General features: G+C 52.0%; 3 gene segments (V, D, J or C); all 3 read right to left on the bottom strand.

The window, feature by feature from the left end:
* Positions 1-16,048: 16,048 nt before the first annotated feature.
* On the bottom strand, positions 16,049-16,686 carry LOC127031730 (Ig heavy chain V region 3-like). The segment is given in 2 exon segments: positions 16,049-16,491; positions 16,585-16,686. Coding segments are annotated over 2 exon segments (489 nt in total).
* Positions 16,687-18,515: 1,829 nt separating this feature from the next.
* Positions 18,516-24,106, bottom strand: LOC127031729 (immunoglobulin heavy variable 3-74-like). The segment is given in 3 exon segments: positions 18,516-18,798; positions 23,904-24,004; positions 24,089-24,106. Coding segments are annotated over 3 exon segments (402 nt in total).
* Positions 24,107-35,233: 11,127 nt separating this feature from the next.
* LOC127031728 (Ig heavy chain V region 3-like) lies at positions 35,234-36,181 on the bottom strand. The segment is given in 3 exon segments: positions 35,234-35,383; positions 35,592-35,980; positions 36,071-36,181. Coding segments are annotated over 3 exon segments (585 nt in total).
* Between the last annotated feature and the right edge of the window lie 25,896 nt (positions 36,182-62,077).

Genomic DNA, 62,077 nt, shown 5'->3' with positions numbered 1-62,077 from the left:
TGGCCCGGGAAAGGGGCTGAGCAGAGAGGAGGGTCTGGAAGGGGTGGTTAGTCTGGAGCTGGCTGGGGTCAAGGGTGGAGGGCAGACCTGGGGGTCTGGCTCACTGCCCCCCAGAATGGACCCAGCCGAGGGGTCCGGTTCGCTGTATCTACAAGCTCTGTTTTAGACCCTGTTCCTGTCATCGAATAAACCTCTGTTTTACTGGCTGGCTGAGAGTCACGTCTGACTGCAAAGTGGGGGTGCAGGACCCTGTGGCTTCCCCAGGACCCCGCTGGGGTGGACTCGCTGTGGAAAGCGCACGGAGGGGCAGAGGATGCTGAATGCTCCAAGGAGAGACCCAGGAGGTGAAGCTGTGTGAGCTTCTTGCCCTGAACAAGTCTGCTCCAAGGGAGAGGAGGCTCCCCAAAGTCCTGACTTGCTTGGTGGGGAGCAGTTCCGGAGCATCGCCCGGTGACTCCGTGACAACTGGTGGCAGCGGTGGGATGTACTGCACCCCGTGAATGGCGCTGCTTGCAGTAGTGACTGGGGAGCAGTAAAACAAAGGAGGGATAATGAGGACCAGGTGTGCTGAAGGCTCAGAGAGGGATGGTTTCAGGGGGCAGTTAACCTCTGTGACTGTGTGACCAGCGAGAATGACTGTTGGAGTAACAGGGTCCCCCTGAGGACTGCAGCGAGCAGTCTCAGGGGCGGAGGAGCTTGCCGCTCGACCCTGGGAGAGAGAAGGATTTTGCAGTAGCAGGGTTCCCCTGGGGATTGCAGGAGCAGTCCCAAGGGTGGAGGAGTCTGCAGCTCGACCCTGGCAAAGAGGTGGTGATCACAAGAAGGGCTGGCACACCAGGGGTTCTTCCTGGAAACCATGGGGGAGCCAAGAGCACACAGGCCTGTGAGTCCAGAGCCACTTGGGAACGGTGAAGTGATGGCCTATCACCATCTCCTTGAGAAGGACATTGTGATCCTGTGCACAAAGAGAGGGTTACGCATGGGGACGTTCACCAAGGCACAGTTAATCGTGCAGTTGGAGGAGAAGGACTGCTCTGAGGAGCAGATTCCTGGCCCAGATGGGGCTACAAGAGGATCTGAGAGTAGCTGGAGCATCAGCCAGGCATCCCCGGGCGTCTGGTCCCCAATCAGACGAGGGTCTTCACGATTGGGTTCCCTATCAGGAGATTGGAGACGGATGGGATGGGAGCAGAGCCCGAGAGAGCAAGAGGACCGAGAGAGAAAGCAAGAGCCCGAGGAAAAGCTGCAGGAGAAGCAGCAGCAGCGTGGACTGGTGATGGTGGAGCAGAGAGACATAGGGGGCTGCCCAGGGGTCACTGGGGAAACACGCCTGCGGGGGCGAGACCCTGGGACAGGGAGAACTGTGGTGGTGCAGCCCCAGATACTGAGGGACTGTGGGACCTGGGTGAAGTTCCCTGGGGTGAAGCCCCTCGCCCTGCCTATGGCCCAGATCCCTGTGCAGACCCAGGAGGGGTCGGGCTGTCTGGTGGTTGGGGTTCTCCAGGATATCGGCTGGGAGGCCCTGTTGGGGGGTGACTGTCTCCCCATGGGACAGGATCCAGGCCCCGCTCCTGTAACGGCCGAGGGTTTGAATTCAAATCCAGGGAACCAATTGGCTAGGATGTAAATGGTCAGTGAAAATGCAAATAACCTGGCTGGCAGGGGGGAGGGGCTGCTGGGCTCAGGATACCTGCCTACCTATAACCAGCCCCCTGGGGCTGAGTGGGAGGGAGAGATGCTCCCTGTCCCCCTGCACACCGGAGACGGGGCTCACGCTGGCTCTGATGCTGTGACCAGAGCAGAGAGCTCGCTGCCTGCCCCCACTGGGACAGCAAGGGCAGCGCTGAGCACGGGGGGAGCTGAGACCCCAGCTGTTTGGGGGGACACCCGGGCAGAGCAGGGCAGGGCAGGGCAGCTGCCAAACAGGTTTGCCTGGTCCTGACGTGCTGCTGGGAAGTGATTACACAGTAGGGAGGGAGCTACCAGGGACAGGGCTCATGGGGGCTGTGACCCCAGGCCCAGCCAGCGAGAGGGAGCAGGTCCCACTCCCTGCCCCAGCTGCTGAATCCCAGACCGAGCTGCAGAGGGATCCCTCCTTGGAGAAGCTGAGGGAACTTGCTGGCCACAGTGCTGCAGACCCCCTTGGGGAAGGCTGCAGGGACAGAGTCCTGCAGGAGGAGGGATTCCTGTACCGGGAATGGGCTCCCCAAGGGGAAGTAGATCTGGGGGGAATCGGAAGGCAGCTGGTGGTGCCCCAGTAATCCACAGAGTTCTTCCCGTTCGAGCTGCTGGATGGGAGGAGAGTGAGGGAACCCCTGGACCCAGAAAGGAAGGATTGGGAGGAGAAGGGGGAAGACCTCCTGTGGGATCTCTTCCCTGAGGTGGAAGCCAATCTCCCCATCAGGTGTTCCCCATTCAGAGTCACTGGGAAATCAGCCCAGAACCTGGAGAGAGAGGTCAAGGACCTGCTGGCTTTAGATGGGATCCAGCCGTTTTACAGCCCATGGGCCTCACCCATGGGGCTGATCCCCAAGGGAGACAAGATTATCTGGTTTTATGGGGGCTATCAAAAGCTTAAAGCCATCACAGTGTCTGGTGCCGACCCCATGCCTAGGCCTGGGGAGATTCTAGACAAGCAGAGGGCGATGGAGAACTTGGCCCTGGCAGACACTGATAACATGTGCACCTTTAGCCATACCTGGGAGGAACAGGTGTCCCAGGTGAAGAGGGGGCTGGGCTTCCTCAAGGAGGTGGGACTGACGGTAAAAGCTGGAAAGTGCAAGGGGGGACGGCAGAGGTGTTGTGTCTGGGCCACAAAGTGAGAAGTGGCTGCCCAAGCCCAGAGCTGGCCAAGGCCAAGATGGGGGCTCTTAACCAAGAGAGCCCGAATCACAGACAGGAGAGCTGGGGAAAGACCCAATCCCAGCTTGAACCCCAGGGGTACTGGGGTGGCAAAGGGTGTGGGCTGCATAAACCTTCCCACCTGTGGCCTGCAAGTGCCATCAAGCACACCCGACCTAAGGGAGGGTGTGAGACTGGACTGTCCTGGTGTAACTCACACCAAGGAATGGGAGAGATGCTGGGGCATCCATTGGAAAGTTGGTGGGTTTGAACTTCCCCAGGTCACTGGCTGAAGTGACCTCGCTCAGTTCGGTCTCGAAGGGGGGAGAGATGTGACGAACTGGGAATGTTCTTAATGTTTTCTCTGAGTACTGTGTTGGTGCCTCAGTGTCCCCATGGCAGTTCTTAAGTATCTGGCAGAGCAAAGGGCCAGTGCACCTAAATGCCTGACACTCTGTCTCCTAGCAACTGGTGGCCTGGGCCCCTCCCCTTCAAAGGTGCCAGCTGAAGGTGTTGGAGACAAAGGGATCAGATGACCTCCTTGCCCACGAAAGGAGCTGAGCAGAGAGGAGGGGCTGGGAGGGGTTGTTAGTCTGGAGCTGGCTGGGGTCAAGAGTGGAGAGCAGACCTGGGGGTCTGGTTCACTGCCCCCCAGAATGGACCCAGCCGAGGGGTCCAGTTCGCTGTATCTACAAGCTCTGTTTTAGACCCTGTTCCTGTCATCGAATAAACCTCTATTTTACTGGCTGGCTGAGAGTCACGTCTGACTGCAAAGTGGGGGTGCAGAACCCGGTGGCTTCCCCAGGACCCCGCTGGGGTGGACTCGCTGTGGGAAGCGCACGGAGGGGCAGAGGATGCTAAATGCTCCAAGGAGAGACCCAGGAGGTGAAGCTGTGTGAGCTTCTTGCCCTGAACAAGTCTGCTCCAAGGGAGAGGAGGCTCCCCAAAGTCCTGACTGGCTTGGTAGGGAGCAGTTCCAGAGCATCGCCCGGTGACTCCGTGACAGGGTGTGAGCCCAATTCCCTGGTTATGAATTTAGGGCCTGATTGTCATCAACTTATAACAAGGAGTCCAGTGGAACTTAAAATCTAACAGATTTATTTGGGTAAAAGTTTTCATGGATAAAAAACCTTCTTCTTCCGATGCATGGAGTGAAAATTACAGATGCAGGCATTGTTATACTGACACAGGAAGAGAAGGGAGTTACCCCACAACTCTGGTTCTCCATTTGTAAGGTAACTCCCTTCTCTTCATGTGCCAGTATTTTTATGCCCGTATCTGTATTTTTCACTCCATGCATCTGAAGAAGTGTGTATGTGAGGGTTACTCACGAAAGTTTAGGCCCAAATAAATCTGTTAGTCTTTAAGATGCCACCGGATTCCTTGTTGTTTTTGTGGGTACAGACTAACACGGCGACCCCCCGATACATCAAATTATCCCGTCCTGGGGAAGGGGTCTCCAGAGTCCCTGTCCATGTAAACATTGGGTCAGTGACAGGCCGGATTAACCTTTTATGGGCCACACACTAAACATATGTGTGGGCCCCCATGGGGGCAAAGGAGCATGGCATGGAGAGGTGAGTCTGCAGAGCGAGGGGCCAGCCAGGGCCAATGGGGTATAGCATGGTGGGGCCAGCCCCGCTCCCTCCAGACCAGTGCGAGGGCACTGTACAGAAATTGGCAGTTGCCAGGCATACACTGGCCCACCCAGCCCTGTACTGCCAGCATGCCCCTTCCCCTGCTGGCCATGACACGTCACACAGCCCCCGACTCCCTATGCCCAGCATCCCCCAAACTGCTATGCCCCCACCACAGACCCTCCACCACAAATGCACAGTGGCGCGCACACCACCACCCGTGCCCAGCACCCCCCACACAACCACACCACTATTTCCCAATGCACTTCCCCACAGCCCCACCATCACAACTACACAGCACCCCACTCAGACCACCCAAGCTGGTGGGTAATATAGACGTACCCTTAGTCTCTTTGACTGTGTGAAGCCACTTTAGCGCAGCATGGTCAGTCTGCAGGCGGACTCTGTGGCTTCAAATGTATGGGCATAACTTCTCCAGAGCGTACACAATGGCATAACATTCCTGAGACGGACCAGTGGCTTTCCCTCTCAGGGCAGGTCTTCACTACCTGCTGGATTGCCAGGTAGGGATTGATCTAGCAGGGATTGATTTACTGCAGAAGTCCCCAACACGGTGCCCTCGTGCACCATGGTGCCCGCAGGGACATCTAAATGTACCTGCATCCTGGATGGTGGTCGAGTGCCCGCCGAAATGCTGCTGAAATTCTGTGGGATTTTGGTGGTGACACCTCTGGATGACACTGCTTGATTTAGACCAGTGGTCCCCAACCTTTTTGTCTGTCATGCGCTGGATGAAGGACCATGGCGGCAGTTGAGCATCCGCCAAAATGCTACCAAATTTCTGCAGCATTTCGGCAGTAAAGCCTCTTGATGATGTCGCTTATTGGCGGCAAGCAGCACCATCGAGAGACGTCGCCACCAAAATGCAGCAGAAATTCGGCAGCATTTAGTTGGATGCTCGACCGACGGCCAGGACTCGGGCGCATTTAGATGCCACTATGGGCACCATGGTGCCCATGGGCACTGCGTTGGGGACCCCTGGTTTAGATGGTGCTGGTTCTGCCATGAGTGCAGGGAACTGAACACAATTGCCTCTTGAGGTCCCTTCTGGTGCTTTGATTCTAAGTCTTCACGTACGTATTTAGATGGTCCTCTGTGTTTGTGAGTTTTTTGTTTGTTTGTGTGTTTGGAGTAGAAAAAGGGGTGAGAATAGCTCTTAGCATGGCAGTGCGTGAAGCGGAGCAATTACAGGTTGAATCATTATAGAATGAAAATGAAATGGAACCAAAATCTCAGTTTCCCTGCTGCTGGATGGGAAGTTTCTCAGGATGATTGGCCGGTCACTGCTCAGACCCAGGGGACTGCGGACAGTGTCTCCGGGTGCTGCCTGGGCAGACAGAGGGACAGATTTGAACAAGACACTTCTCAGTCTATTTGCATATTCCCTTCCTTATAAGACATAAGTTCCTGCCCTTTGCTTCACTCTCAGTCTTGAAGAAGAGAACTCAGAGGGCCCCTTAGTCTGTGTTGTGAAGCACCTGGACTGGGGGATCATGTCTGTGCTTTTACCTATGGGAGAAGTAAAATGATCTCAAATCCCAAGACATCCTTCCCTGGCCTGATAGAGAGTGTTCTGGGCTCAGGGAAAAGCTTCTCTCATTTCTCCCTTCCTTTGGGTTAGATTGTGGGAGACAGGAGTATTTGGCAGCAGGACCAGAATCTTAGAAACACTCTGAGTACAAGGGGAAGCAGGTTCAGCTTTTTGCGGCCTGGGAGACCTGACAGTGACACTTGGCTGGTAGCTGATGCAGGGCGGGAATGTCACACAAGCCTTTGGGGAGTCCTGGGCCAAATCTCACTCAGTGGGAGCTGCGTTCTGTGACCCTAGTGCCCCCCTGGCCCCCCACCAACGGGCCTCTGCTTCTCCCTCAGCAGCCGCCTCTCCCTGAGCTACCCCATTAAATCCAACCATGTTCCTGTCTACAACCCTTAGTCACGTGACTGTCCCCAATGCCCTCAGTGCCAGCGCTGCGCTGAGTGATGTCATCATGGTCCAAGGGGCGGGGTCTGTTATCTCCATGGTGACTCTGTGACATTGTGGAACTTTACTGTGGGTCAGGATGTCTCAGCTCCACCCCCTGACACCCGTGGAGAGTCCAGGCGGTGATTTCCACATGTCAGTGGGGTGAAAACAATCCACCAGCCGCTTGGGAAAGTCCCGGCGGTGCCACATCCCCAGACTCAGCATAGTGGGGTTTGTTCAGGCGCTGGGTGATCTCTGCCCACAGCCCCGTCCGGACTCTGAATGACTCATTTCCATCTCCAGCCTCCATCTCTCCGTGCCTCAGTCTCCCCTCTCTGAACCAGGGGCTGGGATAGTGCCCGGCCTCCCGGCGGTGCTGTGGGGAGAAAGGCGATAACCGCTTGTGAAGGGCCGAGATGCCCCGGTGAGGGGCCTCACACCGGTTATAATGAACTAATCACCTTCCGCTGCGTTAATCCGCTAAACATCCCAGTTTGCTGAAAGGGCCAGAGCCTCCCTGGTGTAAATCCGGAGTAACTCGAGTCTAGTGAAAGCAGCTGCAGTGACTTTACACTAGCGGAGGATTTGGCCCCAGGGGCAATTCGCTCCATCCGTTGGGTCTGATGCGAACCCCAGTGCGCTTGTCCCGTTTATACTGTCAGACGCTGTCCTGTGAGTCTGACACCGAGACGGGCCCGGGGGAGCCAATGCGCCAGGTCAGCGAGGGAAGAGTGACTCAGAACAGGACTCGCTCCGGATTGGGGTTCACAGGTGAAGCGAGGGGATCTCTGCACCCAGCGGGGCTCTGGGCAGGAAGGGGAGACACGTTGCCCGGGAACGGAAGGGTTAAAACTGCCGGGAGGTTTGTGTTACATTCACCCGGGTGCCGGGTCTCCTGTGTGAGCCCGGAGCGGTGTGTGTGTCACTGCTGCCCCCGCGCGGCTGCCGGGAGAAGGGCGGTTCCGCAGCCTGGGTTTTTGTAGGATCACAAACCGGTTTCGTGTCACTGTGTCTGTCGCACAGTAATAGCGGGCGGTGTCCTCGGGCTTCAGGCCGGTCATTTGCAGATACAGCTCACTCTTGGGATCATCCCTGGAGATGGTGAATCGGCCTTTCACTGACTCAGGGTATGTAGTACCCCCCACTGCTGCTTATATAAGCGACCCATTCTAGCCCCTTGCCAGGAGCCTGCCGGACCCAGCTCATGTAGGCGCTGCTGAAGGTGAAGCCGGAGGTTTGCAGGAGAGGCGGAGAGAGTCTCCGGGCTTTTTCACATCCCCTCCGGACTCCACCAGCTGCACCTGGGACCGGACACCTGGGAATAAAGACAGGCCATTAATATCGGTATAAAAACAGCGGTAACACAATATTCTTCTAACTCTGACAGTTATTCAGAGCAGGAAAATACCTTCCAAAGCGGCTACAACGAAAATCACAAGAAGCAAAAATCCCATTTTCCCTGTTGCTGGAGAGGAAAGTTCTCAGGGACTGGCTGGTAACTGCTCAGACCCAGGGGTGCGGATTGTGTCTCCGGGTGCAGCCTGGGCAGAGAGAGGCACAGATTTAAACAGGAAAGTGTCTCCCTCATTTGCATGTCTCCGCTTTATCAGAGACACACACTCCTGCTACCAGTGATCTGAGTGACTCACCCTAGGGCTCCGGGTGCAGGAGTCAGAGTGTCCCGTCCTGTGTGTCTGTGCAGCGCCAGGCACAGGGCGTTGGGATGCTCCTGACACTTTCAGACCCCTGGGAGCAGTGCCAGCTCTTGGTTTTTTGCTGCCCCAAGAAAAAAAAACAGCCACCCCCACCCAGCCCCTTGTGTGTGTGGCTTTTACACGTTTGCACTTTACAATGTTGTTGTTGTGTTTTGTTTGCCTGAGTGTGGTACTGATGCAGCATTGGGCAACGACTGTACCTGAATCTGCTCTAGCCGGGTGTATCTGCCTAAATTTCTTATTGAGACAGAGGAGCTGAAAAGCTCCGTGGGCCACCGAAGTGTCCGAGTAACTTGTGCCCTTGTAATACATGTGGGGGGGAAATACAGGCCAGAGAGGGGCATTTCGAGAGGCTTAAATCACTGTGTGCTTTGCTGCGCCATGTCACACCTGAGTCTCTTGAAAGGAGGCTCCGGGGTTGTGCAGCCGCGATCGGAGGCTGAGCGAGGGCCCTCCAAAGGGGACAGTTCTCTCCTGAGACAGCCCCTGGCTTTCCTGGGCATGCTCCGTATTTCAGTCTTACTAGGAGCTAGGCTGCTGCTTCTGAGCGTTCTGCTCTTTCGCTCATTTAAAATGAGCCCGACGTTCCCCGTATCATTAAATGACCTGGATAAGGAGCGCTGGAGAATTGCCTGCCATGTGACGGGTGCTAATTCCGACACTGACACTCAGGGCCAGCTCGGGGGAGGGGGTGCGGGCGGAAAGCTGCGATTGGCGCTTTGGCTGCAATTCTGCGGCAGGTCCTTCCCTCTGAGAGGAACCAATAGACCAGCCCCCAGAGAGCCCGATGTGCCGCCCCTTCCCCTTGGCCGCCCCAAGATCCTGCTTGAGGAGCTGGTGCCCAGAGTTGGTCCTGCTGACACTTGATCAAAGTGTGGGACCATTACCTTTAAAACGTTGTGCCTGAATGAAAGGATTTCTCCTGGCTCAGATTAATTTCCAAGGGGGCGGGAGTGTGAGAGAAGAAGGGGGAAAGCCAGGCGAACCCTTGGGGGGGGGGCTGTTATTTCATGGCACTCTGTCCCGGTGCATCTCCCTGAGCCCCATCGGCTGTTCTGCAGTGCAAGGTTACCTGGCTGGTGGCACTGACGGTGTTACTGGCCACTCTAGGCTTCCTTTCTGACCCTGATAAGTTCTCGGTGGCTTTCTCGCTGTTCCTCGGGGGACTTGGGCTGTAGGAACATGAAGTGGCTCTTGGCAGACTCTGGGGTCAGGCAGACTTTGTAGCTGTAGCCTGGAGGGTCGCTGCCCAACACATCCAGGCAGTTGGTGGCACTTTGTTGCCTGATGAGAGCTGGGGGTTGATGCTGGAATTTTTGAAGCTGTTGGCCGGAATGCCGCTCCTGGAAATGTGCCGTCCCAAGCACCTGCTTGTTTTTCTGGTGCCTAGAGCCGTTCCTGAGAAGTACTGTTTGACCTGCCCCTCTCCAGTGTTTAAAGACAGAGCTGATTAGGCTCCATAGACAGTCTTTTGTTCTGCTCTCTGTCTGTGTATATATATCTCCTCAATATATGTTCTATTCCATGCACCCGAAGAATTGGGCTGTAGCCCACGAAAGCTTATGCTCAAATAAATGTGATAGTCTCTAAGGTGCCACAAGTACTCCTGTTCTTTTTGTGGATACAGACTAAGGCTGCTACTCTGAAACTTATCTTTTGTTCTGTTAAGTGACCACTAGAGCTGGAATCACTCAGTGCTTTGGCAAGGCACCTTCTCAGATTCCTCAACTTCTGCTGCTTTTAGCCCTGGCGAGACAGGTTTCGGTAAAATAGTCCCTCTTGGTGGCACAGGGACAGTCCATTCCTTCTCTCCACTAGTCTTTTTAGCTTGTTTTTTTTCCCTTATGGGAGAGGATGCAGCCTCCCCACCTACTGAGGCTTGCTACCCTGCTGCTCCCAACCTACTGGCCACAAGACTCCTTCTCTCTCTCCCCCTCTTCTCCCAATAGGGGAGGGTTTAAAAAGGTCTCAGGCAGCCCTTAGTTGGAATCAGCTGATCCTATTTGACCTGAGGTAGCTCCCTCACAGCTGATTCTAATTCATACTCTGGTAACCCCTTCTCAGCTGAACCTGATCGATGGGTAGTTCCAACTCCTCAGTTGATAGGGAGGAGGGCCTTTTAACTCTCTGAGACTAATTTCTACCCCACCCTCCTTGCAGCTGTCTGTCCTGAGTTTACCACAGTGCTTAGACCTGTTGTGGGGCAGTGTGTCTGTGGAAGAGACGCCCAGTCTGCACTAGCAGCGAGGTTCCCCCACCGACAGCTCAGCTGAAATCACTGAGAGCTGGTGGAACCTCAAGAGACCAACTCACCAAGGTCACAGGGGCAGGCGGCAGCAGAAGGTGATGGTGCAGGGCCATTGGCAAGAGAGCAATGGACTGAACAGCGGCACAATGAAAAACAGTGGCCAGACCAAAGAGTGAGCAGCTGGAGGAACGAAGAAAGTGCTTTCTTGGCCCCCAGCTGGGAGGTGACCTCATGTGAAAGCACCTCTGAACTCTGAGTCTCCACTGACCAAGGACAACACCGGTGAGTGTTAATGAGGTTGTTAAGAATGCTGGAAATACAACGCAGTTCATGCGAACAAACACAACTGTGGCATCATACTTTCTATTTAAGCAAGACATACCACACACTACCAAACTGGAGGCCAGTGTTAAGGGCATTGTCACTTGTTCATCCTGAAGTTGAACACTGTTTCTGACTTTATCATTATCTTTCTGCAAGAATCTCAACTGACTGGCTAGAATGGAGGTGGGCAAACTACAGCCCACAAGGCCATCCTGCCTGGCTTCTGAACTCCCAACCGGGGAGACTAGCCCCCTGCTGTCTCTCCCCCCACCTCCAGCCTCAGCTCGCTGTGCTAGCAGTGTGGCTGTGCGGATGGCTCCAGTTGGGCGTCATGGCTCTGGACAGATTTGACAATGAATACAGAGTGCCCTGGCATGGGGCCCCCCCAACAACAGGGGACCCCAGAGCTGGGCTCCTGGGCAGCTCAGCACTGGTGCACCCCCCTGCAGGGTCAGGGGAGCAGGCATGCAGTGCGGGTGGTTGAAGCATAGGGAACGTGGGTGGAGGACTCCGTAGGAGCACCGGGCAGCCGCGCAGTCAATGGGAGAGAAGTGCTGCTTTGACAGGGAAACCATTGCCTCTCTCCTGCTGCGTGACTTCCCCTGTTCCTCCTGAGTCCTCCACCCATGTTCACAGGGCCACATTCGGAAAGGGGCTGGGGAATGGATGGGGAGGTTCCAGAGGAGTGGTTAGGAGCAGGGGGTCCAGGAGGGTAGTTAGAGACAGGGGTCCTGGGAGGGGATGGTCAAGGGATAGGGAGCGGGGGGGGGGACGAGTAGGGGATATTAAGTGGGACAGTCAAGGAGCAGGAAGTAGGAGGGGGCAGATAAGGGGCAGAGGGCAGGCTGATTGGGGAGGCAAAGCCTTCCCTACCCGGCCCTCCAAACTGTTTTGCAACCCCAATGTGGCCCTTGGCAAAAAAGTTTGCCCACCCTGGGTTAGAAGCATGTAGTTCACCAGTGAAAAATTCAACAGCTGAAATAGTAAAGAACTCTCTCAACACATTCAAAAAAATTGCATACATGGCTGATGAATGAATCGATGAAAATGGGCATCAAGTATTCAGTGTTTGTGTACATTAGCTTGATGTCAGGGGTAGGTTAGTAGATGCATTTCTAGATGTTCAAGTTATAGAAGACACATCGGCTGCATCTGTGACAACCCACATCTTAGAAGAGTTAAATGCTTGTCAATTGGACCCCAGACACATGGCTGCTTGTGCATTTGTTGGAGCTGCAAACTTCTCTCGAAGACATGGTAGAGTACCAGCTTTGCTCAGAGAAAAGTGTAACCCTAGTCTCTCCTATACACACCGCAGAAGCCATGTATTCTAAGTAGCAATAGTACAAACTGCAGACTCTTCAAAAGACATTTAAAAAAGCTATAAATTTATTGTCTTCGTTATATTCTTTTTTCAGTAAGAGTCCGAAAAGACTGAATATCTTAGAAAATATAGAAAATACTCTGGGACTGAAGTTCAATCAGTCCAACCTGGGAAAACCCTCTGGCTTTCTCATGAGCCACTCTTGACTGTTGTCTTAAAATTACTCCAGCTGTTATTACTGGCTTTGGAAAGTATCTACCAAAATGGGATGGATCTAAGTAGTGAGGCTGATGGATCATTTTTGCTACTACGTTACAAGAAGACTATTGCCATTCTCTCTCTTGTAAGTCTACTGTTGAAACCACTTGTGTCATTAAACAATGCCATCCAGGCATCTGCTACAATAGTAGCAGATCTTTGTCCAGTCATAGAAGCTACATTTGGATCAATCAGAGAGCTATCCATTGAAAAAGTACTGGAAGAAGCAAAGACTTCAGTCCAGAAGTTGAGTAATGAAGTCATTTATATTGAATCATTAAGGGAAGAGGACAAGAAGTGTTTGTTAAGACTACTGAAAAATTACACAGACCTGATTATTAAAAATCTATAACAGTGACTTCTAGATTATACTCAACCTCTATGTAACTTTTACAGACCCCTGTCCTATAAAACACCAACAGCTGAGTGGAGTGAGACACTACCAGCAATGAGGCTGGAATGTGCTCAGGACAGAATAGAGAAATTGAACACAGAGTGGATGGAATATTGTACGACGAATGAATGAACATTTGACTTCAACTTCTTTTTTTATCATCACTAGTGGCGTGAGCCGATCTTTATGCCATATTTCCTGGGATGAAAGAAGTAGGAATTTATCTCTTGCTACTCCCAGTCACAGCAGCTACAGTTGAGCTTTCTTTTTCATCATTGAATAGAATTTTGTGTTCGGAAAGAAGTCGCCTTCTGTCTGATGATGTGAATGAACTAATGAGCATATCAGTTGAAGGAATGTAAGACCAGGCACAGGAGAAGCCACAATAGATGAACACATTCCATCCAAGAAGTTCATTAACAGAGTTGAGCAAAACTATTACAAGAAACCAAGAAGGATGGAGACGTAGCGCTTCATACAAGGCTTGAGCAGCCAACTTTAATCTGTGTGATGATTTTAAAACATGAGTTAAATCTAATAAAATGGCCATGAAACATTTTCAGTTCTTACTATGGTGTCGTACAGCCCCGTACAGCCCCTCTTCATCCTCACGGTCCTATCCCCCATTGGCCCTGACCCCTCTGTAAATTCAAAAACCCTCCCTCCCAAATTTAAATTACTGGGAAAACACTGGTGATGTCATCAAGGGCTGAGGGGCGGGCAGGCCCGTCCTTAGGCATAGGCAACATAGGCAGCTGCGTAGGGCACCTGAAACTTTGGGGCACCACTGGGTCTTAGTGTCCACCCGCTTGTTTTCCTATCCCTGTTTTGACCCTTCCTGCAGGCTCCCACAGATGGCTGCTCTAGCCTGGTGAGTCTTCCTTGGGAGGGAATCTAGTAGTTAAAAGTGAAAAAACCTCCAGCCTGCCAGACCTATTAGCACAACATTGAAACTGTTAAAGAGACATTCAAGGGGCAATAAAACCATTTAACAGGCATTTGCCAACCCCAAGGTATATACTGACAGGTTTCAGAGGGGTAGTCCTGTTAGTCTGTATCAGCAAAAACAAGGACGAGTCCTTGTGTCACCTCAAAGACTAACAAATTATTTGGGCATAAGCTTTTGTGGACTAGAACCCATTTCATCAGATGTCCACGAAAGCTTATGCCCAAATAAATTTTTATACTGTCAGTTTCTGACTTTACTGACAAAAACAGTTGTGCATTAATGTAATATTTACACAGAACATGTCAGTCTATAGGACCTTAGTTAAAAATTTGCTTTAAAAATATTTCATTAGTGAGCTGGTGAAGATTATAAAATCACATTTCTAAAAAATTCTTGCATAGAGTTTTAGATGCACAATCATCTTTAGCCTTAAATGCGTGGATCTTCAGACATACAGTTTTTTAAATAAATCCTTCAAAAGACCTCCCTTATCTAAAATACACATTTTAATTACTATACTTAAAAAAAAAGTGCTTCCAAGTCTTCCTGTCCTTTCTGTCCATCCCTTCACCACCTCTCCCCCCACTCCCCACTGAAGAGAGCCCTTAAAGGGACAACAGTCCTTCCCTTCCAGATAGCTGGACAAAGAGTTCCCTTTCTTTACTTCTGACTATCCAACGAACTAGTTTTAAAAGAACTCTCCAGCAAAATCAGTACCTTAGTAAGACAAAATCCTTGTCATACCTAAAATCTTTGGAAACATTTTTTTAAAGTTGGTGAAATTTCATAACCATGTCTCTTGTTATGGAGATCACACAAAGTAAATTACTGTTCCCTTTTTCTAAAAGCAATGAACATTGTTATGAACACACTAAACCTCTCTGATTAATTTAAAAGAATGTCTTTGTTTCAGTGAGTTAAATATGTAGTAATCTGGAATGCTGGCTTAAGATTTGAGTACATTTAAAATATAAATTCAGTTTATAAATACTGATGAAGAAAATGTAAAACAGAGAAGAGCTGCATCATGTATTCCATTATATGTAATGTTGTATTCAGCAGGACAGCTGATTCACCCTTACTATGAAGTTTTTGCAAATAAATCTCTGACAAACTTCAGGGCACATCAAAAAACCTGTGACTGACATTTTTTATTCCCAAATTTTAGTGCTTTTAATTAGGTACTTTCTTCATGTCCATTCTGCATGAGGGAGAGGGCATGGAAGTCTCTGCGGGATCTCCGCCACCATGAGGCAGGCTGGGCATCTCATTATCCTTTGCTGTCAAGTCCCTCCTGCCCCTCCCCCAGCAGGCTGTGAGCTTGGGCTGCCATCCGGCATAGGGGCACCAGTTTAATAATACTGCGTAGGGCCCCATAAATCCTAAGGACGGCCCTGGGGGCGGGGTCTGTTATCTCGAAGCTGACTCCTTGACATTGTGGAATTTTATTGTGGGCTGGATCCTTAGCTGCACCCTTTACGCTAAGACTGTGATTTCCAAATGTCACTTGGATTAAAAAACAAAACAAAACAAAACATGAGTCTCTTTTGAAAGTCCCAGCAGTGCCCACATTTACCTGCTCGCTAGAGTGGGGCTCATTCACCTTCACCCCCTGACACCAGCGGAGAGTCCGGTCTGTTATTTCCACATGTCAGTGGGGTGAAAACAATCCACGAGCAGCTTGGGAAAGTCCCGGAGGTGCCACATTCCCAGGCTCAGCGGAGCGGGGTTTGTTCAGGCGCTGGGTGATCTCTGCCCACAGCCCCACCCGGACTCTGAATGGCCCATTTCCATATCCAGCCTCCATCTCTCTGTGCCTCAGTCTCCCCTCTCTGAAACAGGGGCTGGGATAGTTCCCGGCCTCCCGGCGGCGCTGTGGGGATAAAGGGATAAGAGCGTGTGAAGGGCGGAGACGCCTCGGTGAGGGGCCCCACATCGGTTATAATGAACTAATCACCTTCCGCTGCGTTAATCCGCGAAACATCCCAGTTTGCTGAAAGGGTCAGAGCCTCCCTGGTGTAAATCCGGAGTAACTCGAGTCTAGTGAAAGCAGCTGCGGTGACTTTACACCAGCGGAGGATTTGGCCCCAGGAGCAATTCGCTCCATCCTTTGGGTCTGATGCGAACCCCAATGCGCTTGTCCTGTTTATACTGACAGACGCTGTCCTGTGAGTCTGACACAGAGACGGGCCTCGGGGGAGCCAACGCGCCAGATCTCCGAGGGGAGAGCGACTCAGAACAGGACTCACTCCGGATTGAGGTTCACAACAGATGAAGCAAGGGATCTCTGCACCCAGCGGGGCTCTGGGCAGGAAGGGGAGACACATTGCCCGGGAACGGAAGGGTTAAAACTGCCGGGAGGTTTGTGTTACATTCACCCGGGTGCCGGGTCTCCTGTGTGAGCCCGGAGCGGTGTGTGTGTCACTGCTGCCCCCGCGCGGCTGCCGGGAGAAGGGCGGTTCCGCAGCCTGGGTTTTTGTAGGGTCACAAACCGGTTTCGTGTCACTGTGTCTCCCGCGCAGTAATAGCGGGCGGTGTCCTCGGGCTTCAGGCCGGTCATTTGCAGATACAGCTCACTCTTGGGATCATCCCTGGAGATGGTGAATCGGCCTTTGACGGAATCAAGGTAATATGTACTACTCCCACCGGGGTATATAATAGCGACCCATTCCAACCCCTTGCCGGGAGCCTGGCGGACCCAGCTCATCCAGTAGCTGCTAAAGGTGAAGCCGGAGGCTTTGCAGGAGAGGCGGAGAGAGTCTCCGGGCTTTTTCACATCCCCTCCGGACTCCACCAGCTGCACCTGGGACCAGATACCTGGGGATAAAGACAGGCCATTAATATCGGTATAAAAACAGCGGTAACACAATATTCTTCTATCTCTTCCTGTTATTCAGAGGAGGAAAATACCTTCCAAAGCAGCTACAGAGAAAATCACAAGGAGCAAAAATCCCATTTTCCCGGGTGCTGGACGGGAAAGTTCTCAGGGACTGGCTGGTAACTGCACAGACCCAGGGGTGCGGATTGTGTCTCCGGGTGCAGCCTGGGCAGAGAGAGGCACAGATTTAAACAGGAAAGTGTCTCCCTCATTTGCATGTCCCCGCTTTATAAGAGACACACACTCCTGCTGCCACTGATCTGAGTGACTCGCCCTAGGGCTCCAGGTGCAGGAGTCAGAGTGTCCCGTCCTATGTGTCCGTGCAGCCCCAGGCACAGGGCGCTGGGGTCCTGATAACACTTTTGGACCCTTGGGTGGAATGACCAGCTCCCTGCATTGACTTTATTTCACCACCCGGGAACTGAGGGCCTGGCTATTGTGAGGTGATATTGGGGCTGGCGGGGACTCAGCTGTGGAGCCCCGTTCCAGGCTCACAGGGGCCATGCAATGTCTGGTCAGGGGGGTCAGTGTCCAGGGAGGGGTCGTGTCGCAGGGATCCACTGGGCTGGGCCACCCGCTGGAGAGGGAAGATTCCCTGTGGCAGGGGAGGGATTGGGGACGGAGGCCCCTTTCCCTTCCCGGCAGTGACCGGCTCCATTGAAATGATCCGTGACACTAGAGACGTGATCTGAGCAAGCCTGGCTCGTGCTTCGGGCCGGGTCTGGGGCCCGCCTGTGGGTGCAGGAGGGAGAAGCTGGGCGGCGGGGAGTCTGAGGGCAGAGTTAAGGTTTTGCAGTGGAGCCTCCCTGACATTAGTGGGCCGAGAGCGGCGTGTCTGGGAGATTTTCTTTAGGGGGGAGTCGAGGGAGGATTCAAGGCTACAGAGAAGGAAGATGATTCTGTGTGACTGATATTTATATTAGTGTTTCTATTCCTGTTCCCAGTCACACGCCGCTTTCCATTTCCACTGGGATTGTAAACTCGGTGGGACTGAGGGAGGTATTATGGTCTGTGTCTGCACCGTGGCTAGAACTATGGGAGCCTAAACTATAATTAAGAGTATAAGAGGGGCCAGACTGGGTCAGACCAAAGATCCATCTAGCCCTGTGTCCTGTCTTCCCACAGTGGCCAATGGCAGGTGTCCCAGAGAGAATGAACAGAACAGGGAATCACTGAGTGACCCATCCCCTGTCGCCCATTTCCAGCTTCTGGAGACTCTGGGAGCCAGGACCACAACCAGCACCAAATCTATCACCGCTGAGCATCATCACCAATATCATTTACTTAGTTAATTACTAATAAGCAATCAAATGCCGACAGAAGCTTTCTCGTTGTTGTGTTTAAAGAAGTTTTGTGACTTGAACGCTACGTGTTTTTAAACCATCCTCAGGATGTAATATTGAGGGATAACAAAAAACAAACAAACAACCCACAAATATTTCCATTCACACTGACTTTCAGACAAGTACAGAATTCATGCTGAGACACAGATCTCCATTCCCATGACCACTCATGTTCCCTTTCATATCCCAACACTCATTCACACACATTGGAGAGAGAGAGAGAGAATGTTCTCAGGGAATGTCCCATAGACAGTTATACTGAATGATGCTCAGACGATGAGGGTGGGTGGCTCCATAATGCACCATGGTACTAGGCTCTCAGACTGGCTGGAGACCAGTTCATTGATGAGGTTAATCGAAGTGAGACTATGTACAGGGCAGGGAGTTAAATAAATCTATAAACAGACATGACCCAGCTCTCTGGCATTGACAAACAGGGATTTGGGGAATAGCCTTGTTCCCTTACGTAGCTGCCAGGATTTGTGTTTTCACCTCTCCTACTTTCTATCCACACACGGGAACTGAGAGGTGAACATGGGACTATTCTGGGCTTCTGCTGCAGCTACCAGGAAGGTTTGTGTCTGAGCCCAGGCTGGCTTCCCCTCACATTGTCAGCGTCTCTACACAGCGGTGTCCTCAGCTTTCAGGCTGGTCATGTGCAAGCAGAAAGTGGTGCTGTCCTTGGAGGCTGCAGATCTCCCCTGGATCGAGGAGGCGTATCTGTGGATGGAGGGATCATAGTACCTGGCCAGCCACCACAGCCCCTTCCCGGGCTCCCGTCTGAACCAGCACATCCAAGCGCTGCTCAGAGTGAACCTGCAGGTGGCACATTGCAGCGTGTGGGACTCTCCAGCCTTCTTCAGCGCTGGCCCCAACTGGGTCAGAACCACCTGCGAGTGGGCCCTGGCGGATAAGGGAGAAAACAAGGCAACGGTACATTGAAGCAGGGAATTTTAATCAAAGGGGGAAAATGAGTCACATTAACCACTGAATTTGCATCTCCTCCTCTTTACAACACATATCTTGGACCTCAGCCCTCAGCAAACTCAGCCTCCTGGAGGTGGGTGTGGTGGGAAAGTGTTACCTCAGTAAAGGAGAAGAGTAGAACTTTACTCAAAGAATAATTTCTGCAGGGTTCTCTACAATTTTTAGAGACAAAATTCCTTATTCGTTGCTCACCTCAAGAACATAAAAACGGCCACACTGGGTCACACCAAAGATCCTTGTAGCCCAGTATCCTGACTGCCGACAGTGGCCAATGCCAGGTGCCCCAGAGGGAATGAACACAACAGGGAATCATCAAGTGATCCATTGCTTGTTGTCACTCCTTCTCAGCTTCTGGCAAAGAGAGGCTACATACACCATCCCTACCCATCCTGGCTAATAGCCATTGATGGACCTATCCTCCATGAATGTATCTAGTTCTTTGGCCTTCATCACATCCTCGGGCAAGGAGTCCCACAAGTTGACTGTGCATTGTGTGAAAAATGCTTCCTTTTATTTTTTTTAAACCTACAGGCCATTAATTTCATTTTGTGACGCCTAGTTCTTGTGTTATGATAAAGAGTACATAACACTTCCTTATTTACTTTCCCCAAACCAGTCATGATTCTATAGACCTCTATTATATCCCCCCTGGATGTCTCTTGTCCAAGCTGAAAAGTCCCAGTCTTATTAATCTCTCATCATATGCCAGCTGCTCCATACCCCTCATCATTTTTGTTGCTCTTCTCTGAACCTTTTCCAATTCCAATATATTTCCTGAGATGGGGTTGTCGTCAGATGCTACTGGTGTGGTGCTCTGCTCGGTTCAATGTTGATATAATTGGCTGCATGTGTGATCCCTCTGTGTGCTGTCCCAGCTCTGCACAGATAGCTGACACAGCAGACCCCGAGAGAACTCCCAATGACCACAGACTCTAGTAAGGTATAAAGGCATGTTGGCCAGGATTATTGTCGAAGAGAAACACAGTCTCCAGCTCCCCAGCATAGAAGTCAAAGGTGCTGCTGAGGTGTGGCTAGCTAGTACTTATGTGCTCCCTGAAAATGGACTCAGCTCAGTCAGTGGCGGGACTTTCCACTGCCCCCTAGGCTGGACAAAGACACTGCCCCAAGGATACATTCTTATACACAGGTACAAACAAGTGTGATGGGGCAAGGCCAGATGGTTACAGTAAAGTCCTGAGAAACAGGTATGTTAGCCCCAGGCTAAACAAATCCCTAGGACCCTGGTAACCAAATGACACTTGCTCCAGGTTAATTAAGGCACCTGGGGCCAATTAAGATCTTTCTAGAAGGCAGTGGAGATAGCTATTTTCATTAGAACACCTGCAGCCAATCAAGGCAGGCTAATCAGGGCACCTGGGTTTAAAAAGGAGCTCACTCCAGAGGTGTGGGTGGGGAAGCTGAGAGTGTGAGGCTGTGCTGCTGGAGGACTAAGGAGTACAAGCGTTATCAGACACCAGGAGGAAGGTCCTGTGGTGAGGATAAAGAAGGTGTTTGGAGGAGGCCATGGGGAAGTTGCCCAGGGAGGTGTAGCTGTCATGCAGCTGTTACAGGAGGCACTATAGACAGCTGCAATCCACAGGGCCCTGGCCTGGAATCTGGAGTAGAGGGTGGGCCTGGGTTCCCCCCAAACCTCCCAACTCCTGATCAGACACAGGAGGAGTTGACCCAGACTGTGGGGAAGATCACTGAGGTGAGCAAACCTGCCAAGAAGCACAAGACCCACCAAGGTAGAGGAGGAACTATGTCACACAAGTTACACATCACTCCTGATGTATTGAGGTGCAACCCCTCTACATAGCAAGGTACAACCCCTCTATGCAGTAAGGTGCCGCCTCTCACCTTGTACATGTTGGTTTGAACAAAACAACTCTATCCATCCTATTACCCTTTTGGCCCTGTCATTGAGGTGGGTCAGCCTGTTCCTTGTTATCTGTGTGGAGTGTACAAGTATGTGAATGTTCTGATCTCTGCTGTTCAGTACCTTTTAAGTCTGTCTCTTTCTGCAGCATCAGCCCTTTCCTTGCCAGCTTCTGTGAGCAGGGCCTGCCTCTGGCTCACAGCTTCACTTTGCTTTACGTTAGCAAGGTCTTGACCATTACCTTAGTTCAGGTCTAAGCCTCATACGGGCCTCTGATACCAAGGTTTATATCTCAGGAACTCCTTTTACTACAGGGGCAACCACATCTGCATGCAGTATTCAAGGTGGGGGCGTACCATGGATTTATATAGAGGCAATATGGTGTTTTCAGTCTTATCATCTATCCCTTTCTTAATGATTCCCAACTTTCTGTTTGCCTTTTTTTGCTGACACTCCACACGGAGTTGATGTTTTCAAAGAACTGTCCATGATGACTCCAAGATCTCTCTTGAGCAGTAACAGTTAATTTAGACCCCACCATTCTATAGGTGGGATGATGTTTTCCAAGGTGCATTACCCTGCATTTTATCAATATTGAATTTCATCTGCCATTTTGTTGCCCAGTCACCCAGTTCTGAGAGATCCTTCTGAAGCTCTTCCTAGTCTGCCTGGGACTTAACTATCTTGAGTAGTTTTGTATCATCTACCAATTTTGCCTCCTCACTGTTTACCCCTTTCCCCAGATCACTGATGAATATGTTGAATAGGACTGGGCCAAATACAGACCCTGGGGCACACAACTATTTACCTCTCTCCATTCTGAAAACTGACCATTTATTCTTGCCCTTTGTTTCCCATTTTTTAACCAGTTACCAATCCAGGAGAGTATCTTCCCTCTTACCTCATGACAGCTTAAAGCTTCCACTAAGTTCTGTCTGCTTGTCCCTCTGCTCTTGTGAGATCCTTGGAGCAGTGTGATCTTGTGGGGGCACATTAACCTGGTACTTGAGAATCCAGCAGTTTATTCCTGGCTCTGCTACTAGTATGATGGGTGATCTTGGGCAAGAAATAACACTCCCAGTGCCTCAATGTGCATGTCCTTGAAATGTGGGGGAAATTATATTGAACCTCCTTTGTCAGTGCATTGAGATCTATGAAGGAAAGCCATTACAGAATAGCTAGGTCCGTGGTTCCTAAACTGGGGATGCTGCTTGTGTAGAGAAAGCCCCTGTTGGGCTGGGCCAGTTTGTTTACCTTCCCCGTCTGCCAGGACCACCCAGAAAATTCTGGGGGCCTGGGATCTTTGGCAGCAGGGGGCCCCACTTTGGTGGTAATTCGGCGGCGGGGGTCCTTCCATTCTAGGACTCACCGCCAAAGTGCCCCAAAGACCCATGAGGCCTGGGGTCTTTGGCAGCAGTGGGCCCCACTTCAGCAGTAATTCGGCAGTGGGGGGCCTCCGCTGCAGGTCTTTGGGGCACATCAGCGGCAGGTCCTGGAATGGAAGGGCCCCCCACCACTGAATTACCTCCGAAGACCCGGCTGCACTTCAGCGGCAGGTCCCGCTTCAGCAGTAACTTGCCGGCAGGGGTCCTTCTGCCCTGGAGCAGAAGGAACCCCCGCCAGCAAAGACCGGGAGTGGAAGAAGCTCTGGGGGTCTGGGCCCTGCAAGATTTTTCCAGGGCCCCTGGAGTGAACTAAGGACCCCCCTCCAGGGGCCCCAAAAAACTCTATTGGGGGGCCCGGGGCCTGGGGCAAATTGCCTCTCTTGCTCCGCTCTCTGGGCTGCCCTGCCATCTGCAGGTCTGGCCGATCATGGCTCCCACTAGCCATGGATCACTGTTCCAGGCCAATGGGGGCCACGGGAATCAGTGGCCAGCACATCCCTCAGCCCACACCACTGTCCGCAGCCCCTATTGGCCTGGAGCAGTGAACCGCAGCCAGTGGGAGCTGTGATCGGATGGACCTGTGGATGGGGCAGGTAAACAAACGGCCCAGCCCACCAGGGGCTTTCCCTACACAAGCAATGGCCCCAGTTTGAGAACCACTTTTCTAGAAGAATTGAAATAAATCTATCAAACTCTTTCTAGCAATGCTGGACTAGAAGACAAAATTAATATTTATTATTATTCTACCAGCACCTTAAATTAGTGGCAATTTGGGGGTTAGGGTCCCCTATGTTGTTATGAGAGTCCTAAGTGAAGAGACTCTGATGCAGAATCCTGCTCAGTCAGGCTGTGAATATTATCTCCCAGATGAGAGGCAGTGCACTCAGATGCCAGCCTCAGCTTCCTTCGGGGGTGGGAGAAGCTTTTCAGAGATTGCTTTGTAAAATTTGAGAGGTGGGGTTGGGAGAGTGAAGGGTCCTTCAGGGAGATAGTAGCTCACTGGGTCTGTGGGCTATATAAGGATGGGTGAAAATATGTCCCATGTTACTGAATCATATAGAAATACCTGAACACCCGCTAATATTTGTGTCCAGCAGGCGGGTTATACACAGTGTAAGGTGCCAGTCAGCATAAGGGTGTCACGGTCTGTTCCCTACTCCTGTCTGGAATGGTCACTGCTAGAGACATTAGCAAGCTCAGCTTTATTTTTGTCCTTGTGTTCTGCTCTCTCTATTCCTTTTCCCTCGTGTATGTTTTCTGCCATGTGAGTGTCGTTATTCAAGATGAATTTTTAGGGCCGTGTGAAGAAATGTACACATTAAGGGCTAAGCTCCCAAGGGGCCATGGGCATTTCAAGGCTGTTGCACTTGCTATAAGTAATTAAAGACTCATTAGAGCAGGGACTTGTTTCTCCTGAATCCCAGAGGCTGCGGTTTTCTGAAGCACCTGAAGGATTATAACAGGAATGGGGGGGGGGTGAGGAAATGCGGTGAGGAGCAGAGTGAGGGGCACAGAGTGTACTGGGGGAAAGGGGAAGTTGCGGGCTGGTCTCTGCTAACAGTGCGGTCAGTCCGTGTCTGTATCTGTGTGTGTGAGCAGGGCCGGCTCTAGGTTTTTTGCTGCCCCAAGCAAAAAAAAAAAAAAAAATTGGCTGTCCCTCCTCCCAGACATGAGCTCCCCCTCCTGCCCACCAATGGCCCCCACCCGCACCCCCTGCTGCCCCAGCACTGGGCTCCCCCAAACGTGGGATCCGCTACCAGCACACGGCAGCCGAGCCCTGGCCCAGCTCCGACTCTGTCCCCATGCGGTGGAGCTGCTGGGCGGTGCGGAGTGGGAGTACTTCCAGGTGGCGGCATGGCTGCGGGGAGGTGCAGAGAACACGGCCCCCTCCCTGGGGCTTCGCAGCACTGCTGGTGGCCGAGGTGGATCAGTTCGCACTCACCGCCCTCACCCCCGACATGCTGGCAGCCGAGGACTTGGAGAGCCCCTCAGACCTACTGCTCTTCAGCCTCACGGTGCCTTGGCCCAGCCCCGGCAGGAGGGAAGGCGAGGCTCTCCGGCTTCAGGGCTACCTGCTCAGCACCGATGAGCCCAGCTGGCCACTCACCTCCTCACACTGCCACCGCAGCCAGAGCTCGGCTCCAGGGGACCCTGTTTCCCTCCCTCCCTGGCTCCTCACTCACTCTGGGCAGGGCTGCCCAGAGGATTCGGGAGGCCTGGGGCAATGCAATTTCGGGGCCCCTTCCATAAAAAAAAAGTTGCAATACTACAGTAACACATATTTGGAAATGTAAAAAATAACTAGTGAAATACATTCAAAAATTAATTTGTAATAATTTGAAAATACACCAAATACATGATTTAAAAACATTAAATGCTTTACTGGTCTGTCTACATTTGCAATTACATAATGGGCAGTTGATGGGTGATGGTTGGTGCCAATGGGCTGTCACGGCCTGGGAGTGGTGCTGCTGTTGCCCAGGGCTGGGTGGGGGGATCTGGGCTCTGGGTTAGGGAGTACCCAGCTCACAGGGGCTGGGTTCAGGACTGTGGGGAGATGGGGTTGGGGGTTGTCTGGCTCAGAGGGGCTGGTCTCAGAGCTGGGGGTCTGGGGTGCAGGGGATGGGGTAGAGGGATGCTCAGATCAGAGGGGCTGGGCTTGGAGCTGAGAGTCAGGGCTGTGGGGGATGGAGTTGGGGTTGCCCAGCTGAGAGGGGCTGAGCTTGGAGCTGGGGGTCAGGGCTGTGGGGGGATTGCGGTCTTGGGAGTGTCTGGCTCAGAGGGGCTGGTCTCAGAGCTGGGAGTCAGGGCTGTGGGGGGGATGGGGATGGGGGTGTGTGCCCAGCTCAGAGAGGCTAGGCTTGGAGCTGAGGGTCAGGGCTGGGTGGGGAGGATGGGTTTGGGAGAGTGCCCAGCTCAGAGGGACTGGACTCAGAGATGGAGGTCAGGGCTGGGTGTGGGGGGATGGGGCCGGGGGGTGCCCAGCTCAGAGGGGCTGGGCTCGGAGCTGGGGGTCGGGGCTGTGGGGGATGGGGTTGGGGAGTGCCTGGCTCCTGCCTGGCCCCTTACCATTCCGCTTACCCCCTCTCCCCGACAGTGCTGCAGCGGCGTGGTGTCTCCAGCCGGACCTGAGTTCCCGCCGCTCTGCTGCAGCTCGCAGCTCCGACCCCTCACCAGCTGAGACACCGGGGGATGGCGGAAGACAGAGGCGGGGGGAGCCTCTGACATACCCTGCGGGGCCCTGAGCCTGAGGAAAATTGCCCCACTTGCCCCCCCACCCTCCACGCCCAGGCGGCCCTGACTCTGGGAGCCCCTCTCGCCGCCGCCGCAGCCCAGGCTCGGCTGTGTGAGATGCTCCCAGAGCGTGTGAGGAGCCGGGGACGGAGGGAGGAGGGGTCCTGCTGCTGCTGCCACTCCCTGCGGCGCCGTGTGTCCGAGTGGGGTCTGCAGGGCACCGTCGGGCTGGGCAGTGGGCGCGGATCCGGCTCGGGCGAGTGGCTGCGCCAGGGCCGGCTCCCGGCAATGATGCCCCAAGCAAAAAAATAAAAATAAAAAAGGGGGAGCGGAGTGCCGCCCCTTCGAAAGTGCGGCCCCAAGCACATGCTTGGAGGGCTGGTGCCTAGAGCATGGATTTTAGTTTCTGTTTTGGGCTGGGTGGTTGGAATTCAGGGGTCTAAGCTTCCTGGACCCCCAGAGGGGCTTGATTGAGGGGTCCTGGCTGTGCCTCCAAGCTCCGCTGTAACCTGCATTCCTGTTGTCCAATAAATCTTCTGTTTTACTGGCTGGCTGAGAGTCACTGTGGGTCCCAGGAAGAGGGGTGCAGGACCGGACTCCCCCACACTGCGTGACAACTGGTGGCAGCGGTGGGAGATACTGCACCCCGTGGACGGCGCTTCCTGCAGTAAGTGACTGGGGAGCAGTAAAATGAAGGGACGATTTTAGGGGTGATTAACCCCTGGGAGTGTGTGCCCAGTGAGAAGGACTTTGCAGTAACAGGGTCCCCCGGGGGATTGCAGTGAGCTGTCCCAGGGACGGAGGAGTCTGCAGCTCAACCCTGGCAGAGAGGTGGTGACCTCAAGAAGGGCTGGTGCACTAGGGGTCCCCCTGGAAACCGTGGGGAGCGGCGAGCACCCCGGCCTGTGAGTGGCCAGCAGGAAGATGTATGCCAAGCTGCGCAAGTGCGACCTGCTGGAGCTGTGCAAGCAGAGGGGGCTGCGCCCGGGGAGACGCACCAAGGACCAGCTGATTGCCCAGCTGGAGGAGGGAGATCGCTTGAATGAACTGATCCCTGTCTCTGAGGGAAGCAGCCAGGCAGATGAGCACAGGCACCAGTGTCTGTCCCCGCTGGGAGTGGTCAGCCGGCGGCTGAGGGCTTCCCGAGACCCCACCTTCCTATGCCTAGGGGAAGAGTGGGGAGGAACCCAGCGGCTACTGAGGGCACCGTGACCCCCTCGGCCAGCAGGGGATCCTCCCGGCAAAGCTCACCCCCCAGCAGGGGATCCTCCCGGCAACGCTCGGCATCCGTGGAGCGGAAGCGGCTGGAATGGGAGAGAGAGCTAAAACAGAGAGCTGGAGGATCGTGAGAAACAGAGAGAACATTACCAGGAGGAGAAAGAGAGACAGCATCATCATGAGCTGTAACTGGCGAGGCTGAGGGGCAGCGGGCCCCAGCTGCGGTGAGTGAGGGGGAGCCCAGGACTGCGCGGAGCTTTGATAAGTGCATCCTGGCTCAGCGTAAGGAGGGCGAGGACATGGACGACTTCCTGATGCCTTTGAGACGGCCTGCGAGCTGCAGCAGGTAGCTCTGGCAGACAGGCTCCGGGTTCTCACCCCCTTACTGGCATTGTACCGCCAGCTGGGAGAGGAGGAGAAAGGGAACTACGATCTATTCAAGCAGGCCCTGCTGCACGAGTTTGGGCTGACTCCTGAGATGTACCGGGAGAGGTTTCAGAGTCAGGATAAAACCCCTGAGGACTCCTATCTGCAGCTAGCCGTCCGCCTGGAGGGATATGCCAGCAAGTGGGCAGATGGGGCCCAGACGACGGGGGACCTGGTTAAACTGCTGGTACTGGAGCAACTGTATGAGCGGTGCCCATCCGACCTGAGGCTGTGGTTGAGGGACCAAAAGCCAGAGAACCCATGACATGCAGGGTGGCTGGCTGATGACTGTGTGAAGAGCCGGTCAGGGGGTGGCAGGGAGGAGTCCCAAAGAAACAGACCCCCTGCAATGCAGAGAGAGTCATCCTGGGACCTCCCACAGGGGGAATAGGGAGAACCCACTCCCAAGGGGAACGTCCAGTGTCAGGGACAACCGACCAGTTTGAGGGGACCAACGGGACATGAGCTGCTATCAATGTGGCCAGAGGAGCCACATAAGGTCCCAGTGCCGCAGGCTCAAGGACAGACTGAGCAGACTGACCCCACACCGGGTTAACTTGGTTGAAACCCAGCTGGACGAGGGGCAGCATTCGCAGGAAAGGGGGCTGGCCACGTACCACCTGCGAAGGAGGGAGGAGGGCCCCAGGTCAGCTCCTCTGTGGGGCTGGATGCTTGAGGCTCTGCATTTTTGGTTTACAGGGTGGGCGCGGGGCTGCCCCTCCGGAAAGAGTGCCTTGTTTCCCTGGAGGTAGATGGGAGGGAGGTCACTGGGTACGGGGACATGGGTGCAGAGGTGACGCTGTCCCAGCCCGAGGTGGTGGCATCAGATTGGATGGTGCCCGACACCTACCTGACCCTGATGGGTGTGGGCGGGACCCCATTCAAGGTACCCGTGGCGAGGGTACACCTGAAGTGGGGGGCCAAGGAGGGCCCCAAGGATGTGGAGGTACACCAGTATTTGCCCATGGAGGTGTTAATGGGGGGGACCTGGAGGTCTGGCCAAGCAATGCCCGGAGTGTCCTGGTTGTGACCCGTAGTGAGAGTTGGCACAGGGCACTGCACCCCGACAATGGGGAAGGTACTCTGCCCGAGGCGCAGGACCCTAACCTGGTGGGGAGGGAACGCCCAGGGACACGACTCGAAGAGGCTGCGGCCTCAGACCCAGCCAGTGAGAGAGAGCAGGTCCCCATCCCTGTCCCAACTGCTGAGGTCCAGGCCGAGTTGCAGAAAGATCTCTCCTTGCGGAAGCCCAAGGACCGGGCTGACCTTAGTGCGGTACAGACCATGAGGAGAGGTTGCAAGGAGAGGTTCCTGTGGGAGAAGGGGTTCCTGTACTGAGAATGGGCTCCCCCAGGGGAAGTAGAGTCATGGGGGATCAGGAGGCAGCTGGTGGTTCCCCAGAAGTTTCGCCAAAAGCTACTGTACCTGGCCCATGACATCCCTCTCACAGGGCACCAGAGAATCCGGCGCACCAGGCAGAGGCTGCTACAGAACTTTTACTGGCCTGAGGTCTTTACCCATGTCCGACAGTACTGCTGATCCTGTGACCCCTGCCAGAGGGTGGGGAAGGCCCGGGACAAGGGGAAAGTGGCTTTGAGGCCTTTACCCATCACAGAAGAGCCTTTCCAGAAGGTGGCCATGGACATAGTGGGACCTTTCAGCAAGGTGACCCAGTCGGGAAAGAAATACATTCTGGTGGTGGTAGATTTCGCCACTCGCTATCCCAAGGTGGTGGCTATCGAAGCAGACACAGTGGCAGATGTGCTGCTGACCATTTTCAGCCAGATGGGGTTCACCAAGGAAGTCTTAACGGACCAGGGGTCCAACTTCATGTCGGCGCTGCTCTGGTCCTTATGGCAGAAATGTGGGGTCCAGCACAACTGGGCCTCAGTGTATCACCCCCAGTCCAACGGGCTGGTGGAAAGATTCAACGGGACGCTAAAGATGATGCTAAAAACATTTATGAACCAGCACCTGCAGGATTGGGACAATTACTTACCTCACCTGCTGTTCGTGTACAGGGAGGTACCCCAGGAATCTACCGGTTTTTCGCCTTTTGAACTGTTATATGGAAGGCGGGTAAGGGGGCCCCTGGACCTGATGAGAGACGAATAGGAGGGGAAGGCCACTCCCGAAGGAGAGTCAGTGGTGGAGTATGTCCTGACCTTCCAGGAAAGACTGGCCGAGCTCATGGGCCTGGCCAGGGAGAATCTGGCATGAGCCCAGAGGAAACAGAAGGTCTGGTATGATTGCATGGCGCGGGCCCATGCCTTCGCCACTGGGAATCAGGTGATGGGTCTCATCCCCGTGAGGAAAAACAAACTCCAGGCTGACTGGGAAGGGCCCTTCAAGGTTGTCAAGCAATTAAATGAGGTAAACTATGTGGTGGAGCTCTCTAACCAGGCTCATAATCGCCGGGTGTACCATGTGAATATGATGAAGCCATACTATGACAGGGGGAATGTGGTGTTGGCCGTGTGTGGACACTGGGAAAAGCAGGAAGATGACCCTTTAGTGGATCTATTCCCTGGGACAAAGTCTGGTTCCCCCTTGGAGGCAATTCCCCTCTCTGATCAACTGACCCTGGCCCAGCACGCTGAGATCAGAGGGGTGCTGCATCTGTACCGACAGCTGTTTTCCAACCAGCCTGGATGCACTAATTTGACTGTCCACCTTGGAGACCGGGTCACATCCCCCGATAAGATGCTCCCCTTTTCGGGTCACCGGGAAAACTGCCCAGGATCTTGAAAGAGAGGTCAGGGACATGCTGGCTTTGGGGGTGATCCAGCTGTCTTCCAGCCCTTGGGCCTCGCCTGTGGTGCTGGTCCCCAAGAAGGATGGGTCAATCCGGTTCTGTGTGGACTATCGAAAGCTCAATGCCATCACCGTATCTGATGCCTACCCTATGCCCAGGCCTGATGAGCTCCTAGACAAGCTGGGAGGTGCTCAGTACCTCACCTCTATGGATCTTACCAAAGGGCTACTGGCAAGTGCCACTGGACGCAGATGCCAGGCTGAAATCGGCCTTTATCACCCCTCTGGGGCTCTATGAGTTTCTGACCCTGCCCTTCGGCCTCAAGGGAGCACCGGCCACCTTCCAGCGCCTGGTGGATCAGCTACTGAGGGGGATGGAGAGTTTTGCCGTGGCGTATATTGACAGCATCTGTGTCTTTAGCCAGACCTGGGAGTACCACATGTCCCAGGTTAAACAAGTGCTGGACCGACTCCAGGAGGCTGCGTTAACAGTAAAGGCTGATAAGTGCAATGTGGGGATGGCTGAAGTATCTTACCTGGGCCATCGGGTGGGCAGCGGCTGCCTGAAGCCAGAACCAGCCAAGGTGGAGGTGATCAGAGACTGGCCTGCTTCCCAAACCAGAAAGCAGGTCCAGGCCTTTATTGGGATGGCGGGGTACTATCGAAGGTTCGTGCCCCATTTCCATAGCCACTCCCCTCACTGAGCTGTGCAAGAAGGGGAAGCCAGACAATGTGGTCTGGACTGAGCAGTGCCAGGAGGCTTTCCGGGCGCTGAAGGAGGCTCTGGTTAGTGGCCCAGTTCTGGCAAACCCAGATTTTGACAAACCCTTTATGGTGTTTACCGACGCCTCAGACACGGGACTAGGGGCAGTGTTAATGCAGGAGGATGAAAAGCGGGAAAGACACCCCATCATGTACCTGAGCAAGAAGTTGCTACCCTGGGAGCAGAACTACGTGGCCATTGAGAAGGAATGCCTGGCCATGGTGTGAGCCCTTAAGAAACTGAAGCCATATCTCTTTGGGCGACACTTCACCGTGTACACCGACCACTCTCCCCTGACCTGGCTGCACCAGATGAAAGGAGCCAACGCCAAGCTCCTGAGGTGGAGCCTGCTCCTGCAGGACTATGACATGGACATGGTCCATGTGAAGGGAAGTGCCAACCTGATAGCGGACGCGTTGTCCCAGAGAGGGGGCCCTGAACTTCCCCAGGTCACTGGGCAGAGTGACCCCGCTCAGTTCAGTCTCAAAAGGGGGAGAGATGTTATGGAGTAGGGGCTATCTGTGTGGGGGATGGGAGAGCCTGGTATGTCTTTAGGTGAGGGACAAGTGCTCAGCATGTAACCTGAGCCAGGGAGGGGTGTCAACACCTTTGCCTGGGAAAGTGGACAAAGGAAGGGGCCAGCTGGAGGGAGTGGAGTTTTAGTTTCGATTTTGGGCTGGGTGGTTGGAATTCAGGGGTCTAAGCTTCCTGACCCCAGAGGGGCTTGATTGAGGGGTCCTGGCTGTGCCTCCAATCTCTGCTGTAATCTGCATTCCTGTTGTCCAATAAATCTTCTGTTTTACTGGCTAGCTGAGAGTCACTGTGAGTCCCAGGAAGAGGGGTGTAAGACTGGACTTTCCCAAACTCTGTGACAGGTGGATGACTGAGTAGGAGCACCAGACAGCCGCACAGTCGATGGGAGAGAAGTGGTGCTTTCAAAGGGAAACCACCGCCTCTCTCTAGCTGTGTGACTGCCCCTGTTCCTCCTGAGTCCTCCACCCATGTTCACAGGGTCACATTTGGAAAGGGACTGGCGGATGGATGGGGAGGTTCCAGGGGAGTGGTTAGGGGCAGGGGTCCAGGAGGGCAGTTAGAGTCAAGAGTCCTGGGAGAGGATGGTCAAGAGATAAGGAGCGAGGGGTTGGATGGGTAGGGGATCTTAGGGGGCCAGTTAAGGAGCAGGAAGTAGGAGGGGGCATATAAGGGGCAGGGTGCAGGCTGGGTACCTGGCCCTCCATACTGTTTCGCAACCGCAATGTGGTCCTCAGCCAAAAAGTTTACCCACCCTGAGCTAGAAGCATGTGGTTCAACAGTAAAATATTCAACAGTTGAAAAAGTGAAGGACTCTCTTAACACATTCAAGAAAATTGCATTCATCAGCCATGTATGCACCAATGGAAATGGGCATCAAGTATTCAGTGTTTGTGTGCATTAACTTGATGTCAGGGGTAGGCCAGTAGGTGCATTTCTAGATGTTCAAGTGATAGAAAACACATCAGCTGCGTCTGTGACAATTCGCATCTTAGAAGAGTTAAATTCTTGTCAATCGAACCCCAAACACATGGCTGCTTGTGCATTTGATGGAGCTGCAAACTTTTCTGGAAGACATGGTGGAGCACAAGCTTTGCTCAGAGAACAGTGTAATCCTAATCTCTCCTTGTCATAAACAGATAAGTAAGAGTTAATAGAACAGAAGTGCTTCATATCTCTTTGCCTGGAAAGGGTTAACAAGATCAGTGAGCCTGGCTGTCACCTGACCAGAGGACCAATCAGAGGACAGGAGACTTTCAAATCTGGAGGGAGGGAAGTTTTTGTGCTGTGCTGTTAGTTTTGGTTGTTGTTCACTCTGGGGGCTCAGAGTGACCAGATGTGCAACCAGGTTTCTCTCCAATCTCTCCAATCCAGGCTCTTATAAGTTCAGACTAGTGAGTACTAGGTTGATAAAGTGAGTTAGGCTTATGGTTGTTTTTTTATTTGCAAATGTGTATTTGGTTGGAAGAAGTTTAATTGTGTATTTGGCTGAAAGGAGTTCAGATTGGTATTTTTGCTAAAAGGATTTTAATTTGTACTTGTATACTTAGGCTGGGAGGATGTTCCCAGTGTCTATAGCTGAAAGACCCTGTACCTATTCCATTTTTTTTAAATTTACAAAGATAATTTTTACTGTTTTTTCTTTCTTTAATTAAAAGCTTTTCTTGTTTAAGAACCTGGTGAGACCGCAGGGGACTGGGTCTGGATTCACCAGGCAATTGGTGGGGAGAAAGGAGGGAAGAGGGGGAGAGAGGCTGATTTCTCTCTGTGCCAGGGTTACTTTCTCTCAGGAAGAGTCTGGGAGGGGGAAAGAGAAGGAGGGAGGAAGGTGAATTGTCCTCTCTGTTTTGTGATTCAAGGAGTTTGAATCACACAGTGATCTTCCAGGGTAACCCAGGGAGGGGATCCTGGGAGAGGCAAAGGTTGGGGAAAGGGTTTACTTTCCTTGTGTTGAGATCCAGAGGGTCTGGGTCTTGGGGGTCCCCGGACAAGGTTTTGGGGGAGACCAGAGTGTACCAAGCACTGGAATTCCTGGTTGGTGGCAGTGCTACACGTTCTAAACTGGGATTGAGTTTAGAGGAATTAATACTGGTACCCCATCTTCTGGATGCTAAGATTCAGAGTGGGGATTATACCATGACACTCCTATACACACCACAGAAGCCATCTATTCTAAGTAGTACTAGTACAACCTGCAGACTCCTTAAAAGACATAAAAAAGCTATAAATTTATTGTGTTGATTATATTATTTTTTCAGTAAGAGTTCAAAAAGACTGAATATCTTAGAAAATACTCTGGGACTGAAGTTCAAATCAGTCCAGCCTGGGAAAACCCACTGGCTTTCTCATGAGCCATCCTTGACTGTTGTCTTAAAATTACTCCAGCTGTTATTACTGGCTTTGGAAAGTATCTACCAAGATGGGATGGATCTAAGTAGTGAGGCTGGTGGATAACTTTTGCTACTATGTTCAGAGAAGATTATTGCCATTCTCTCTCTTGTAAGTCTACTGTTGAAACCACTTGGGTCATTACACAATGCCATCCAGGCATCTGCTACAATAGTAGCAGATCTTTGTCCAGTCACAGAAGCTACATTTGGATCAATCAGAGAGCTATCCATTGAAAAAGTACTGGAAGAAGCAAAGACTTCGGTCCAGAAGTTGAGTAATGAAGTAATTTATATTGAATCATTAAGGGAAGAGGACAAGAAGTGTTTGTTAAAGCTACTGAAAAATTACACAGACCTGATTATTAAAAATCTACAACTACGACTTCTAGATTCTACTCAACCTCTATGTAACTTTTACAGACCCCTGTCTTATAAAACACCAACAGCTGAGTGAAGTGAAGCACTACCAGCAATGAGGCTGCCATGTGCTCAGGATAGAATAGACAATTTGAACATAGAGTGGAATATGATAGGACCAATGAATGATATTTGATTTCAACTTCTTTTTTCACCATCACTAGTGGCGTGAGCCGATTTTTATGCCATGTTTCTTGGGATGAAGAAGTAGGAATTCATCTCTTGCTACTCAGTCACAACAGATACAATTGAGCTTTCTTTTTCATCATTGAATAGAATTTTGTGTTCGGAAAGAAGTCGCCTTCTGCCTGATGATGTGAATGAACTAATGTGCAGATCAACCGAGGTAATGGAAGTACCAGACACACGAGAAGCCACCAAAGATGAACGCATTCCATTCAAGAAGTTCATGAACAGAGTTGTGCAAAACTATAAGAAGAAGGACTTAAATGTTATGCTTCATGGAAGGCTTGAGTAGCCAACTTTACTTCGTATGATGATTTAAAAACATGAGTTAAATCTAATAAACTGGTCATGAAACATTTTCAGTTCTTACTATGGTGTCACACAGCCCCCCTTCACCTTCACTGTCTCATACCTCATTGGCCCTGGCCCCCCTGTAAATTCAAACCCTCCCTCCCAAATTTCAATTACTGGGAAAACACTGGTGATGTCATCAAGGGCTGAGGGGCGGGGTCTGTTATCTCCATGGTGACTCTTTGTCATTGTGGAACTTTATTGTGGGCTGGATCCTTAGCTGCACGGTTACACTAAGACTGTGATTTCCAAATGTCACATGGATGAAAAATCAAAACAAAACAAAACGTGAGTCTCCTTTGAAAGTCCCAGCAGTGCCCACATTTACCTGCTCGCTAGAGTGGGGCTCATTCACCTCCACCCCCTGACACCAGCGGAGAGTCCTGGCGGTGATTTCCACATGTCAGTGGGGTGAAAACAATCCACGAGCCACTTGGGAAAGCCCCGGCGGTGCCACATTCCCAGGCTCAGCGGAGCGGGGTTTGTTCAGGCGCTGGGTGATCTCTGCCCACAGCCCCACCCGGACTCTGAATGGCCCATTTCCATATCCAGCCTCCATCTCTCCGTGCCTCAGTCTCCCCTCTCTGAACCAGGGGCTGGGATAGTTCCCGGCCTCCTGGCGGCGCTGTGGGGAGAAAGGCGATAACCGCTTGTGAAGGGCCAAGATGCCCCGGTGTGGGGCCCCACATCGGTTATAATGAACTAATCACCTTCCACTGCGTTAATCCGCGAAACATCCCAGTTTGCTGAAAGGGCCAGAGCCTCCCTGGTGTAAATCCGGAGTTACTCGAGTCTAGCGGAAGCTCTTGCGGTGACTTTACACCAGCGGAGGATTTGGCCCCATGAGCAATTCGCTCCATCCGTTGGGTCTGATGCGAACCCCAATGCGCTTGTCCCCTTTATACTGACAGACGCTGTCCTGTGAGTCTGACACCGAGATGGGCCCGGGGGCGTCAACGCGCAAGGTCTGCGAGGGGAGAGCGACTCAGAACAGGACTCACTCCGGACTGGGGTTCACAGGTGAAGCGAGGGGATCTCTGCACCCAGCGGGGCTCTGGGCAGGAAGGGGAGACACGTTGCCCGGGAACGGAAGGGTTAAAACTGCCGGGAGGTTTGTGTTACATTCACCCGGGTGCCGGGTCTCCTGTGTGAGCCCGGAGCGGTGTGTGTGTCACTGCTGCCCCCGCGCGGCTGCCGGGAGAAGGGCGATTCCGCAGCCTGGGTTTTTGTCTGATCACAAAGCGGTTTTGTGTCACTGTGTCTCCCGCACAGTAATAGCGGGCGGTGTCCTCGGGCTTCAGGCCGGTCATTTGCAGATACAGCTCACTCTTGGGATTATCCCTGGAGATGGTGAATCGGCCTTTCACTGAATCAAGGTAGTATGTACTACTCCCACCGGGGTATATAATAGCGACCCATTCTAGTCCTTTGCCAGGAGCCTGGCGGACCCAGTTCATGTAGTAGCTGCTGAAGGTGAAGCCGGAGGCTTTGCAGGAGAGGCGGAGAGAGTCTCCGGGCTTTTTCACATCCCCTCCGGACTCCACCAGCGCCTGGGACCGGACACCTGGGAATAAAGACAAGTTGTAAATATAGATATAAAAACAGCGATAACACAAGATTCTTGACACTGCCCGTTATTCAGGTGAGGAAATACCTTCCAAAGCGGCTACAACGAAAATTACAAGGAGGAAAAATCCCATTTTCCCTGGTGCTGGAGAGGAAAGTTCTCAGGGACTGGCTGGTAACTGCTCAGACCCAGGGGTGCGGATTGTGTCTCCGGGTGCAGCCTGGGCAGAGAGAGGCACAGATTTAAACAGGAAAGTGTCTCCCTCATTTGCATGTCCCTGCTTTATAAGAGACACACACTGCTGCTGCCAGTGATCTGAGTGACTCGCCCTAGGGCTCCCGGTGCAGGAGTCAGAGTGTCCCGTCCTATGTGTCTGTGCAGCGCCGGGCACAGGGTGCTGGGGTCCTGATAACACTTTCGGACCCCTGGGAGGAATGACCAGCTCCCTGCAGTGACTGTATTTCCCCACCGGGGAACTGAGGGCCTGGGTATTGTGAGGTGATATTGGGGCTGGGGGAACTCAGCTCTGGAGCCCCGTTCCAGGCGCACAGGGACCATGCTATGTCCGGTCAGGGGGGTCAGTGTCCGGGGAGGGGTCGTTTCGCAGGGATCCACTGGGCTGGGCCACCCGCTGCAGAGGGAAGATTCCCCGTGACGCGGGGAGGGATTGGGGACGGAGGCCCCTTTCCCTTCCCGGCAGTGACCGGCTCCATTGAAATGATCCGTGACACTAGGGACGTGATCTGAGCAAGCCTGGCTCGTGCTTCGGGCCGGGTCTGGGGCCCGCCTGTGGGTGAGGTGGGAGAAGCTGGGCGGGGGGGAGTCTGAGGGCAGAGTTAAGGTTTTGCAGTGAAGCCTCCCTGACATTAGTGGGCCGAGAGCAGCGTGTCTGGGAGATTTTCTTTAGTGGGGAGTCGAGGGAGGATTCAGGCTACAGAGAAGGAAGATGATTCTGCGCAGCTGATATTTATATTCGTGTTTCTATTCCTGTTCCCAGTCACACGCCGCTTTCCATTTACACTGGGGTTGTAAACTCGGTGGGACTGAAGGAGGTTTTATGGTCTGTGTTTGTACCGTGCCTAGGACTATGCGAACCTAGACTGTAATTAAGAACATCAGAATGGCCACACTGGGTCAGACCAAAGGTCCATCTAGCCCAGTGTCCTGTCTCCTGACAGTGGCCAGTGCCAGGTGCCCCAGAGGGAATGAACAGAACAGGCGCTAGGACAGGAGTGGGCAAACTACAGCCCGTGGGAAGGATCCAGCCACCCAGTAGTGGATTTACCATGGAGCCGGTCCCACACTCCACCCTAAGCGACCCGCCTTCCCCCTCCCTGCTGGCGATCAGCTGTTTGTTTGCGGGCAGGAGGGTGGGGGAGGAGCACAGCCGCAGCATGCTCACCTGGGGAGAGGAGGCAGAGAAGGGGCGGGGCGGGGGCTGGAAGGAGCAGACTTTCTCTGACTGCAGAGCTGCAGGGTCAGGCTGAAAAAGCAGGTGCTGCTCTGCTCCCGGGACTTTGCAGCTGGACACCAGCCTCTGGGTCCTAGTGCTGGTTGGGCTCCCTTCTGTGTGCAAGGAGCCATCCTTCATCTTGTACAACAGTGAGTGCCCGCGGTGGGGCAGGCGGGGCAGGGGGACAGAGGCAGGGGAAGGAAGGGAGTGGGATTAGGAGGAGATGGAGTGGGAGGGAAGGGGCATGGGATGGGGAACAGAAGGGGATTAGACTGGGATCGGCAACCTTCGGCACACAGACCCAGGATAAGCCCCCTGGCAGGCCAGGCCAGTTTGTTTACCTGCTGCATCCACAGGCTCCGCCGATCTGAGGAGGGGTGTGCTGGATGCCGCTTCTCACAGCCCCCATTGGCCTGGAGCAGCAAACCACAGCCAGTGGGAGCTGCAATCGGCTGAACCTGTGGACGTGGCAAGTCAACAAACCGGCCTGGCCCTCCAGGGAGCTTACCATGATGGGCCATGTGCTGAAGGTTACCGATCCATGGGATAGGGGAAAGGGGGGCCCAGCATGAGGATCCCCTTGGCAGCAGCTGGGGCTCATCAAACCCTCACCCTGACAAGCCTCACCTCCCCTGCATCTTTACCACCTCGATGTGCCCCCAGACACCCTGTCACTGACCCCCAACCACCTACCCCTAGATCCCCACCCAAATGAACCCTGTAGATAAATCTCTGTTTTAAGCATCTTCACATAACTTTCATATGACTTTGTATTATGCCTCTTTGTATAACCCTGTATTAAGCTATTTTCATACAACTTTGTATCAAGTCTTTTGTTATAGGAACGTTGTATCAGATCCCTATGTAGAAAAACTTATAGAAAACTTTGTGCTAAGTCCTGATATAACGTTATAGCCCCTAAGGATAGTTAAAGTAGAAGAAAAATGACTTTTTGCTAGGAGTAGAATAAGATTCCCTCTCCCCACACTCCCTTAATCAATTGGCATGTTGAATGAATGAGGTGTGAATGAGCCAGGTGAGCAACCCTAGACAGCTAGTTGGAGAGGGGATGGAAGCCAGACCCAAGGATAATCAAACTTGTCAAATGGGCTCACTCAAGAAGAGCAGACATATTGATGGCCTTGGGGCTGAGGTGAGGGTTGAGAATCAAGCACCTTCTTTTGGAATCACCCTCTTTGAACAGCACCTTCTTTCGGAAAAGTAGCAAAGAGTCCTGTGTGGCACCTTATAGACTAACAGACTTATTGGGGCATGAGCTTTCGTGCATGCATCTGACGAAGTGGATATTCACCCACGAAAGCTCTTGCTCCAATATGTCTGTTAGTCTATAAGGTGCCACAGGATTCTTTGCTGCTTTTACAGATCCAGACTAACATGGCTACCCCTCTGATTCTTTTGGAAACAACCTCTTTTAACAGTATTGGGATAACACCAAGAAGGAAGCAGCACAAAGGACCAATGGACACAAATTTTGAATCTGGTACAGATTTGCATGACAGGGAAGCTGCTATAAATGTAAGATGTCTTGCAGAGGACCCTGGGTCTTGTCAACATGGGAGCATTGATCGAGATTGGCAGGAGCCCGGCTCCACCCCACCCCCCATCTAACTCACCTGGCTAGTGAAGATAAGAGGAGCAACTAGTTCGTAACAACAACAAGACTGAGTGTTTGTGTGTGTATGTGAGAGCATGAGTGTAATATAGATCATATGCATGTGATACAATGTTGATTGATACATGTATTACCAATGAATGTGATGTTTGCCTTATTCCCCCTGAAAAGATCCTGTGCAGTACAACAATCCCACCTCCCCTGCACCCAGACTCCCCCCCTCCGCCGCTGAGCTCCAACCACTTTCACTTGGTCCCCTCTGCAGACTCCCATTGCCCCTGCACCTGGCACCTCCCTGTGCATCCAGATCACCCACTGAGCTGCCTGCACCCAGACTGCCCCCCACAGAACCCTCTTACCCCCACCTGGATACCCCCACACTAAGTCCCTCTGCACTGGGATTCTGCTGCTGGGCTGAGCCTCTCTGCCCATATCTGGTGTGCCTGGCATAAAAGAGGCAGGGCCCCATGGTGTTTCTGGGGCAGGCCTGGCCTTTGTGCTGGGTCAGGGTCAGGTTCAGCCTCACCACCAAGTCCCTGTCCCAGGGGTCCGGGGGAGGCTGCAGGGATCTCCCACATCTGTGGCCTGTGCTCCCCACTGCTATGGTGGAGCTTCCACATTTATTTATTGTAAAAAAAAATTGCAGAATTTTAATATATTGTGCACAGAATTTGATGCAGAATTCCCTCAGGAATATGGGGTGCTATACAGCTGTGATGGTGGGAGTGTGAAGTGGGTGCTAGACAGTAGGGGATCTGTGGGTGGGGGAGCTGGGCGGGGGTATGGTGTGCAGGGTGCTGTGTAGTTGTGGTGGGATGTCAGCAGGAGAGGTCTCTAGGCAGGGGGTGCGGGGCATGGGGATCTGTGGGGGGGTCTCTGGGTGAGAGGGTACTGGCATAAGGGCAGGGCACTGGGTCCGGGGGCAGTGGGGTAGAAGGGGAATGCTGGCAGCTCAGGGCTGGGTGGGTCAGTGTGTGTCTAACAGTTTGGGGTTTGTAAATAGTGCCCTTGTGCTGGGCTGAGTGGGGCCACTCTCACTGCACTGCGCCTCATTGCCCCCAACTGGCCCCTCGCTCTGCGTCCTGCTCCCCATCATATGCCCTATTTCCGCAGTGGGGCCCCACAAATATGTTTGGTGCCGGGCCCACAAAAAGTTACACGGGCCCTGCAGCCACCAACTGTTTTAATCTGGCCCATTAGCTCCCACTGGGGAGCAGGGTCAGGGGCTGGTTCCTATGTATAGCGGGGAAGCCCCAGCCTTGATCCCCCTCCCACCCTTCGAACCACTCGATCCCAGTCCGGAGCACCCTCCTCCTCCCCAAACCCCTCAACCCCAGCCCCACCCCAGAGCCCGCACTCCCAGCCAAAGCCTGAATGCCTTCCTGCACCCCAATCCCCTTCCTTCCCTCAAAACTCCTCGGTTCCAGTCTGGAGCACCCTCCTACACCCCTAACTCCTCATCCCCAGTCCCACCCCAGAGCCCGTACCCCCAGCCAGAGCCCTCACCCCCCACCACCTAGCACCCCACTCCCCTGCCTCTCACCCCCTCCCACACCCTGAATTCCTAATTTCTGGCCCCACTCTGGAGACCACACTTCCAACCAGAGCCTTCACCTATCCCCCACCCCAACCTCAATTTTGAGAGCATTCATGGCCCAACATACAATTTCCACACCCCAATGTGGCCGTCGGGCCAAAAAGTTTGCCCACCCCTGTTCTAGGACCACAAGCAGCACCAAATCTATCACCGCTGAGCATCATCATCAAGATCATTTACTTAGTTAATTATTAATAAACAATGAAGTGTAGACAGAAACTTTCTCCTGGTTGTGTTTAAAGAACTTGTGTGAGATGAATGCTACGTGTTTCTAAACCATCCCCAGGACGTAATATTGAGGGATAACAACAAAAACAACAACAAAATTTTTCCATTCCCACTGACTTTCAGACAAGTATCAGCATTCACGCTGAGATACAAATCTCCATGCCCATAACCACTCGTGTTCCCTTTCATATCCCCACCCTCCTTCACACACACTGGAGAGAGAGAGGGAATGTTTTCAGAGAATGCCCCATAGACAGTTACACTGAATGATGCTCAGCTAATGAGGGTGAGTGGGTGGGTGGCTCCATAATGCACCATGGTACTAGGCTCTCAAGCTGGCTGGAGACCAGCTCATTGATGAGGCTAATAGAGGTGAGACAATGTACAGGGCAGGGAGTTGAATAAATCTATAAACAGACATGACCCTGCTCTCTGGCATTGACCAACGGGGATTTGGGGAACAGTCTTGTTCCCTTTTATAGCTGCCAGGGTTTGTGTTTTCACTGCTTCTGCTTTCTATCCGCATGTGGGAACTGAGAGGTGAACATGGGCACCTTATAGACTAACTAACTATTTGGGCTTCTGTTTGGCAGATTATAATTCCTGTTACCCATATCAATGTCTGTGTAAGGGGACTGTTATCCTTTTGCTAAAACTCATTGGAGGTGTTTTGGTTACTGGCTCCCAGTATCAAGAGAAAGGGGGAGGGTGGATGGGAAATCAGGACCCCAAGTCTGACAGTCCCCAGGAACAATGGGGAGAGCCCAGTGCTCTAGGTCAGCCTGATTGACAGGGCGGGCAGGCTAATCAGGGAGTCAGGAGGCCAGGGCATCCCATCCTCTGTGGGAGCTGGAATTGCCTGAATCAGACAGAGTGGGGCTGAGCTAAGGAGAAAGAAAGGGCTTGCGCTGAGCTCAGGAGCGCAGTCGGGCCAGCCAGAGGGGCCAGAAAAGCAGCCCAGGGAGCAGGTCAGTGCTGGGAGCAGAGTCACAGAAGAAGCCCAGGGAGCAGACCTGTGCTGGGAGCAGAGCTGCAGCAACCAGAGCCAAAGGGACCAGAGAAGCATCCCAGGGAGCCAGAGGCAGAACAGCAGCAGCAGCAGCTGTGCTCAAGCAGAGTGGAGCTGGGGCTGAGCCAGAGTGGAGGAGCTGGTGCTAGGTGCGTTGAGCAGCTGGGGAGAGTGAAGGGGCCCTGGGCAGTGGGCCCAGCACAGGGAGACGCCTCAGCCAAGAAGCTCTGCAGGCCAGATTTTAAGGGGGCTCATAACCCTGACAGGGCGGAGGCAACTCTGAAGAAAGGGTCATGCCACCTAGAGCCTGAGGGTGTGTGGTCATCACGAGAGCAAGTATCTGACCCGCAATATCCCTGCAGCACAGCCAGGGCCTGGGCAGGGGCCTGGGATGTGTGAGGAACAGACTGAACTTCCCTGATATCCCAGAGATGCTGGTTGTGACAGCCCTGGGCCACAGAGCTGGGTGACACGTTTTCCTTTCAACTTTCCCAGGTTTTCCTTATTTTTTACATTGATTGCTGTTTAATAACTTGTATTTGCTTTGAACTGTACGTGATGAACAGTGGGTCAGGGAAGAGTCCAGAGCAGAGAGAGCCCCCCAGAGTGGGGACACCCTCGCCCCTGCCCTGAGTGATTACAACAAGGTTGGGGGTCGAGCTCCCTAGGAATCCTGGGCCCAACCGTATCAGGGTTATGAGGACTCTGCCACACAGGAGGTGGAAGGGGAGCCCTCCAGGTCAGGCAGGGCTTTGGGTAAAGGGAGTGGGAGTGAGGACTCAGACCCTTTTGCTAGCGCACTTCACCGGCATAGTGTAAGTCAGGAAAGTTCCCCACACTAGCGGGGCCATCCCCCGCTTACATCTGTAATAGAAGATTTGGGACCGAGTGAATCCCCACCAGCCCAGTGCGGGACACCCCTTTCCTGGTATCTCCGCCTCCTGTGGCTCTAGATCTGACTGAACAGCTGGGTTCAGTTCCCCCATTTCAAAGGGAGGAAATTACTGTCTCTTGTGAGCTCCCAGCGCACGGCCTGTCAGCATCAAACCAGCTGGGACTTTCTCTGCTAATTGCAACAGGAGGTTTTTGTCTGAGCTCAGACTGGCTTCCCCTCACTGTGCAGGGTGTGTGTCTGGCGGTGTCCTTGGCTCTCAGGCCGGTCAATTGCAGATACAGCAGGTTGTTGGAATTGTCCCTGGAGATGGTGAATCGGCCTTTGTCTGTGTCACTGTAGTATGTGCTACTCCCACTGCCACTCCTGATATGAGTGACCCACTCTAGTCCCTCCCGGGACCCTGATGGACCCAGTGCATCCAGTAGCTGCTGAAGGTGAACCTGGAAGCTTTGCAGGTGAGGGAGAGAGTCTCCGGGCTTTTTCACATCCCCTCCAGACTCCACCAACCCCTGGGACTGGGCACCTGAGAATAAAGACATGTTAGAGAGAGTTTCTCGGCAGGGGCGGCTCTAGGCACCAGCACGCCAAGCACCTGCCTGGGGCGGCAAGCCATGAGGGGTGCTCTGCCAGTCGCTGCAAGGGCGGCAGGCAGATTGCTTTTGGCAGCATGCCTGCGGAGGGTCTGCTTGTCCCGTGGCTTCAGCGGACCTCCCGCAGCTGGGCTATCATAAACAGATAGCTAAGGGTTAATGTCTCTTTCACCTGTAAAGGGTTAACAAACAGTGACCTGCAACACCTGACCAGAGGACCAATCAGGAGACAAAATACTTTCAAATCTCGGTGGAGGGAAGCCTTTGTTTGTGTTTTTTTGGGTTTTGCTTTGTCCTCTTTGGGCTCTGAGAGTGACCACACATACCTACAGGCTCTCTAATCTTCTATTCCAATTTTGTAAGTATAAAGGTAGAAAGGCGATATAGTCTTTTTATTTGTTTTCCTTTATTTGCAAATGTGTATTTGGCTGGAAGTATTTTAAATTGTATTTCTATTGGAGGAGGCTGTTTCTCCAATTCCTTAAGCTGACAGACCCTGTAACTTTTTACCGTCTAAATTACAGAGATAGACTTTTTACTTTTTTTTTCTTTTTAGTAAAAGTTCTGCTTTTAAGACCTGTCTGAATTTTTTTTTTTTTTAGAATCTAAAATCTAAAGATTTATTCATAAAAGGAAAAAGATAGAGATGAGAGCTAGAATTGGTTACATGGAATCAATTACATACAGAAATGGCAAAGTTCTTAGTTTAGGCTTGTAGCAGTGATGGAGTAAACTGCAGGTTCAAATCAAGTCTCTGGAGAACATCTCACAAAGTCTAGAATGTTAGTTCCTGGAGAAGGCGTAAACCCTTCCCATTGCTGCTTCACCAACTGTAATGGCCCCTTAACCTCGTGGCCATACACAAGTTCAAACGGTGAAAACCCTAAACTGGGATGTGGTACAGCCCTGTAGGCAAAAAGCAACTGCTGCAACACTAGGTCCCAATTATTGGAGTGTTCATTGATGAATTTACGTATCATGGCCCCCAAAGTTCCATTAAACCTTTCGACCAGGCCATTGGTAGGAAAGGGGTTTACTTTTCTTGTGTTAAGATCTAGGGGGTCTGGGTCTTGGGGGTCCCCAGGGAAGGTTTTCGGAGGACCAGAGTGTATCAGGCACTCGAATTCCTGATTGGTGGCAGCTTATCAGATCTAAGCTGGTAGTTAAGCTTAGAGGAATTCATGCTGGTACCCCAACTTCTGGACTCTAAGGTTCAGATTGGGGAAAGATACGATGACATGGGCCACTGAATCCATGGGACCGGGGACCTCCTGCAGGTAAGCCACCTAAGACAGCCTGCCTGCAGTGCTTGGGGTGGCAAATACCTAGTGTGACGAACTGGGAAAGTTCTTAATGTTTTCTCTGAATACTGTGTTGGTGCCTCAGTGTCCCCATGGCAGTTCTTAAGTATCTGGCAGAGCAAAGGGCCAGTGCACCTAAATGCCTGACACTCTGTCTCTTAGCAACTGATGGCCTGGGCCCCTCCTCTGCAAAGGTGTCAGCTGAAGGTGTTGGAGACAAAGGGATCAGGTGACCTCCTGGCCTGGGAAAGGGGCTGAGCAGAGAGGAGGGGCTGGGGGGGTTGTTGGTCTGGAGCTGGCTGGGGTCAAGGGTGGAGGGCAGACCTGGGGGTCTGGCTCACTGCCCCCCAGAATGGACCCGGCTGAGGGGTCCGGTTCGCTGTATCTACAAGCTCTGTTTTAGACCCTGTTCCTGTCATCGAATAAACCTCTGTTTTACTGGCTGGCTAAGAGTCACGTCTGACTGCAAAGTGGGGGGCAGGACCCTGTGGCTTCCCCAGGACCCCACTGGGGTGGACTCGCTGTGGGAAGTGCACGGAGGGGCAGAGGATGCTGAATGCTCCAAGGAGAGACCCAGGAGGTGAAGACGTGTGAGCTTCTTGCCCTGAACAAGTCTGCTCCAAGGGAGAGGAGGCTCCCCAAAGTCCTGCCTGACTTGGTGGGGAGCAGTTCCAGAGCATCGCCCGGTGACTCCGTGACAACTGGTGGCAGCGGTGGGATGTACTGCACCCCGTGAATGGCGCTGCTTGCAGTAAGTGACTGGGGAGGAGTAAAACAAAGGAGGGATAATGAGGACCAGGCATGCTGAAGGATCAGAGAGGGACGGTTTCAGGGGGCAGTTAACCTCTGGGAGTGTGTGACCAGCGAGAAGGACTGTTGAAGTAACAGGGTCCCCCTGAGGACTGCAGCGAGCATTCTCAGGGGCGGAGGAGCTTGCCGCTCGACCCTGGGAGAGAGAAGGATTTTTGCAGTAGCAGGGTTCCCCTGGGGATGGCAGGAGCAGTCCCAGGGGCGGAGGAGTCTGCAGCTAGACCCTGGCAAAGAGGTGGTGATCACGAGAAGGGCTGGCACACCAGGGGTTCTTCCTGGAAACCATGGAGGAGCCAAGAGCACACAGGCCTGTGAGTCCAGAGCCACTTGGGAACGGTGAAGTGATGGCCTATCACCATCTCCTTGAGAAGGACATTGTGATCCTGTGCACAAAGAGAGGGTTACACATGGGGAAATTCACCAAGGCACAGTTAATGGTGCAGTTGGAGGAGAATCACCGCTCTGAGGAGCAGATTCCTGGCCCAGATGGGGCTACAAGAGGATCTGAGAGCAGCTGGAGCATCAGCCAGGCATCCCCGGGAGTCTGGTCCCCAATCAGATGAGGGTCTTCACGATCGGGTTCCCCATCAGGAGATTGGAGATGGATGGGATGGGAGCAGAGCCCGAGAGAGCGAGAGGACTGTGAGAGAAAGCAAGAGCCCGAGGAACAGCTGCAGGAGAAGCAGCAGCAGCATGGACTGGCGATGGTGGAGCAGAGAGACATAGGGGGCTGCCCAGGGGTCAGTGGGGAAACACGCCTGCGGGGGCGAGGCCCTGGCACAGGGAGAACTGTGGTGGTGCAGCCCCAGATGCTGAGGGACTGTGGGACCTGGGTGAAGTTCCCTGGGGTGAAGCCCCTCGCCCTGCCTATGGCCCAGATCCCTGTGCAGACCCAGGAGGGGTTGGGCTGGCTGGTCGTTGGGGTTCTCCAGGATATCGGCTCGGAGGCCCTGTTGGGGGGTGACTGTCTCCCCATGGGACAGGATCCAGGCCCCGCTCCTGTAACGGCCGAGGGTTTGAATTCAAATCCAGGGAACCAATTGGCTAGGATGGAAATGGTCAGTGAAAATGCAAATGACCTGGCTGGCAGGGGGGAGGGGCTGCTGGGCTCAGGATACCTGCCTGCCTGTAACCAGCCCCCTGGGGCTGAGTGGGAGGGAGAGATGCTCCCCGCCCCCCTGCACACCGGAGAGGGGGCTCACGCTGGCTCTGATGCTGTGACCAGAGCAGAGAGCTCGCTGCCTGGCCCCACTGGGACAGCAAGGGCAGCGCTGAGCACGGGGGGAGCTGAGACCCCAGCTGAGTGGGGGGACACCCAGGCAGGGCAGGTCAGCTGCCAAACAGGTTTGCCTGGTCCAGACGTGCTGCTGGGAAGTGATTACACAGCAGGGAGGGAGCTACCAGGGACAGGGCTCAGGGAGGCTGTGACCCCAGGCCCAGCCAGCGAGAGGGAGCAGATCCCACTCCCTGCCCCAGCTGCTGAATCCCAGACCGAGCTGCAGAAGGATCCCTCCTTGGAGAAGCTGAGAGAACTTGCTGGCCACAGCGCTGCAAACCTCCTTGGGGAAGGCTGCAGGGACAGAGTCCTGCAGGAGAAGGGATTCCTGTACCGGGAATGGGCTCCCCAAGGAGAAGTAGAACTGGGGGGAATCGGGAGGCAGCTGGTGGTGCCCCAGGAATCCACAGGGTTCTTCCCTTTCGAGCTGCTGGATGGGAGGAGAGTGAGGGGACCCCTGGACCCGGAAAGGAAGGATTGGGAGGAGAAGGGGGAAGACCCCCTGGGGGATCTCTTCCCTGAGGTGGGAGACAATCTCCCCCTCAGGTGTTCCCCATTCAGAGTCACTGGGAAAGCAGCCCAGAACCTGGAGAGAGAGGTCAGGGACATGCTGGCTTTAGGTGGGATCCAGCCTTTTTACAGCCCATGGGCCTCACCCATGGGGCTGATCCCCAAGGGAGACAGGATGATCTGGTTTTATGGGGGCTATCAGAAGCTTAAAGCCATCACAGTGTCCGATGCCGACCCCATGCCTAGGCCTGGGGAGATTCTAGACAAGCTGAGAGGGATGGAGAACTTGGTCCTGGCAGACACTGATAACATGTGCATCTTTAGCCAGACCTGGGAGGAACAGGTGTCCCAGGTGAAGAGGGGGCTGGGCTGCCTCAAGGAGGTGGGACTGACGGTAAAAGCTGGAAAGTGCAAGGGGGGACGGCAGAGGTGTTGTGTCTGGGCCACAAAGTGGGAAGCGGCTGCCCAAGCCCAGAGCTGGCAAAGGCCAAGATGGGGGCTCTTAACCAAGAGAGCCTGAATTGCAGACCAGAGTGCTTGGAGAAGACCCCGTCCCAGTTTGAACCCCAGGGGTATTGGGGTAGCAAAAGGGTTCAAGCCGCATAAACCTTCCCACATGCGGCCTGCGAGTGCCATCAAGCACACCCGACCTAAGGGAGGCCGTGAGACTGGACTGTCCTGGTGTAACTCACACCGAGGAATGGGAGAGATGCTGGGGCATCCATGGGAAAGTTGGTGGGTTTGAACTTCCCCAGGTCACTGGCTGGAGTGACCTCGCTCAGTTCGGTCTCGAAGGGGGGAGAGATGTGACGAACTGGGAAAGTTCTTAATGTTTTCTCTGAATACTGTGTTGGTGCCTCAGTGTCCCCATGGCAGTTCTTAAGTATCTGGCAGAGCAAAGGGCCAGTGCACCTAAATGCCTGACACTCTGTCTCTTAGCAACTGATGGCCTGGGCCCCTCCTCTGCAAAGGTGCCAGCTGAAGGTGTTGGAGACAAAGGGATCAGGTGACCTCCTGGCCTGGGAAAGGGGCTGAGCAGAGAGGAGGGGCTGGGGGGGTTGTTGGTCTGGAGCTGGCTGGGGTCAAGGGTGGAGGGCAGACCTGGGGGTCTGGCTCACTGCCCCCCAGAATGGACCCGGCTGAGGGGTCCGGTTCGCTGTATCTACAAGCTCTGTTTTAGACCCTGTTCCTGTCATCGAATAAACCTCTGTTTTACTGGCTGGCTAAGAGTCACGTCTGACTGCAAAGTGGGGGGCAGGACCCTGTGGCTTCCCCAGGACCCCACTGGGGCGGACTCGCTGTGGGAAGTGCACGGAGGGGCAGAGGATGCTGAATGCTCCAAGGAGAGACCCAGGAGGTGAAGACATGTGAGCTTCTTGCCCTGAACAAGTCTGCTCCAAGGGAGAGGAGGCTCCCCAAAGTCCTGCCTGACTTGGTGGGGAGCAGTTCCAGAGCATCGCCCGGGGACTCAGTGACACCTAGCGCCTCCCCTATATCTTGGGCAATAGCACAGTAATCCCTCCTCTTCCCCAATACATGGAAGGGGAGAAAATACCTTCCAGTGCTGCTGCAATGAGAGCAAGATGTCACCAAAGCCTCGTTGTCCCTGGTGTTGGCAGGAAAAGTTCTCAGGGGGTTGGCTGGGGGCTGTAGATTGTCTCTCCTGGTACAGCTTGGTCAGAGAGAGGGACAGATTTAAACAGGAAACTCTGACAGTCGTTTGCATATCCCCCTCCTTATAAGAGACACCTGGCATTTCCTAGCGCAAACAGACTGGGGAGGTTGAGAGAGAAGGACTGGGATCACCCTTTTCACAGCAGGGCTCCTAGCACAATCACGTGAGATTCCAAGCTGAATTTATGTAGGTCAAATTCACATCTTCTGTATCCTCTTCCCTAACTTCCAAATCAAGTTCTAACTCTAATGATAAATTCAACCCCTAACCTGAACACTTATTGTGATGTTATCTGATTAGAATATGACCATATGGATCGTTGTTGCAACCACTGTTATATATTTGCAGGAAATATTGTACAAAGGGTATCAAGTGAGGTGTCTATAAAAGGTTATGATTTGCTGATTATAATTATACTGTCTATATGTATGTATCATTTTTGTATGTAAAGGTATAAGTATGGGAATATCCACCGACTTTATGGGGATTGTCCACCCCTTTCTTTGCAGTTCACCCTAATTAAGTGACAATAGCTATCCCTTACTAGGACACAGGTTGCAGCCAGATATGCCACGTAAGATATCTGCAGAAATGTTATCATTTGCCAGATATGATTTTGTTTATATGTTTCTATCATCTTTGTATTATGAGTTTTAGAGATGTATGTGTGTCTGTATTTCAAATTTGTGCTATGCTTCTGGATAGTACCACAAACAGTTTGGCATCATCACTGCCTAGCCTGCTTGATGGCCCATTAAGGACCATCAGCCACACAACTGACCCACTGAGAGAAGGCAGATACGCCTTATTACTCAGCAAGGCATGAAGGGACCTGCCCATGGACAGAACTCTTAAGGCCTCCAAGGTATGTGCTGGGCAGCTTCTGTTGTATATTGACCTGGATGTGTGGCTGGTCCTGCCTCACCGAGGGGTACTGAGGATAGAGGCGATAAAAAGTATGAGGTGCTCAGATAGGATGGTGACTAAGGGAGGGCGGACAGATGTGTATCTAAAACAAAAAAATCTGTTACTCTGGGTGTGCTGCAAAGATCACTGACATGAATGGAATAAATGCGGCCTGCCTTGCCTTCATTTGACCTTGGACCCTTCCCTGATGCAGCAACTACTGGATATTCCTTCCCATGGGAAAACAGCTGGTCGAGGGACTTGATTAACTTGGGCAAAAAATGTCTAGTATAAGGAAAATATCTCACATTATTTTAGAGCCTGACGCAAAACCCTTCCCAACCCCAGGGAAACCCTCCCGTTGAGAGCAACGTGAGCTGTGTCAGGCCCTGTGTTCATAACCCTGAGGCTGCAAAGTTGTTAGTTGTTTCTTGAAATGTCAATTGTAGATGTCTTTACAAGTGGCAATGGACTGATCACTAGAACAGAGCTAATTAGATGAAGAAGATGCTTCCTTGAGAAGATCAGGAGCTGTGACTGAAGCAGAAAACTCTGGGAGCTAGCAGATTAGTAGAAGAATCCTGGGCAGATTCATTGGTGTGGGTAAAATACCAAATCTGACTGACTATAATGAGTATTGATGAAGGAGGGCCTGGGCCTGAGCCTGTCAAAGACTGACTGTCATTCCCGCATGAGCTGGGCGAGATGAAAACTATTTCCTGTACAGTGGTTTTCTTCCAGACGTTTCCGAGCATTTTACAAAGGACAGAAGCTGCATTATCCCCAATTTTTGCCCGAGGGGAAACTGAGGCACATGGAAATGACTTGATTTGCTCAAGATCACCAAAGAAATAAGTGGCAGACCAGGAAATAAATTCCCAGCCATGCTGAGTCTCTGTTTGGTGCTGAGCACTATGGGAAAGCGATCTACGGACACCCGCCATGCACTGCGCAGCAACGGGTAGATAAAGGCAGCCAAGCGGGTTTCTGATGGTCGGTGTTAGTACTACTAAGGTCTGAAAAGTTCTTCTTCTAGGAAAATTGGAGAAAGTATATTGAACTCTGTCTAGCATGCTGGACTAGCAGGCAGAATTATTATTTAGTATATTATACCAGCACCTTAAAATTTGTGGAATTTGGTGGTCAGGATCCCCTCTGTTGTTCTGAAGCTCGAATCCCAAAAGCTGCCTTGGTGCGGGACTCAGCTCGGTCATGCAGTGAGTATTATCTCCCAGGTGAGAGGCTGTGCGCTCAGATGCCGGGCTCAGTTTGCTTTAGGGGTGGCCGAACCTTTGCAGAGGCTGGTTTGTAAAATCTGAGCAGTGGGGCTGGAGGGTCCTTAAGGAAGACAGCAGCTCACTGGATCTGTGAGTGGCACCATGGAATATATAAGGCCGGGGAAGATTTGTCCCATGTTACTGAATGATAGAGAAATACCTAAGCACCGGCTAATATTTTCTCCCACCAGACGGGTTATTCACAATGTGATGTACTAGTCAGCACAAGGGTGTCACAGTCTGTTCCCTACATCTGCCTGGAATGATCACTGCCAGCCACAATAGCAAGCTCAGCTTTATTTTTCTCCTCACACTCCGTGCTCTCTAGTTCTTTCCCCACTGGAATAGATTGCCTAGGGAAGTTGTGGAATCTCCATCTCTGGAGATATTTAAGAGTAGGTTAGATAAATGTCTATTAGAGATGGTCTAGACAGTATTCGGGCCTGCCATGAGGGCAGGGGACTGGACTCGATGACCTCTCGAGGTCCCTTCCAGTCCTAGAGTCTATGAGTCTATGTTTTCTGGGATGTGAGTGAAGTTATTTGAGATGGAATTTTCAGGGGAGGGTTCTAGGAATTGATACATTAAGGGCGAAGCTCACAAGGGGACATGGCTATTGCAAGGCTATTTCACTTGCTATACCTAATTAAGGACTCATTAAAGCGGGAACTTGCGTCTCCTCCTGAATCCCAGAGAGTGTCCTTACCCCTGGGCTGTACAGTGACTCACTTTCCCGCTGTTTCTGGCCCAGCACATATCCCCAGGCAGGCACCTAGGGGGGATTTTGGTGCCTACAGGGTGCAGGCTTTGATGAGGCCACGTCCACACTACAGAGTAAAATCGAAATTAATAAAATCGATTTTATAAAACAGGTTTTATAAAATCGATTTTACGCGTCCATACTAGGGCACATTACTTCGATGGTGTGCGTCTATGGTCCCAGGCTACCATCGATTTCCGGAGCGGTGCACTCTGGGTAGCTCAGTAAAAGAATGGGACCAATAACTTCGATTTCCATCCACACTAACCCTAAATCGATATAGTAATATCGATTTTAGGGTTACTCCTCTCGTTGAGCAGGAGTACAGAAATCGATTTTAAGTGCCTTGTAGTGTGGACGGGTACAGCGTTAAATCGATTTAACGCTGTAGTGTGGACCAGAAGCTCGGTGGCATGTCTGATTTAGGCACATAAGGCAGCAGGTAGGTGCTGAATTCACCTTGTGGATCTAGCCCTGAACACACATGGAAAGCCCCTGGCAGGTGGCTGTCCAGCGCTCCTAGGATCCATCCGGAATTCAAACCTGTCTGCCCGGGCTGAGATTTTCTAGAGCTCCCGAGGGGTTAGAATAGGCACGAGGTGTCCGCATCTCTAGGGCAGCCTGGAGACCCTCCGCCTGGCTTTACTTTAACAGCTTCACTTTAATCTCGGTTCTCTCAGCCTGGATGGTGGGAGGTGGGGTGCGGAAGGCGGGGAGGGGCGGAGTGAGGGGCACAGAGTGTCCTGGGGAAAGGGGGAGTTGGGGCTGGTCTCTGCTAACAGCGCGGTCAGTCCGTGTCTGTATCTGTGTGTGTGGGGAGGGGCGGGGGGAGTCACAGGCGGGCAGCTGCGGACAGGAGTTTTCTCGCTCACGGTCTCTGCGCTGCGAGCTGTAGAACTGCAGCGCCCCCCAGCGGAGAGTTTGTGCTTAGCCAGCGAGGGCGGGTTTCTGTCTGAGCTCAGCCCGGCGTCCCGCACTGTGTGTCCCGCACAGCGATCCCGGGCGGTGTCCTCGGGCTTCAGGCCGGTCAGTTGCAGATACAGCAGGTTGTTGGGGTTGTCCCTGGAGATGATGAATCGGCCTTTCACGGAGTCTGTGTAATATTGTGAGCTCCCCTCGGAATAAATCCAGGCGACCCACTCCAGCCCCTTCCCGGGAGCCTGACGGACCCAATCCATCCGGTAACTGCTGAAGGTGAACCCAGAGGCTTTGCAGGAGAGGCGGAGAGAGTCTCCGGGCTTTTTCACATCCCCTCCGGACTCCACCAGCGCCTGGGACTGGACACCTGGGAATAGAAAGATATTATACATCGATTGATATTCAGAGCAATAATAGACTGTTTCCCTGCCCCGCCAGTGGGTGTGAGGGGAGAAAATACCTTCCAAAGCCACAGCAAGGGACACTACATAGAGCCAAAGCCTCATTTTCCCTGGTGCTGGAGGGGAAAGTTCTCAGGGAACTGGCTGGTAACTGCACAGGCCCAAGGGCTGCGGATTGTCTCTCTAGGTGAAGCCTAGGCAGAGATGGAGACAGTTTTAAACAGGAAACTGTCACCCTGATTAGTATATCCCACTCCTTATAAGACACACAAACTCCTTCCCTGGGTGATCTCATTCCTTGCCCTCAGATTCCGAAAGAAGGGGGAGATTTGTGTCAACGTGTGTAGCATTCCGACACAAATCCCATCAAATCCAAGGGGATTTTTGTTAGTGGCTTGGATCGCATCAGGTCCCATGTGTTTGTGTGGAGTCCTGTACAGTGGGAACTTGGTCCTGAAGTGCTCCGGAAAGGGGCTGTCAGAGCTGAAGGAGACGAAGGAGGGAGTGAGGGATTGTAGCATAAAAGAAAGAAAGGAAGAAAGGAAGCTGCAGTCCTGGTAATGACAGTCAAGTGCTTCTAGGCCACTTATCAATCATCATCATCATCATCATCATCATGATTTTCATCCTCCTCATCATCATCTTTGGCGCATTCTCAAACTTTACTAGCAAATATTTTATATAATGGTTCTGGATAGTTCCTCATCTCTAACAAGGGGACAGCAGCATTTCCCTCTCTCACAGAGAGGTTGTGAAAGCAACTACAATAAACATTGTGAGGGGCTAATATATTGCCTCAATTTGGGGCATACTAGTACCTGCAATAAAATCTCAGAGTCCTGAATCACTGGTATTTAGTTATAATATTATCATGAATAATAATAAATAATTGATAATCATTTATTTTTATTGTTGTGGCTGGGCCTGGGAGTCGTCTTTTGGGCCCCATTAGCCGAAGCCCTGGCCCATCTCCAGGCAAACAGATGTTCCTTCTCCCAAAGATTTGTTTGTCAGATATAATTTAGGTCGCATCAGTCCCAGCAGGCCAGGAATGTGGGGGTGCTGGACTCAGTGGGGTGGGATAGGGTGGATGAAGAAGGTACCTCCCCCGGTGTGTAAGTGGCAGGGGGACAGGGCGGGAAAGCGCCCCCCAAACATGCCTTCTTATATGAGTGTGAACATCTAAAATAGGTAAATTCCCAGGAACAGGGAAGTGGAGGTGTCAGGCAGGGATTGGGAGATTCCCCGGTTTTCTCTCCTTTCTCCATTGCAGATTTTGGTGCTTGATCCCCAGTTCCCCGCCAGCAGCGACCTGATTCTGAAAGCGACAGGGCAGGTTTTTGTCTGAGCTCAGCCCGGCTTCCCCTCATTGTGTCTCTCACACAGTGATACCGGGCGGTGTCCTCGGGCTTCAGGCTGGCCATTTGCAGATACAGCAGGTTGTTGGGGTTGTCCCTAGAGATGGCGAAGCATCCCTTGCAGGGCTGTGCATAGCTGATCGTAGCTGAAGATGGGTATATTTCCACTATCCACTCCAGTCCCTTCCCAGGGGCCTGTCTCACCCAGCTCATCCAGTAGCTGCTGAGGGTGAACCTGGAGGCTTTGCAGGAGAGGCAGAGAGAGTCTCCAGGCTTTTTCACATCCCCTCCGGACTCTACCAGCTGGACCTGGGATAGGACACCTGCAAACAAAGATACGATGAGATCCCTGCAGACCTGGCTCCCAGTGAGATTGATACAAAACCCAGAGGCTCCTCAGTGTCTTCAGGAAACAGTTGCAGTCGGAAGGAAATGTAGCTGGAGTGGCATGTTCCTGAACTTGAGATTCTGCCTGGATAGGTTGTAAATTGTTGATGATGTGCTGGAAAGGTTTTAGCTGGGGGGGGGCGGGGGGCTGTCGGTTATGGCCAGTGGTGTTCTGTTAGTTTCCTTGTTGGGTCTGTCCAATAGTTGATGATTTCTGGGTACCCATCTCACTCTGCAATCTGTTTCCCCAGTTCCGCAGGTGGGTATTATAGTTTTCAGATGTGTATGGATCCACAACCTTGCTTTAGAAAAATCCAGCGTCTAAAAGGTCTCAGGTGAAATGAAAATGGTTAGGGAGTTTGAACAGCCCTATAACCAAGTGGCTGAGCTTGACCAGCCTGTTGGGGAAATAATGTTGGACCAAGAATGTCACCATGTTGACTCTGTGAGTGAACAGTCCTTGTCAGAGGTTCAGAGCGAAGACTGGGTAGCTGAATCTGCAGATCAGGACAGCTGTGCAGTTAATCTCTTGAGAATAGAGGGGATGGCAGGCAAACTTTCATCTCTAAATACTTTGGATATGTCTTCTAGTCTCTTAGTCAACTTAACATCTGATTCCATGTGGAAACAGAGGTTGGTGATGGAAAGAAGAAAGAACCTTGGGTCTAACATGCTAGTGAAAATGGATAGTATCTCTTTAAGACAGAGTCCAGCCTTGGAACTGATATTAGTTAAGAATCTGAAAACTAGTGAACAAACTAGTGTCTGTGTTGATGCAAATTACCTGACAGATAGCCGGGAGAAAGACTTGCCCGTAGCCATTAGCAAAGAGGACACACTCAGCCAGACAGTGGATTCTGTTACAAAAAGGAGCTCAGATTTTGACCCCCCAGAATAGGGAGGAAGGGAAAGACTTAAACCTTTCAAATAAAAGCCACCTGTTAACCCTAAAATGCCAAAACCCCAATGGTATTGAGCCAGAGGCATGGCATGACAAAAATAACTGGAAATATCCAATTGTAATGGATTTAATGTTAATATCAATGCTAATGTTAACTCTTGTGACTAATGTGTTGCTGATACCAAACGCTTAAAAAATGTACAATGTGCCTAATCTTTTGGAAAAACCCTGGAACATGTTGGGAATGATACATAGGAGCACAGTTTGTGTTAAAAGACCTTGTGATACTGATATTTCACAGTTAGTGCCTGTAACTAGTCTTGAAACTACTCAGGAGAAAATACATTGTGGACCTAATGTGCTATATGAGAAGGGAAACTGAGGCACACTACCATATTGCTAACATGGCTAAATGCCAAGATTCCTACACTGTAGGGAACATTAATATCTACATTGACTTGATATTAATTGGGTTCCAAACATTTGTCAGAACTTGCATAAATAAATTAGCTAATTTCATTATCATACAGCAAAGTCAGAGGAGACATACGGGAATTATGCTGCAAGAGCAGGTCCAATCCACTATTGGTCTAACCAAGTTTTACCTTGAGTTTGTAAAGAAATTCAATCACCTTGTTACTTCCACAATGAGCCTTACAGAGAAACATGCTGTTTTAGTCAAACACGATTTTGATAAGCCATTTCTGTTATGCACTAAGAGCATGTCTACACTGGCAGAATTACAGCACCGGCAGTTACAGCACCGCTCAGAGGGCGCCGAAGGAAAACTGCTGTTGTGTGTTCACACTGGCAGCTGCCTGTGAAATAGCATGTTCACACTTGTGGCACTTGCAGCGGTGTTCAGAGCGGTGCATTCTGGGCAGCTATTTCACAGAGCATCTCTTCCTCTTCTGCCACTAAGACTTGTGGGAAGGTGTGAGAGGGTCGCAGAGCATCCTGGGTCCAACCTCAATGCCCTGTGATACATTGCTTTGCATCCCAGCAATCCTTGTGCTTCTGTCTGCAATTAGCAGACAACGGTTTGTGTACTGCATGCCCTGCCTCTTCTGGGCAGCAGGAATGGATCCCGAACTGCTGACCAGTACGCTGCTCACTCTCACTAACACATACACGTCATGAGTGGCGGTGGAGTTATTCCTTAACCTACAAAGGCAAGAGGAGTGTGACATTGATCTTGCCATGTGTAGTAGCTACAACACTAGATTGCGTGTGGCATTCACGGACATGCTGACCACTGGGGAACGCTGCTTTTGGGCTCGGGGAAAAAAGCACTGAGTGGTGAGATCACATCATCATGCATGTCTGGGATGATGGGCAGTGGCTGCAGAACTTTCAGATGAGGAAAGCCACATTCATGGGACTGTGTAATGAGCTCACCGCAGCCCTGTGGCGCAAGGACATGAGAATGAGAACTGCCTTGTCACTGGAGAAGTGCGTGGAGATAGCACTGTGGAAGCTGGCTACTCCAGACTGCTACCAATCAGTCGCTAACCAGTTTGGAGTGGGAAAGTCAGTCATTGGAGTTGTATTGATGGAAGCCTGCAGTGCCATTAATCACATCCTGCTCCAAAAGACTGTGACTCTGGGCAACGTGCATGACATTGTGCCTGGCTTTGCACAAATGGGCTTCCCTAACTATGAAGGGGCGATGGATGGCACACACATTCCAATTCTGGCAGCAGACCACCTAGCCACTGAGTACTTTAATCACAAGAGGTATTTCTCTATGGTTCTCCAGGCACATGTGGATCACCGTGGGCATTTCATAGACATTAACGCAGGCTAGTCCAGAATGGTGCATGATGCCACATCTTTCAGAACACTGGCCTGTTCAGGAAGCTGCAGGCAGGAAAGTTCAGAAGATCAGTGTAGGGGAAGTTGAAATGCCCATTGTGATCCTGGGAGACCCCGCCTACTCCTTAATGCTGTGGCTTATGAAGTCATACACAAGGCAACTTGACAGCAGCAAGGAGTGGTGCGGTTCAACAACAGGCTGAGCAAGTGCAGAATGAGTGCTGAGTGTGCATTTGGCCTTTTAAAAGCCTACTGGCGATGCCTGTATGGGAAGCTGGACTTTGCCGATGACAATATCCCTATGCTTATAGCCATGTACTGTACACTCCATAATATTTATGAAGGGAAGGGTGAAAGCTTCACTCAGGGCTGGACCACTGAGGCTCAGCATCCAGAGGCTGAGTTTGAATAGCCAGAGACCAGGGCTATTAGAGTGGCACAGCGCAGGGCCATGAGGATCAGAGATGCCTTGAGGCAGCAGTTTGAAGCTGAATACCACTAATATTTGTTGCTATGCTCAAGAGCGCAGTGCTTGTAAAGCTGGGAGGTGACTGGTGCACAGGATGCAAGAAGGGGCCTTAACATAACTATATGTTGCTTTTCAGGACTCTTTTTCCTTTCACTTAATAGAATAAAGCTTGCTTTCAAGCCAACACATTTATTGTATTAAAAGACAACAGCAGAAGAGAGAGTCATTGCTGCCCCCTGGTAGTGGACGGGAGAAGCGGACTCTGCAGCCCCCCTCTATTTCTCTCAGGGCTGGTCCACACTATGGGGGGCAAATTGATCTTAGATACACAACTTCAGCTACGTGAATAACGTAGCTGAAGTCGAATATCTAAGATCGGATTACTCACCCGTCCACACCGCGCGGGATCGATGTTCGCGGCTCTCCCTGTCGATTCCGCAACTCTGTTGGGGTTGATGGAGCTCCGGAATCAATATAAGTGAGCTCGGGGATCGATATATCGGGTTTAGATGAGACGCGATATATCGATCCCCCAGCAATTGATTTTAACCCGCCGATACGGCGGGTAGTCTGGACATAGCCTTACTGACCTCCATTTTTGTGTCATTATTAAAACCAGAAAATAAATAGTTCATCAAAATATTCATCTGTTCATTTGTTCATTTAACCCAGGGTATTTTTTATCCTAGGAAAATGCTCCTTGTACCAGAAAACCCACCATAGGTGGAAAATAATTCAACTAACCAGACAAAGAAGCAGAAAACAAAGGAAACAGATTTAAACAGGAAAGTGTCTTCCTCATTTGCATATTTCCCTTCTTATAAGAGACACACACTCACCTTCTACCCAGATCAGATTTACTCGCCCTAGGGCTCCGGGTGCAGGAGTCAGACGGTCCCGTCCTGTGTGTCTGTGCAGCGCCGGGCACAGGAGGCTTGGATTTTCCTGACACTTTCGGACCCCTGGGAGGAATGACCAGCTCCCTGCAGTAACTGTGTTTCCTCACCCAGAAAGTTAGGGCCTACTTATTACAGAGTGATATGGCAAGGGGAGGGGAGACTCCGCCCTGGAGCCCGTCCAATGCAGAGGGGCCATGTAATGTCCAGTCAGTGGGACCCGTGTCTGGCGATGCTTCAGGAAGCACTTAAAGGAGATTGTTGTTCACGATGGATATTTATATTCTTGTTCACACTTCTGTTCCCATTCAGACTCCACTTCCCATTCATACGGGGACTCTGTAAAATAAAATGGAGCACAAATCAGTGCCTTTGTGTTGGCTGTTGGGGTTGATTCCTGTCTTTTCTTAAATGTGACCATTTTTAAGAGTCAAACACTATGTTAACCTGCTGTCAGTTTTGCTGATGGGCTTTGTCACTCTGGTCTAGTCTCTCACGCAGTGATACCGGCGGTGTGTTCTGCTCTCCTGCTGCTCCTTTGCAAATACAGAGGGTTACCGGGGTTGTCTCAGGAGACAACGAACCGCTGTTTCACTGAATCAGTGTAATGAGAACAATTTTGTGTGTACTGTGCCCTGGAGACCCACTGCAGATGCTTCCCAGGAGCCTGATGGACCCAGAGCTGAAGTGGAACTCGGAGACTTTCGAAAAGGCAAAGTCAAAGGGCACCTGCAAGTTCCATGTACAAACGAGATGTGTATGTAGGTACAGAGCTGAAAAAAATTATGTTTTCCAACCCCCAAAGCCCCTCTTCAGTCTCCTCCCCAAGGCTGTGCTGTTTTCTCATTGCTCTCCCTGGCGGAGAATGGAGAAGGGGACTCTGGAGCCCCCCCTCCACTAACCCCCCTTTTATGTTATCATTTAAAGCAGAAAATAAATATTTTGGAGGTTATTTATTCTTTTAATCCAAGATTATTTTGCTCCTATGAAAATGTCCCTTGTGCCAGAAACAGCCAGCTTTTGCTGAAAAAATTATTCAACTAACCAAAAAAGCCAACAAAGAAAAACAAAATGTAGAAACTTGGTGGGTTCTAGTGCCAAAAGCTGAGAGATCACTACCCTTCTGCTTGACTGTATCTCTGACAGTGTGGGAAGAAAGCAGAATCCTAGCATTCTGAACCAAAGAGGGTGCTAAACTGAACCCCAATTAATCAGGTTGAGGATTTATGGCCTGTATTGTGCAAGTGATCAGACTAGAGAATCATACTAATCCTTTCCAGCCTTTAATTCTATGAATCTGTAACTGTCCTGGGGATTGTGTTCATTTTTACTTTGGTATCTGATAAGGGTCACATTCAAATATGACCACAAGAACATAAGAATGGCCATATTGTGTTAGACCAAAGGTCCATCTAGCCCAGTGGCCTGTTGTGATGAATTGGGAATGTTCTTAATGTTGCTCTGAATACTGTGTTGGTGCCTCCGTGTCACCTATGCAGTTCTTAATATCTAGGTGGTGGATAAGGGTGTGTGATTGCTGCAGAGCAAAGGGCCAGTCCACTTAAATGCCTGACACTCTGTCTCCTAGCAACTGATGGCCTGGGCCCCTCCTCCGCAAAGGTACCAGATGAAGGTGTTGGAGACAAAGGGATCAGGTGCCCTCCTGGCCCAGGAAAGGAGCTGAGCAGAGAGGAGGGGTGGTGGGGGAGTTGTTAGTCTGGAGCTGGCTGGGGTCGATGAGTGAAATGCAGACGTGGGGGGTCTGGCTCACTGCACCCCAGAATGGACCTGGCTGAGGGGTCTGGTTCGCTGTATCTACAAGCTCTGTTTTAGACCCTTTTCCTGTCATCGAATAAACCTCTGTTTTACTGGCTGGCTGAGAGTCACGTCTGACTGCAAAGTGGGGGTGCAGAACCCGGTGGCTTCCCCAGGACCCCGCTGGGGTGGACTCGCTGTGGGAAGTGCACGGAGGGGCAGAGGATGCTGAATGCTCCAAGGAGAGACCCAGGAGGTGAAGACGTGTGAGCTTCTTGCCCTGAACAAGTCTGCTCCAAGGGAGAGGAGGCTCCCCAAAGTCCTGACTGGCTTGGTGGGGAGCAGTTCCAGAGCATCGCCCGGTGACTCCGTGACACCTATCTTCTCACAATGGCCAATGCCAGGTGCCCTAGAAGGAATGAACAGAAAAAGTAATCACTAAGTTATCCTCTCTGTCTCCCACTCCCAGCTTTTGGCAAACAGAGGTTAAGGACACCATCCCTGCCCAGCCTGGCTAATAGCCATTGATGGACCTATCCTCCATGAACTTATCTAGTTCTTTTTTGAACCCTGTTATACTCTTGGCCTTCACAACATCCTCTGACAAAGAGTTTCACAAGTTGACTGTGTATTGTGTGCAGAAATATTTCCCTTTGTTTCTTCGAAACCTGGTATGTATTACTTTCATTTGCTGACCCCTAGTTCTTGTGTTATGAGAAGGAACAAATAACACTTCCATATTTTAAATAAATAAATAACAACAATGAGGAGTCCTGTGGCACCTTAAAGACTAACAAGTTTATTTGGGCATAATTTTCTATGTACAATTGGCATTATGTTTTCCAGTGTACATTACTTTGCATTATCAACATTTAATTTTGTCTGCCATTTGGTTGCCCAGTCACCCAGTTCTGAGAGATCTTTTTGTAGCACTTTGCAGTTTGCCTGGGGCTTCACTGTCTTTAGTAATTTTGTATCATCTGCAAATTTTGCCACCTCACTGTTTCCTGCCTTTTCCAGATCATTTATGAATATATTGAATAGGACTGGTCCCAGTACAGACCCCTGGGGGACACCAGTATTTACCCCTCTCCATTCTGAAAACTGACCATTTACTCCTACCCTTTGTTTCCTATCTTTTAACCAGTTCCACAGGGATCAGTTCTTGGTCTGGTTCTTTTCAATGTCTTCATAAGCGATTTAAATCATGACATAGAGAAACGTATAAAGTTTGCAGATGATACCAAACTGGGAGGGGTTGCAAGTGCTTTGGA

This window comes from Gopherus flavomarginatus, chromosome 11 (genome assembly GCF_025201925.1).
Source record: "Gopherus flavomarginatus isolate rGopFla2 chromosome 11, rGopFla2.mat.asm, whole genome shotgun sequence".
Taxonomy (NCBI): domain Eukaryota; kingdom Metazoa; phylum Chordata; order Testudines; family Testudinidae; genus Gopherus; species Gopherus flavomarginatus.
The sequence above is the reverse complement of the archived record's forward strand: the minus strand, read 5'-3'. Positions and strand labels throughout refer to the sequence as shown.